The following is a 72,089-nucleotide window of genomic DNA, read 5'->3' as shown; positions in this document are numbered from 1 at the left end:
ATTTCCACAAGCCACCCCATACTTAAAAAATATGAGCAAGAGTTTTGTCTTAGGGTTTGGAATTTCTCTACCAATGAGTTGTTGCTTGTGGCAGATAGTTTTAGGTATATGAGTCTTAATGTACCAAAGTTCTTGGACATCATGTACAGTTGTATGCAGCTACGTTGTTTGGACTTAAACTTGCCCCAACTAATGCAATTGATATATGTTGTCGGTGAGGGAAGGCATGCACCACAGGAATTACTAGAGAAAATTGAGGCAATGGTTCTGAAATATCTAACATCCCTTAACCTTGAAGAAATTGGTACGGTCTGTCTTGGCTTTTTTAAAACTGGCAGTGGACTATCAGAACACCTCATGGAACAATGTGGCAATATTGTAGTAGAAAATATAGAGCAAATGAGCAATTACGCCTTAGTGAGTGTGCTTAAAATGTTCCGTTTTACACGAGTAGGCCACATGCAGTTTTTCAGACAAGTTGGAAAAGATGCTTCTAAACGCGTACCTGAAATGCCAACGCAGGGCATCATGCACTATGTCTTGACCTTTGCTTCAATGCACATTCTTGATGAGGACCTCATGGATGCTGTAGCCTTAGCTATCCCCGATAGGGTTTCCTACTGCAGAAGCAAAGACCTTGCTAAGTTTTTGTGGTCTTTTGGTGTCCTCAAATATGAACCACCAAATTCTGATATCTTCTACTCTGTTTTTATCAACCAAATCCGTAAAAATCTGGAGGAATTTGAGAGATTTCCTGAGCACTTCCTTACTTGCTTGATGGGGCTTGCTTTCTGTCAACAATTTCCACTTGATTTGATTAATATCGCACTGAGTAAGAAGTTTGTCATGAATTCAACTAAAATAAGTATGTTCGAACTTAAAAAGGACCTTTTTACTATTGCTGGTACTGTGGAAATAGAATGCCCTCAATACACTGGTAATACTATCTCTCCAGAGTTCCGCAAAGAAGTAACAGACATGCTTGTGGAACTTTCAACCCGGGACATTCACACGAGAGAAGAAGTGATTGAAGCTGGAATTTTGTTGCAGCAAGTTTTGGGTGGACCGCAGTATGTAAAGGAACATATGATCTTGCCTCATACCAGGTCAAAAGATTTTGAAGTCCACTTGGATGTAAATAGGAAGCCTGTTACTATTAATTCTGTTATTGAGGAGCTTGACCGACCTTTAATAAAATACCGTCATGTTAAAATCACTGATGACCTCATAAGTAAATTGACAAATACATCTAAGTTAACACCTACCAGCCAAAAGAATAGCGATGTTAAGAATCTTGAGAATCCCATCATTGTTGAGGACTTGTCGATGACGACCTGTCCAGAGGAGAAGGAGGAAAATCTGACTAGCCAATCTGATGTCATTAAGTTGGCTATCCAGGTTACCAACCGCAATCAGTACCTCTACGCTTCCAAACAACTTTTGGGGCTCCATGCTTTGAAAAGACGTCAGCTGCGTAAGCTGGGATACGTAGTGGTCGAAGTGCCCTTTTGGGAATGGTTTCCTCTTGTTAAATGTACACGATCAGAAAAACTGTCCTACTTGCACCATAAAGTGTTCAGCTCTGTTTAGGTTAAATGATGGAAAACGTGTTTAATAAAATGGTTTATATTGTGGTACTGTGATCATATGTATAGAATTGCTAAAAATATGAAGCTTTGATTGTTTTTTTTTCCCACACCATGTTTTGCTTTACATGCAGAAGCAGGAATTTTATGTCGGAGGATGTAACCATTAAAAAAAAAAATATATATATATATTGTACCTTTTTAAAAAAGGTTAAACCACATAGAGCTTGTGTGGTGTCTTTTCCCCTTGTATGCGGTAAAAAACCTGGTTGATCCTGCCTGTTACTGTGTCCCCCTGTGTGCGCTAAATGCAGTAATTATGGCTGCTGAGCCATGATACCATGGTCAGTTTACGTGCCTCCGTCATCCACAGTCTTTCCCTCTTACTCCCTGCCTTTTAGCTCCTGTGTGTGAGACGACCCTCCCCTTCTGCCGCTATTCTGTATGGCAGTAAAGTTAGTGTACTCAATTATTGGCAGCCTGTACTACAATGTTTTTTTTTTTTTTTTATTATTTTCCTAAATTCCTTAATCCACATCGCCAATGTGCAGTCACCTGACCCACCCGGCTAACGTCAGAGGGAGATCTCAGCCCCCCCACTGTAGTCCTTGGGTTGGGGAAGGAGAGGGGTGGGTGGTCACGTGACCGAACATCGGCAGTGTGGCCTAAAGTATTTCAAATTCAAATAAAAAAGAAAAAAAAAAAAAAACACTGCGTTGTATATCTTATTATAACAGAAGGGCTTTCAGTAATTGGAAACACTGACTTAACAACCACTTTAAGTATCTCTCCATTGACATTCCTCTCCCTTACCCAAGAAAATATGAGCCAGTTATATCACTGCAGAAGTAGAGCTCCAATTCTAGGAGTTGGGAAATAATTTGGCCTTGATGTTGTAGTTGGACAAGTAGATTTAGGCCTCTTTCACATTGGGCGCATGCATCTGTGCCCTGTGTAATGCCTGCACAGGGATTCACAAGTGTTCTGTGCCTCCCAGTGCAGGCAGTTCCATTGCTGTCTTATGCACACAGTCCCATAGCTAGCAATTGAGATGCAGCAGCTGCATGGACACAGCTGCTTCTCACATGGCCACAATCTCTTGTTGTCTGCGTTGTGTTAAAGCGGAGTTCCGGGCACAAAATCTGTATTTTTTTTTTTTTTGTGCCCCTCCGCTAGCTACACATAACCTGAAAAGGAATTGGACAGTTATTTTTTTTTTTTTTTTTTTTTGTACACTCACCTTGTAATCGAAGATCGTAAATACTCACCTCAGGGTACTTCCTCCTCCAGCGCCGAGGCTCACCCCGTCACTTCCTGCCTCGCGATGATTCCTGGGAGCTGAACGTCATCGCTCCCAGGAATCAATGCGACGGCACCGGCCGGGCGACGCCGCATTCCCCTGCTAAACAGCTTCTGGGCATGCCCAGAAGCTGTTTAGGAATGCGGCGCCGCACCGGAAGTGACGAGAGGGGCCGGTGCGGCGCATTCTGGGAGAAGAAGACACTGAAGAGGACCGCGCCGGCTTCAGCTGCCCACAAGAGAGATGGAAACGCTGTGGAAGAAATTTTCAAAGTAAGTATTTCTTCTCGCAGGTAAGTGCGAACCGGGACAGATCAGAGGCTAGCCATTGTGGAATGTGCTAGCCCTGACTGTCCCGGGGGTATGTTCATCAAAAAATGAGATCTGTGCTCGGAACTCCGCTTTAAGGGCCTTGCACCTGCATGGATGTCAATTCGAAGCAGCGGCTGTGTCCGTGCAGCTGCTGCATCTCAGTTCACAGCTATGGGAATGCACAGAACACCTTGACATCCCTGTGTGGGTATACACAGCCCTTGTGGGGCACAAATGCATACAACCCATGTGAACAAGGCCTTATGCCCTATTCATATCTGCGAGTTCAGGGAACATGCCTGGAAAACACATGTCACACTTGCAGTGCCATTAATTGTTAGTGATTCTAAAGGAAATAATTTTTGTAAAAAAACAAACCTGTTATACTTACCTGCTCTGAACAAGGGTTTTGCACAGAGTAGCTCCAATCTTAATTTTAGTCCCCTGCCAGTGGTCTTGCCCCCCCCCCCCCCCCCACACTGAATGCCCCCAATAGCAAACTTCTTGCTATGGGGGAACTTGAGCATGCTTGCTCCCAGGCCATGCTCTGTGTCCCCTTTCACACATTGCGTAGGTTGGCCCTGCCCCTGCGCTCTCCCTATTGGTTCACTGGCTGTGATTGACAGCAGGATCTGCCGTGTGAGCCATATGGAGAGAGCGACATCAATGGATCGAAATAGAACATGGGTAATTATAAGGTGGTGGGGAAGCTGCACCCACGGTTTTTACCTTAATGCATAGGAAAAAAAGACCTTGAGCCTTTGGAACCATTTTAATGGCACCCCAAACATAGCTAAGAAATGTGCATTTGTCGTGTGCTAATCTCACTGACTGAAGAGGTGCGGGAGCCTCTTTTAGTGCATTTGTTGTGCAAAGGCCACCTATCCAAGTGCATGGGCTGCCCAATGCTGACGCACTAAAAATGCACCAATTTTTTGTACGTAGTGGGGAAGAATCCAGCTTTGTCAGGTTTTTATGTAGTCTGTGCCCCATTTGCAAAATTTCCCCTCACGAACTTTCCCTGTGACACCCCTACAAGTGATGGGGGGTGGATGGTAATAACTGGGCCTGGAAAGCACAGATGTCTCTGAGACTGGAAGACACAGACGGCAATAAAAAAAACTCTACAAAGTTTTAACCCAACGTTGTCGTGTCATTGGAGGGATTTCTGTCCTGACAAGTAGAAGTGTTCCAGTATGGACAGAAACAGGCTTTGGGCTTGTGTTAATGGTATTGGTTTGATATAAGCTTTAGATGCTTCTGAGATCATTAAAAATGTGATAAATTCAGTTGACTTGTCAATAAAGGTATGTATGTGTGTGTATATATGTTTGTGTGTGTCTGTGTATATATATGTGTGTGTGTATGTATGTATGTATGTATGTATATATATATATATATATATATATATATATATATATATATATATATATATATATATATATATATATATATATATATATATATATATATATATGTATATATATATATATATATATATATATATATATATATATATATATGTATATATGTGTGTGTGTGTATGTATGTATATATATATATATATATATATATATATATAATTAGTATGTGTAGGGAGCGCTGATCGATTCAAAAAAGCTGCAACTAAAATCCAATAACCCAGTGGGGATAATTAAGTGTACAAATGATTAAAATGTGTAGTACGCTAATTCTGTGAAACTTATAAACATAAATATGTAAACAATAGTGACACCAATATCATAAATAAATAGGATGAGATCTAAAACATAAAAGTCCATGAAATTCATAAAAGGTCCATATATGCGACAGTTCACATAAGTCTTTGAATGAAGAGATCCCAATACCAAACAAGTGATTTCAATGAAAACAAATGAGGGAAAGGTGTTTCAAGGTGCTTGTTTAAAGTGCAGGCATTCCCCTTACCAGATGGGTGAAAAATAAGCTGCAATATATCTCAAAATGAAAAGATGCGTGCAGTGATATAGATAGCCCAGCTCTACCCACCTCGTGGCCGGTTTAAGAGTAGATAAGACTCTTACCAGATGACATAAAAGTTAAGGTGTATGGATAACTTCTGGATATCTTTCAGCCCAATTGTAATGACCGTCCCCCAGGCTTGCGGCTCCCTGTTGTCCCTTGGAAGTGAAACTTCATCCAGGTGTTCACAGGTGATTTCCCAAAAATAAACAAGGGGGGGACTAATAGTGAATTATCCTTATAACTTTTATTGCTGATACTCAAAGATGCACCTACAGTTACCCTGTAGATCCGTGGCCGCCTGCAGTGCGTCCCGCGGATATAGTTAGTGACGGCGCGTTTCCTCCGAGCTGACTTCTACTGAGACAGGATGGATGTCCGCGCCGTCACTTCCGCCTTTAAATACACATCTATCCAACACAGTCCTTCCGGTGTCCGCAATGAAAAACCGGAAGTGGATTGTCTTTTGTGTAAATCGCTATAAAACCTTCTCTTATTACAAAAATGTATTACCATCTGCATTACGAACATTAAAATACTAAAATATCCAATGTTTATGCTGTTTTTCCACAAGTTCAATGTTTGGGCACAAACAGGAAGTGATGTTAGTGCAAACCAAAGTCACTTCCTGTTGACACCGGAAGGAATGTTTCCCTTCTTCCTCTTCACTGTGTCATTCTGACAGAACGGTGAACATAGCTGCGAGTCTAAAAATCTCACATTTTTTATATATATATATATATATATATATATATATTATCTTAAAATTAAGCTTAAAAACATATTAAACTTGGTGATGGTAAAATGACATATATAGAATTAAAACAATATATGAAAATGACGCTAAAATCCCTTAACTTTTACCTAAACAGGTTATCAGAATTAGGTTAAAATCACATTGTAGAAATTTAATTTGGTGGAATGAAATAAAATAAAAGAGTTGATCAACTATTGTTGATGTGGGAATTATTAATATCGCACTCTATGTTGTGTCCCCACGGACGATAGCTTTTGAGCTCATAGATCCAGAAGGTTTCCCTTCTGGAAATCGTTCTTTTCAAATTGCTACCCCTCCAATGTGGTATGTATTTCTCTATCACAATCACTTGGAGATTTTTGTGTTTCTTTTGATGAAAAATGGCAAAATGTTGGGACAAATTATGTCCTGTGAATCCCTTGGCAATATTTGCCAAATGTTCTCCTATCCGTATACAGCCAGTGCGTATGGTCCTACCCACATATTGTTGACCACAACTGCACTGTAGGAGGTAAACCACACCTTTAGTGTGGCAGGAGATGAATAAGTTTTGCCAGTAACTGATGAGGAAAATTTGTTGGTTTTAATTGTGTTGGAATCTTTGCAGATCCTACAATTCCTGCAAGGAAAGAAACCCTTTATATCCGGAAACATCCTTGGGATGGAGGGCTTCTCTATAGGGTTTGGTGCTACAAGATGTTTCAGATTGGGAGCTCTTTTATATATCATTTTAGGTCTTTCGGGAAGCAATGGCCCTAGGACCTTATCTCCCTTTAGCGCTCCCCAATATTTTTTAAAAGTATGATTCAGCCACTTGTAGTTGCTAGAGAATTGGATGACAAACGCAAAATCAAATGGTTGTTTAGCCTTAAAAGGGTTCTTTTTTTCTTTATGTACCACCAATTCACCTTGTTTTAATGGTCTAACTTCTTCAATATCTTTATCCAGATTCTGGGGGCTGTATCCCTTTTCTAGAAACCTTTGCTTTAGAACAAGAGCTTGTTTTTCAAAATCGGAATGATCTGTGCAGTTTCTTCGAATCCTCCGAAACTGCCCTTTCGGAATGGATCTCAGCCATGTGGGATGGTGGCAACTGTCCAATACAATGAAGCCATTTCTGTCAGTGGGTTTAAAATAGGTCATCGTAGAAAACCCAAAGCCTTTCCTGGTAATGACCAGATCCAAAAAATTAACAGTATTGGGACTATATTCGTACGTGAATCTTATACCCCATCCATTGCAATTAAGATCTTCCATAAATCCTTGTAAGGAATTTACGTCCCTTTTCCAAATGAATAGGGTATCATCGATGTATCTTCTCCACCAAACTAGCTCTTTGGCCCTATTGGAAAAAATATTCTTGTCCTCCCATAGGACCATGAACAGATTGGCGAGGCTGGGAGCAAATTTGGCTCCCATAGCCACGCCTGTCCATTGCAGATAAAATTTATTCCCATAGAAAAAATAGTTGTGTTCCATACCAAAGGTAAGCAACTCCAGAATAAACTTTTTTTGCTTCAAAGGAATCTCAAAATCATGGTCGAGAAAGGTACTGGCTGCCTCATACCCTATATGATGGGGAATAATCGTATATAGGTATGACACATCTGGCGTAACTAGCAGAATGTCACTCCTAATTTCCAATTCCGTCAGTTCCCTAATGCATTGTGCCGTATCCTTTAGAAAAGCGGGTGTTTCTTGCACGGTCATCCCTCCTGTCTCAGTAGAAGTCCGCTCGGAGGAAACACGTCAGAGAGGAGGCGCGCCGTCACTAACTATATCCGCGGGCCGCACTGCAGGCGGCCACGGATCTACAGGGTTCCAGCAAGCTTATTATATCGTCTTAACTGTAAGTGCATCTTTGAGTATCGGCAATAAAAGTTATAAGGATAATGCACTATTAGTCCCCCCCCCCCCCTTGTTTATTTTTGGGAAATCGCCTGTGAACACCTGGATGAAGTTTCACTTCCAAGGGACAACAGGGAGCCGCAAGCCTGGGGGACGGTCATTACAATTGGGCTGAAAGATATCCAGAAGTTATCCATACACCTTAAGTTTTATGTCATCTGGTAAGAGTTTTATCTACTCTTAAACCGGCCACGAGGTGGGTAGAGCTGGGCTATCTATAGCACTGCACGCATCTTTTCATTTGGAGATATATTGCAGCTTATTTTTCACCCGTTTGGTAAGGGGAATACCTTCACTTTAAACAAGCACCTTGAAACACCTTTTCCTCATTTGTTTTCATTGAAATCACTTGTTTGGTATTGGGATCTCTTCATTCAAAGACTTATGTGAACTGTCGCATATATGGACCTTTATGAATTTCATGGACTTTTATGTTTTAGATCTCATCCTATTTATAATTGATATTGGTGTCACTATTGTTTACATATTTAGGTTTATAAGTTTCACAGAATTAGCGCACTACACATTTTAAATATATATATATATATATATATATATATATATATATATACATACATACATTTCCTGAATTTCCGGTCCGAGAGACAGTGTTAAAACGTGACAGGGCTTTAATCCCTTAACCACTCTATCAACAAAAAAAGTTTAGTTCTATAGTGGGGATACTTAGTACACTAGCTTTAAATGATGATTTGTATAGTGTTTATTTTATTTATATATATATATATATATATATATATATATATATATATATATATATATATATATATATATATATATAAAATAAACACTATACAAATCATCATTTAAAGCTAGTGTACTAAGTATCCCCACTATAGAACTAAACTTTTTTTGTTGATAGGGCTGGGCTGGGGGATGGGCTTGTGGAATCAACACAGAGACCTGTGATCTTAAATAGGAGGATTACAGGAGCTCTGTGCTGATTCCTGAGAGAACGGTCTGCTGTGTTTACAACAGCAGTCCGCTGTTCTCTCTTCACAGGGAGTGATTGCAGGTGCCCGACGGCAATCACGGCCGCCGGCCCACAGGAATTAGCTTCCCTGCTTGCCAGTGGGTGCACACGCCCCCAGGATCGCTCCCGCGGATTGCTGTACAGGTTTGGCAAATCGCGTAGCTGAGCCAGCCTGCCGCAGTATATCTGCGGCGGGCGGTCGACAAGTGGTTAAACAATGGCAATATGCCTTAAGTCTATCTTCCAAGCATTGAAATGTACCAATCATTGGGCATTGACCCAGAAGATTGCCCTTCGATCGTACCTGACTCCCTATAGCAGGGATTGCCAAACTACGGCCCTCCAGCTGTTGCAGAACTACACATCCCATGAGGCATTGTAAGACTCTGACATTCACAGACATGACTAGGCATGATGGGAATTGTAGTTCCTGAACTGGAGGGCCGTAGTTTGGGAATCCCTGCCCTATAGGATTTCTAAATACCTCTTATCCCAGTCTCCCCTGTGCTGGAGAGAATGTGGAACAGTGGGCCACCTCATGCATATCCTTTGGTCTTGTAAACCTCTAACGAGCTTTTGGAACAAAATATTCTGCATAATATCTGAAATAACCGAGATCCTCACACCATCCTTCCCAGTGCTGGTGATACTCAATTTGGGTATTGATGGATTACCCCCAAATTCAAAAAAATTGTAATTGCTAGCTGCTAGGGTGCTCATAACTAGGCAATGGAAATCTAAGTTATCGCCAAATGCCTCAGAGGTCATCGACATGGTAAAACTAAATTACGCTTATGAAAGCCTATTGGCATACAAACACGGTGGCAAACCTCTATTTGATCAACATTGGAATTTATGGACCCTGTGGATTAGGAACCACAAACGATACTAGTATGCATCATATATAAGCTGCTTCTTTCTTTTTCTCCTCCTTTTTTTTTTTTTCTGATATAACCAATACAATGTGCTTAGTCGAAAAACAACCTTTTACCGACCGTCCTTTCTTCCTTTTTGTGGTTTTGTTCTGATCTGTTATATTTGCTATGCTTTATTTCTTAACACATTGTTTAAGCTCAACTAGGAGAGAGCCGTGCAGTAGAATATTGTCAGTCACAGTTTCTGTAAACACTTCGTGTATGTATTTCTGGCTCTATTCTGCGTTTTGCTGTATTCGACCACTAATTTTAAATAAAAATCAATACAAAAAAAAGGGAGAGCGCTGAAAGCTAAAAATTGGATGGGGGTTTAAGTGCTAAGTGGGTAAGTGGTTAAAGAGAAAGTAAACCCTCCCTTTTCACATGTACCTATAAGGCTTACCTGTAGGTACTGTGAATGTCTCCTAAACTTGCCCAGTTTAGGAGATATTCAGAGTGTATGCAGCCGGTGAAGTCATCGGCGCATGCAGAAGTAACACCTGGGAAGATGTCAGCCATCTCAGCAGTGTGCGGGCACCGCTGAGACAGCTTCATTCTAAGGTATTTCATAATGAGCTAGTATGCGATGCATACCACAGGGTTCATACGGTCCTTGAAAACCTGGAAAAGTTTTGGAATTTTGAGATGACACTTTCCAGGCCTGGAAAGGTCATGGAAACTTAGGATTCCACTAAGGTTTTGGAAAAGTCATGGAAATATATACTGGGGAGGAGCGGGAAGCGGATGCTTAAAGTTTAATTTATTATTTTATTCCGTAATGTTTAATAAATTATTGCCAGTGCCACATACTATTTGCCTTCCGGGTCCGTGGTATGCCCGTGCACTGTCACTGGCCAGCAGCAGCCGAGGAGATGATCGTGAACCAATCACTGGAACGTGATGATGACACGGAAGGGGGCGGTAACCGTTTCTGTTACCGCACCCCCACGTCATCACGTTCATGCGGCCGGCCCGCCCTCCGGTGACGCTTCCGCTACCTGTGATTGGTTTGTTTTCTCCCGGCTGTTATTGCTGCTGCTGGCCAGTCAATGTCTCCAGGCAAACCGTGGCCGGCCCTCCCCGCTGCCAGTGATTGGTTCACGATCATCTCCTCGGCTGCTGCTGGCCAGTGACTGACAGTAGGGCAAACTGCAGACCCGGAAGGACACCTACCTGTGATGTCCGCAGCCTCTGACCACCTCCTATATCATGTCCGCAGCCTCTGACCACCTCCTGTATCATGTCTGCAGTCTCTGACCACCTCCTGTATCATGTCTGCAGTCTCTGACCATCTCCTGTATCATGTCTGTAGTCTCTGACCATCTCCTGTATCATGTCCTCAGTCTCTGACCATCTTCTGTATCATGTCCGCAGCCTCTGACCACCTCCTGTATCATGTCTGCAGTCTCTGACCACCTCCTGTATCATGTCTGCAGTCTCTGACCACCTCCTGTATCATGTCCTCAGCCTCTGACCTTCTCCTGTATCATGTCCGCTAAATGTACAGTGTGTGTCGTAAAACGTTTGACATTTCAAACATGGGAGAGGCAGCGCTGTCTAGCCACGCTAAAGGTGCAAAGCACCAGTCTGCAGCTGCATGCTTGACAGCTTCCAATTCGATCGCTGGCTTTTTCACCCGTGCGCCTGAAGTGACACCGGCTCCCAGCTGCGGCAGCGGTGCTTCCATCTCATCCACTGTAAAACAAGGGACCATTTTGAGTCACGCTGTATCCAGAAATGAAACCCTAACTGCAGAGGTACTGTACACTACAAAGATTGTCATTTATTTTAGTAAAAATAGGCTGGGTGTGACATAAATTTTCTTCTTATTTAACATCTATACATAGACATTTCATGAAACATTAGGTCATGAATATTTACGTGAAGTCATGGAAAAGTCATGGAATTTTGTTGGTGAAAATGTGTATGAACCCTGATACCAGCTCATTATGCCTTTGTCTTACAGGTGTTTTTTTTTTTTTTTTCCAACCCAGGTTTAGCAACCTCTCTAAGTGGTTAAACTGCCCAAAAAAGCATCAGGCAGGATTTTTCACGCAGCAACGGAAGCACAACACCCCTGTGTGAACACATACATAGAATTTAAAGATAAGCATTTTTCTTGAGCTTTTTTTTGGGGGGGTGTTTAATGCAAAAGAGCTTAAAAAAAAAAACTCTGCCAAAGTGGAATTAACCACTTAAGCCCCGGAGGATTTTCCTGCTAAAAGACCAGGGGGTATTTTGCGATTCGGCACTGCGTGACTTTAACGGACAATTGCGCGGTCGTGCGACGCTGTACCTAAACGAATTTGACGTCCTTTTTTTCCCACAAACAGAGCTTTCTTTTGGTGGTATTTGATCACCTGTGCGATTTTTTGATCACGCGCTATAAACAAAAAAAGAGCGACAATTTTGCAAAAATAGCAATATTTTTCACATTTTTTTATATGAAATTCCCCAAAAAAAAATGTAAAAATCAAAATTTTTTAACATTTTTGGCCAATTTGTTTTATCCTACCTATGTTTGGTAAAAAAAATCGCAAAAAGCGTATTTTGATTGGTTTGCGCAAAAGTTATCGCGTTTACTAACAAAGGGAAAGATTTTTGTCATTTTTGTTGTTTTTTTTTTTAACGCGTAATGGCGGCGATCTGCGATTTTTTTTTTTTTTGCGGTACTGCGACATTGCGGCGGACAGATCGGACCCTTGACTGACATTTTTGACACTTTTGGGGTTACCAGTGACATTTCTACAGTAATCAGTGCTATACATATGCACTGTTACTGTAAAAATACACTGGCAGTGAAGGGGTTAACTTTATTTGGGAGGGAGGGGCTGTGTGTGTCCCTAGGGGCGTGATTCTTACTGTGATTGGCTGTGGCTCTAGCTGTAAGGACACTGATCAACGGATCTACATAGTAGATCCGTGTAATCAGTGTCTTTACAGCGAGGAGAATGACAGGCAGCTTGTTTACACAAGCTGCCTGACATTCTCCCTCTTCCCCCAACGATCGCCGAGTGGCCGGCGGACATCGGGTCCGCTGGTCACACCCGCGGGGGGGTGCGTGACCGCGCGGGAGCGGGAGCGCGCTCGCTCCCCAGACCCTCCCAGGCTAGTGACGTTAATTAACGTCACTCTGCCTGGCAGGGGCTGACCGCCGCAGTAAATCTACTTGCGGCGGTCGGCAAGCAGTTAAACTCAAAATTGTGAAAAACACCACAGGCTGGGCTGTTATAACAGAAGAGACCCTAGTGGTCTCTTCTATTATGAATACTTCTCCCTGCCTATCAGCAGTAATGTACATTTAGGGCACTGCTCAATGCCATGAAGTGACTGTGCAGAAGTGATGTCTTCGTGGCCTGACCATTCAAACAGCTGAACAGAGCAAACCTGGAAGGAAGACCGGGTGAGAATGGAAGCTCCCAGGACCTGCTTGGAGGTCTTCATTTTACAGATAAGTCTGCCATAATGTGCAAATATATGATGCATACTAGCACATATTGGCTTTTTTTTTGTGGTGCATGCTAGCACACATATTGGCTTGGTTTATTTTTTTTATTTTTTGAGCAGACATTCTACCTTAACTTCATATGTACAGCAGGTGGCACTGCAGCTCTACAATACATCTGCTATAAGCAGTGGCTGAATCATTTAATGTTAACTAGATCAGTATTATATAAAGTTTCTTGCATAAACCATGAAGACTGATACACATGAAGAGTCTCCGCAATAATTCTGTTGTCTTATTTTTTTTTTATGGAATTTCTATTGACCACTGTGTATAGGAATGTCTGTCACTGAGAACAATGTGACCACCGCACACCCCAGCCTTCCTCCACACTATATTATTATTATTATTATTATGCAGGATTTATATAGCGACAACAGTTTGTGCAGAGCTTTAAAACATGAGGGCAGACAGTACAATTTAATACAGAAGTAATCAGAGGGACCTGCTCGTTAGAGCTTACAATCAAGAAGACAATGAAGCTGTGCTGTAGATCTTTTCATGAATCCCTCCCGTGCACGAGAAAATAATAAAAATAAAAACATGGCTGTTGACATAGGCTATGTATGTATGTATATATGTGTGTGTGTGTGTGTGTGTGTGTGTGTGTGTGTATATATATATATATATATATATATATATATATATATATATATATATATATATATATATATATATATATATATATATATATATATATATATATATAATGGAGTATAAAGGCAAGTGTGCCTTGCCTACAGTCACTACAGAACTCCATGCCCAAGAGGGCTAAGGCAGTGCTGGAAAATAATGGTGGCCACACAAAATATTGACACTTTGGGCCCAATTTGGACATTTTCACTTAGGGGTGTACTCACTTTTGTTGCCTGCAGTTTAGACATGAATGGCTGTGTGTTGAGTTATTTTTAGGGGACAGCAAATTTACACTGTTATACAAGCTGTACACTCACTACTTTACATTATAGCAAAGTGTCATTTCTTCAGTGTTGTCACATGAAAAGATAGAATAAAATAATTACAAAAATGTTTTGTGAGATACTGTAGGGGTGTGTGTGTGTGTGTGTGTGTGTGTATGTATGTATGTATGTACAGGGAGTGCAGAATTATTAGGCAAATGAGTATTTTGACCACATCATCCACTTTATGCATGTTGTCTTACTCCAAGCTGTATAGGCTCGAAAGCCTACTACCAATTAAGCATATTAGGTGATGTGCATCTCTGTAATGAGAAGGGGTGTGGTCTAATGAAATCAACACCCTATATCAGGTGTGCATAATAATTAGGCAACTTCCTTTCCTTGGGCAAAATGGGTCAAAAGAAGGACTTGACAGGCTCAGAAAAGTCAAAAATAGTGAGATATCTTGCAGAGGGATGCAGCACTCTTAAAATTGCAAAGCTTCTGAAGCGTGATCATCGAACAATCAAGCATTTCATTCAAAATAGTCAACAGGGTCGCAAGAAGCGTGTGGAAAAACCAAGGCGCAAAATAACAGCCCATGAACTGAGAAAAGTCAAGCGTGCAGCTGCCAAGATGCCACTTGCCACCAGTTTGGCCATATTTCAGAGCTGCAACATCACTGGAGTGCCCAAAAGCACAAGGTGTGCAATACTCAGAGACATGGCCAAGGTAAGAAAGGCTGAAAGACGACCACCACTGAACAAGACACACAAGCTGAAACGTCAAGACTGGGCCAAGAAATATCTCAAGACTGATTTTTCAAAGGTTTTATGGACTGATGAAATGAGAGTGAGTCTTGATGGGCCAGATGGATGGGCCCGTGGCTGGATTGGTAAAGGGCAGAAAGCTCCAGTCCGACTCAGACGCCAGCAAGGTGGAGGTGGAGTACTGGTTTGGGCTGGTATCATCAAAGATGAGCTTGTGGGGCCTTTTCGGGTTTAGGATGGAGTCAAGCTCAACTCCCAGTCCTACTGCCAGTTTCTGGAAGACACCTTCTTCAAGCAGTGGTACAGGAAGAAGTCTGCATCCTTCAAGAAAAACATAATTTTCATGCAGGACAATGCTCCATCACACGCGTCCAAGTACTCCACAGCGTGGCTGGCAAAAAAGGGTATAAAAGAAGAAAAGCTAATGACATGGCCTCCTTGTTCACCTGATCTGAACCCCATTGAGAACCTGTGGTCCATCATCAAATGTGAGATTTACAAGGAGGGAAAACAGTACACCTCTCTGAACAGTGTCTGGGAGGCTGTGGTTGCTGCTGCACGCAATGTTGATGGTGAACAGATCAAAACACTGACAAAATCCATGGATGGCAGGCTTTTGAGTGTCCTTGCATAGAAAGGTGGCTATATTGGTCACTGATTTGTTTTTTGTTTTGTTTTTGAATGTCAGAAATGTATATTTGTGAATGTTGAGATGTTATATTGGTTTCACTGGTAAAAATAAATAATTGAAATGGGTATACTGTATATTTGATTTTTGTTAAGTTGCCTAATAATTATGCACAGTAATAGTCACCTGCACACACAGATATCCCCCTAAAATAGCTAAAACTAAAAACAAACTAAAAACTACTTCCAAAAATAGTCAGCTTTGATACTAATGAGTTTTTTGGGTTCATTGAGAACATGGTTGTTGTTCAATAATAAAATTAATCCTCAAAAATACTAATTTGCCCTAATAATTCTGCACTCCCTGTATGTGTGTGTGTGTGTGTATAAAATAAATTATATATATATATATATTTCTCTATCGCTCATTGACAGACGTAGTCTTCTTGATTCTCAAGAGCTGGGTTATGTTGTCTCCGCAGGAGTAGGACTAGGCAGAATGACAAAACGTTCTGGCTCCACCCTAGGGGGCAGTCCCTGAGGGCATATCCTCCCCCTCTCCGCTACAGGGAATCAGTTTTTTTCTGTCTAGTCAGGAGTAAGGACCTAAGTTCCTTGCTGGGATCTTTTGGTCCTGGCAAGACTTTTTTTCTTTAAGAAAAAGACATTTTTTAGGTAGTTTTCTCCAGTGTTTTTTTCCTGTGAGATCTTCAAGCAAAAATGCCGGACTGGGCGACACTTGTGGTCACCCCAGCCGGCCTACGAGCGCGTGCAGACCATGGCATTGCGCTTGGTCGGCCGCGACATATTCAAGTAAGTATGCGGGGCCGGGCGACGGGCTGGATGTTGAGATCCAGTGGTCACCCCGGTTTCTGCCTAAAAGCGCGTGCAGACCAGTGCGCTGAGTCGGCCGCGACGGAGTCCCAGTAAAGGGACTGACTTTGCGAGTTAAAAGCTCGCTTGGACGCCAGGACCAGAGAGTCGAGGCGTCCACAAACCCCCACCCCGGTGGAGAGGGTATTGTGAAGAGAGGGTGCCTGTCGGTTCGGTATGGTGAGTAAACGTTCCCTTTTTTCCTCATTTATGAGGCAGTATATTATATGGTCAGTATATATCTGATACTTACAAGTCCCCCTTGTAATACAGCATGTGTTTGTGGGAAGTGGACTTGGTTCAAGAGCTAACACTCTACCCAGCAGACTGTAACATTACAGCAGACATAGGAGGTATAATCCTACCTTATGTGCAGTGTATCTCTGTAGATCCATATGTCACCTCTCAGCAGAGTGCAGGTGGATGTGCTGGGAAAACGATATCGGCGGTCCGCCGCCATTTTGCCGTAGACCGAATGCATATATGTCCTCAGGTCACGCCGGCCGCCATGTTTTTGGAGTCTTATGTCTCTTCTATGGGGTCGGCCATGTTTTGTGAGCCCAGCTTCCTCGTGGAGGGCTGGGAACGCCGGAAGGCGTACACAGGGGGCGGAGCCACGCCTTCTGCCCGGGAAAAAGCAAACAGCTCCTTCCAGTCTGTGTAAGACAGACGCTGGCTGCAGTTTGTTGGAAACTGCACTGCATCGGTTGGTGAGCCTTGGGGGTCCCTCTCTCTCTCTCTGGGATCGAGAAGCAGGTACTCTGCGGGGCGCTATTGCGCTAGGGGGAGACACACAAAAAAAAAAAAAAAAGAAAAAGTTTTTTTGTTTTTGCTGGCAAAAGTGTCCTGTATTAACATGGACCCTGCCACTCATGTATCTCCTCCGGATCCCCTCGAGGGGTCTGCGGGATCCTCCAGCACCCCATTGACAATTGAATCTTTGTCAGCTATTATGGAAACTTTTGTGTCCCGGGTGGAAGTGGCTTGTCAGGGACAGGGCGCAAGAAAGCGACCCCCGCCTAACCCCTTATTATCTGAAACCTCGGATTCAGACTCTGAGCCTATTTCTGCAGTTGCAGGTACTTCATCTGGTATTGGTGTCTCGGGTCCTGTCTCTTCAGACAGTGAGGAGGATGTTTCGGCATCCGCCATAGCCCGAGAGGAAGCGTTGGTAAACGCACTCATTGTATCTGTTCAAGAGACTTTAAGGTTACAGGGTATTCCATCAGAAATAGCTGAAACTGAGATCCCCTTTGGGACTAAAAAGCGCATCAAAGTAGCAAAGGTTTTTCCATTGCCCAAATGTTTTGGCAATCCAATCGATGAAGAATGGCGTCTGCCAAAACGCACTTTTAATATTTCTAAACGCATTGACAGGCGTTATCCGTTTGAGGAAACCCTTATTAAGAAATGGACAGAACCACCTGTGGTGGATTCACCTATTGCTAGATTGAATAAAGCCACGGTTATTCCTTTAGAAGACGCTCCGTCTTTTAAAGATCCAGTGGATCGCAAGATAGAAGCTATGTCTCGCACCATGTTTTCCTTGATTGGATCAGCTTTCAGGCCAATAATTGCTATTGGTCTGGTTTCGCAGGCTGTAACTGAATGGACCAAGTGGTTACGCCGGGACTTAGAAGAAGTCCCTCAGGCGGTATCAGATTTGTTGGAACAAATGATACAGGGGTTACAGTTTGTATGTGATGCGGCGTTAGACGCCACTCCATTAATGGCGCGAGCATCAGTCTCAGCAGTGGTTCTCAGGCGTACACTGTGGCTAAAAGGTTGGTTAGCCGACCAAGGTTCCAAAAAAGCATTGGCTAATATCCCCTTTTCAGGAGAGCGTCTATTTGGAGCCAACTTAGATGAGATCATTAAGGATCTCACCGGTGGAAAAAGCACCTTTTTACCGCAAAATTTTAAAGGTAGAGGAACTCGTCAAAGACGAGGGCCTTCTTTTTCTGCTCACAAGAGGTTTTTTCGTCCAGCGGGTGAAAAAACTAAGTCCTCCAAAGCTCCTGCAGGAGGCGTCAGGGGTCGTTGGTCGGGCAAGCAAAAGCCCGCCCCCTCCAGACCTGAAGATAAACCATCCAAAGCCTGAAGGTGCGCCCCCACCCATAACTGGGGTGGGGGGACGTCTTCGCCGGTTCCCGGATCCATGGCTTTCCAGAATCCCGGACAAATGGGTTTGCGAAGTCATAAAGTCAGGGTACATGATCGAGTTTCGATCTCTCCCACCGGCGCGATTCTTCCCTTCCAATATCCGACTATCTCCGGATCGTCTAGAAGATCTGCGGAGAGCAGTCACAGATCTACTACAAACAAGGAGTGGTAGTCCACGTTCCTTGGACAGAACGGTTTCAAGGGTTTTATTCAAACCTGTTTACAATACCCAGGAAAGAGGGCAAAGTGCGTCCAATTCTGGACTGAAGAGCGCTCAATTCTTTCGTCAACATAAGAAGATTCAGGATGGAGTCCATTCGCACGGTAGCAGCCTTCCTGCATCCAGGGGATGTCCTAGCGTCCATAGACATCAAGGACGCCTATCTTCACATTCCCATTTTCGCAGGACATCAGCGTTTTCTACGCTTTTCCGTAGAGGAGAACCACTATCAGTTTGTGGCGTTACCTTTCGGTCTCGCCACGGCTCCGCGGGTCTTCACAAAGGTGTTGGCCCCAATGTTGGCACTTCTGCGCCAAAGAGGTATATCGATTCTAGGTTACCTAGACGATCTTCTGCTTCATGCAGAGTCTCCTCAGACCTTGCTACAAAACATAGAAATTACTACGATTTCTTTACAGGAATTCGGGTGGCTGGTGAACCAGCAAAAGTCATTTCTGGTTCCCACCCAGAGGCTCGAATATCTGGGTCTAATTCTAGACACAGTCAGGACAAGAGTTTTCCTTCCGGTAGGGAAACTCCGAAAGATTCAATCAGCAGTCCAGTTGTTACTGTCCAACAGCTGGTCTTCCCTTCGGACTTGCATGAGGGTTCTGGGGTTGATGGTGGCTTCATTCGAAGCAGTCCCATTTGCCCAGTCCCATACCCGAATTCTTCAGCAAGAGCTTCTTCTCAGATGGAATCGGAATCCGGAATCCCTGGACAATCAGATCCGATTGAGCAAACAGACCAGAGAGTCTCTGGTTTGGTGGCTTCGGTCTCCAATGCTCAGCCAGGGAAAGTCATTTCTGCCAATATATTGGACGATAGTGACCACGGATGCCAGTCTATCCGGATGGGGAGGAATTCTCGGTCAGTTATCTGTCCAGGGACTTTGGTCCCCGGAAGAATCCAGATTACCGATAAATGTATTGGAACTGAGAGCGATCAGACTTTGTCTGATTCACTGGACTGAGCAGCTCCAGGGCAGCCCGGTTCGGATCCAGTCGGACAATGCCACGGCCGTGGCTTATGTCAATCATCAGGGGGGCACCAAGAGTGTCCGAGCGGCCAAAGAAGTGGCTTGCATTCTTCGCTGGGCGGAACGATTTGTTCCAGCAATCTCTGCGGTGTTCATTCCGGGGGTGGAGAATTGGCAGGCAGATGATCTCAGCCGTCAGACCCTGGATCAGGGGGAATGGTCCCTCCATCCAGACGTTTTCCACCAGTTGTGCCTACGGTGGGGCACCCCGGATGTGGATCTGTTGGCATCACGATTCAACAGGAAAGTTCAGAGATTCGTGGCTCGCTCCCGCGATCCTCTAGCAGAAACCGCAGAAGCACTGATCGCCCCGTGGGGGCAATACCAGCTAATATATGCCTTCCCTCCTCTCGCGTTACTGCCAAGACTTCTTCGCAGGGTAGAGGAGGAAGGAATCCCAGTAATCCTGGTAGCTCCGGACTGGCCTCGTCGAGCTTGGTACGCCGACATGGTCAGACTGGTGGCGGACGTCCCATGGAGACTTCCTCTCAGAGAGGATCTACTGTCTCAGGGACCGATCTTCCATCCTGCTTTACGATCGCTGGCTTTAACGGCCTGGCTATTGAGACCCAGGTGCTGAAGGACAAAGGTTTGTCAGCTTCAGTTATTCCTACTCTAGTTGAAGCAAGGAAAGCGACTTCCAGAAAGATTTATCATCGCACATGGAAGTCCTACATTGCATGGTGTGAACCTTTGGGGTTCCGTCCTCGGTCTTATTCGATTAGTCGAATATTGGCTTTTCTGCAACAAGGGGTTGAGCAGAAACTGGCCTTGAGTACTATCAAGGGTCAGGTCTCAGCATTAGCCATCTTCTTTCAGAAGCCTTTGGCTACTCATTCCTTGGTGCGGAATTTCATCCAGGGGGTGCGACATCTGGCTCCGCCAGTGCACGCGCCGTTACCCCCCTGGGATCTTAATTTAGTGTTGTCGGTTCTTCAGAAACCTCCCTTTGAAGATATTAGGGAGATTCCTCTACCCACGTTGTCCCAGAAGGTGGCCTTCTTGGTGGCTATTACTTCTGCACGCAGGGTGTCAGAACTGGCCGCATTATCTTGTCGTTCACCATATCTGGTGGTTCATAGAGATAAGGTGGTTCTTCGTCCGAATCCATCCTTCCTACCAAAAGTGGTTTCAGAATTTCATCTGAATGAAGAAATTGTATTACCTTCCCTGTGTCCTAAGCCCAGTCATCCTCGGGAATTTGCTTTGCACTCCTTGGATGTGGTCCGGGCGATCAGGGTATATTTGAAAACGACAGACTCGTTTCGCAAGACGGATTCACTTTTTGTGATCCCAGATGGACCCCAAAAAGGGGTTGCCTGCATCTGCCGCGACCATTTCCAGATGGATCAGACAGACGGTAGTGCAGGCTTATTCTATTAAGGGTCGGGAGCCCCCGTTCCCTGTTAAGGCGCACTCCACTCGGGCACTTAGTGCGTCATGGGCCTTTCGCCATCAGGCGTCAGTGGTCCAGGTGTGCAAGGCGGCTACCTGGTCGTCGGTGCATACCTTCTCTAAACATTATAAAGTTGATGTAATGGCATCGTCTGATGCCTCATTTGGCCGCAAGGTTTTGCAGGCCGCAATTTGAGGAGACCAGTGGTCTACCTCGAGGGTTTTTTTCCGTTGGAAAATTTTTCTTTAGCCTCATTCTTTGTTTATAATGAGCCTTTAAAACTTCTAGTTTGGCACCGGTTGGGCCTTCTAGATTGGATTTGATTTTGTCAATCCCACCCCTCATTTGTGGCACTGCTTCTGGATGTCCCAGCTCTTGAGAATCAAGAAGACTACGTCTGTCAATGAGCGATAGAGAAAAATGGATTTTTGTAAGAACTTACCGTAAAATCCTTTTCTCTTAAGCTCATTGACAGACGTAGTACCCGCCCCTCTATCATTGAGTTGGGTTGGGTTAAATTCTCTGTACTGCTTTAAACAGAACTGATTCCCTGTAGCGGAGAGGGGGAGGATATGCCCTCAGGGACTGCCCCCTAGGGTGGAGCCAGAACGTTTTGTCATTCTGCCTAGTCCTACTCCTGCGGAGACAACATAACCCAGCTCTTGAGAATCAAGAAGACTACGTCTGTCAATGAGCTTAAGAGAAAAGGATTTTACGGTAAGTTCTTACAAAAATCCATTTATATATATATATAAACTGATGAGATTCTTTTACACAGAGTGGATCTCTTGTGTATTTGAAACATTCAAACACTATATACTCTTCCTTTAACCCTTTCACAGCTAATATAGCCATGAGTTTGTTTTTGTTCCACAGGCTTTCATATAGAAGCAAATCGCTATAAATCGGGGCCTGATCAATTATGTTAAAGCCCAACTCTGGGCAAAAAAAGAATCCCTTCCAGTGGGGCTGTGCCCCGGCATAGGTGATGGACCTATGGCCCTCCAACTGTTGCGGATCTACAAGTCCCATCATGCCTCTGCCATTGGGAGTCATTCTTGTAACTGTCAGCCTTGCAATGCATCATGGGACTTGTAGTTCCGCAACAGGTGGAGGCCTGCCAGTTTCACACCTGTGGTCTAGGGAAGTGGTCCTCAGGGCCCACTAACAGGCCAGATTTTAAGTATTACCTTGGGGAGATGCAGACTAGAGTAATGCAATCACTGAGCAGCAAATGATATCACCTGGGATGTATTTCAGTTATCTTGCAAACCTGGCCTGTTAGTGGGCCCTGAGGACCAGGGTTGGGGACCAGGGGTCTAGGGGAACAAAAAGTAAATCTACTTACTTGACTTCGCCAAGACCAGAACAGAGTCCATAGCTCTGCACTGGACATGGGGTCGCCAGTTGATAATCCACTGCGGGTCATGGGGGAGCTGGCAGGATTAACAGGTGAAAGAATCTAATTGAAGGAAAAAATAAAACCACTGGAGCAAGGGGAGGACACCGCCCTATGAGTGTTTAATTTTACATAATTACATAGTTGGTTAGGTTGAATAAATACACCAGTCCATCCAGTTTTCTTGTGTGTGGTTGTCACTACCATTTTCTTTATCCCTGTAAATTGTGTTGGCAGAGATTTTTTTTAAACCACTTTTAGATGTGGGGGTTGAGGGTAAATGCCAGCGCTATGGAGTTTTCAGTATGTTGATAGTGGTAGTTTTTAGTAATGGTGATGGGCTGCCACTGAGGCAGTATGTAATGGGAAAATGCAAAGTTGTTGGTGCTAGGCGCTATCACCAAAAAATGTGTGCTGTGCGTTTTTAAAAACTTTGTGTTTTAAACTTGTGCTATGCATTTTAAAACATATGCTGTGCGTTTAAAACATGTGCCCTGCGTTTTAAAACCAACCCGTTTTAAAAGTAATCTTTCTTAAAACCAATGCAATGTTAGCACTAAAATCATACCATCATAAAGGTGCATATAGTGCATACAATGAAACCATATAGTGTCACCACTTGGTTAATACAAAGTGCTTTGGTGCTTGTTGTGAGCCAGTGTTTCAAGTGTACAGTAAGGTATTTATACAGTAGGTTATAGCAACCCGTGGATCCCCACTGGGTGTAATTGCTTACCGCACTCTTGTCTTGTTTGGCTCGGTTACCCTCATTCGCTGAAACAAAAAATAGCCTCCATTGCGTAGTATAGCATGTGTGAGATGAAAGCAGGTGTAATATCCACTCACATAGTAGGAGTTCACTCTCAGCGTGCAGGGTCCGCCGGGCTGTGCCACTTCCGCATTCCACCGGTCTGAACCACCGCTACCGGAAGTGACGTACTGACGCAATAAGCCATGCCCTACGCGTTTCGTCACTACACTTCTCTCTGACACCACCAACTGTGGAAGGGAGTTCCACATCCTTACCTCTCTTAACAGTAAAGAACCCCTAACACAGTTTAGGATTGAACCACTTCTAGTCCAACATCATGTGTTTTCTTTAGGGACCTTAAGTTAAATATATCCTCCAAATGCTAGAGTCACCATTTAAAGATTTGTATATTGCAAACATATCCCCTCTCAAGCGTCTCCTCTCCAGGGAGAATATGTTTTGTTTTTGTAGTCATTCCTCATAATTTGAGGTCCTCCAGCCCTCTTATTAGCATTATCCTTCTCTGGACTGTCGCCAGTTCAAGGATATCCTTCCTGAGGACTGATGACCATAAGTGGACGGTATACTCAAGAAGTGGCCAAATCAGAGTCTTGTAAAGTGATAGAAGTTTAGTTTTATCTCTGGACTAAATACTATTTTTAATGCATGATAGTCTGTTAGCCTTGCTTGCTGCAACTTGGCATTGCATGCTATTATTGAGTCTGTGATCTACTGTACCAGGACCCTCGAATCCCTTTCCGTCCTCTGTTCCCCAAGGAGTTCTCCCCCCTAGGATGTAACTTGCATTCATGTATTTAGCTACCAAGTGCATTACTTCATATTTTTCAATATTCAGCCTCATCATATAGCTGCTCACCCAATATCTTAAAGAAGAACCCCCCCCCCCCCCTTTATTTTTGAAATCCTCCTAAATCTTTTTTTCACTGGGTTGTTTTTTCATAAGCTTGCTTACAAGAGATTACACTGCCATCTTCCTTCCTGATGTCCTGTGCGAGTCTGCGGTCTCTTCCTGCTTTTCAATCAGGCCTCCTGATGACAGGCCAGTGTTCAAGAACCAAGAAGAGAGAGCCAGACTTCTGATAATGCAGTGCACACCCAGTAAAGTGCCCCTGAAGCCTTCTTGGAAGCTTGATGTGCAGGAAACCGCGGCTGGCAGGTTGGGGACGTCATTCTAAACTGGGTGACAAACATAGAAGTGTGGGGTTAACCAAAAAAAGGTATTTAAAATAGGAAAAAATGTTGATTGTGGAAAAGGAAGGGGAAAAACTATGCAAAGTAGGTCAAGGTGAGGAAAATGTACATAGACTCACTTGGATTGTACCTGCAGGGTACTTGTTATGTAATAATCTGAGTCCACTTTCTGACATTTAATTAGTTTTCCTTCTCTTCCAGGTGTTTTTTCTGGAGATCTCACACTGATCAGGCAGGATGGTGGTCAACCTTTGTCTTCCTCAATTTAGGCCATGCGTAGCCTGCAACAAGGTACATTCTAAATTGTTTGATTAGAAACTCTCCTCTGGGCATCCAGATTTAGCGTTGAGCTTAACTAAAATGTATCTGTAGTTTTAACCACTTGTGGACAGGCCCATTGTAGGGGGGTAAATCTTCTGGAAGTCAAGTGATTAAAGCAGTCTGTTGTTCACATTAAAACGGGAATCACTAGGGCACAGCACAAACAATGTACATTTAATAATATTCTGAGTTTAAAAAAAATACATTTTTCTTTCGTTCATTGGCGGACACAGCTCCTTAAAATTCTTGACCATTGGGTTATACTACAGGAGTAGGACACTAGGCAGAAAAAGAACTTTACTACACCTATGGGCAGTCCCAGGAGGTATACCCCCCCCCCCCTCTCTGCTATAGGTACTTTTTTTTTTCTGCCAATCAGGAGTAAGGACCTAGTTCCTTGCTGGGATCTCGAAGTGATACGGTCCAGCTACAAGATCGAAGTTTCGTTCTTACCCTTTGGAAAGGTTCTTTCCTTCTAATGTGCGCTTGTCCCCGGACCGATTGCAAGACCTGCTGCTTCAGGGTGTGATTGTCCCGATTCCGGCCTCAAAATGGTTTCAGGGTTTTTATTCAAACCTGTTTACAGTCCCAAAGAAAGAGGGCAAGGTGCGTCCAATTCTTAATCTCAAGGCCCTGAACTGCTTTGTGCGGGTACAGAAGTTCAGGATGGAGTCCATTTGCATGGTAGTGGCATCCCTACATCACAGGGATTTTCTTGTCTCTATTGACATCAAGGCTGTTTACTTGCACATTCCAATCTGCGCTTCCTCCGCTTTCCTGTAGGAGAGGAGCGTTATCAGTTTATGGCACTACCCTTTGGTCTCGCCTCCGCTCCTCGAGTCTTCACAAAACTATTGGCCCCAGTTCTGATGTTGCTACGTCAGCGGGGGATTGCAGTATTGGGCTATCTGGAGGACCTTCTCTTGCGAGCTGAGTCCTCTGGTGGAAGAATGTGGAGATCACTATACAGACCCTGTGAGAGTTTGTCTGGCTTCTGAAGTCAGAAGTCTGCTCTGATTCCATCCAGAAAATTGCAATATCTGGGTCTTTCTCTGGGGTCAGCTCTAGCCAGAGTGTTCCTTCCTTTGGACAAACTCCAGATGTTACATGCTGCGATTCATCTCCTGCTGTCCAGAAGGTGATGATCCCTCCGGACTTGCATGCGGGTGCTGGGCCTGATGATATCTACGTTCGAGGCGGTTCCAATTGCATAGTTCATACGAGGTTCATGCAAAGGAAGATCTTGGCCAATTGGGACAAGTGCCTGAAGTCTCTGGACAATCCGATCCGGCTGAAAAGGGAAACCAAAGGGTCTCTGGTCTGGGGGCTTGATTCTCTGGCTCTTCCACAGGGCAAATCCTATCTCCCCTTGTATTGAACAGTGGTCACCACAGGTGCCAATCTGTCTGGGTGGGGAGGTGTCCTGGGTCGGAGCTCAGCTCAGGGTGTTTGGACATTGACAGTCCAGACTACCGATCAGTGTCCTGGAATTCTAAGTGATTAGGCTGTGCCTGGACCACTGGATGGATCGTCTTCAGGGGTTTCCAGTACGGATTCAGTCGGACAACACCAGGACTGTGGCTTGTGTCAATCGCCCGGATGGAACAAGAAAGGTGTTGGCAGCTCTGGAGGTAGCCAGCATTCTACGGTGGGCAGAATGCTTCATTCCGGCCCTCTCTGACGTACACTTTCCAGGGGTGGAAAACTGGCAGGCAGATTATATCAGTTGGCAGGCGTTGGACCAAGGGAAGTGGTACCTTCACCCGAATGTGTTTTATCAGATATGTCTCCAGTGGGGCACCCTCGGGGTGGATCTGTTGGCGTCTCGGCTCAACAGAAAAGTTCCGAGATTTGTGGCACGGTCAAAGGATCCTCTGGCGGACGTCAGACGCACTTGTGGCCCCATGGGGCCAGTATTGTCTGATCTTCGTTTTTCCTCCTCTCAAGCTTCTGCTGAGGCTCTTGCGCATGATCGCGGTTATCTGGGATTCTGGTTATTCTAGTGGCCCTGGACTGGCCTCGCTAGTCTTGGAACGCTGACCTAGTGCGGCTGGTCACTGACGTCCCTTGAAGATCTGTTGTCCCAAGGGCCAATCTTCCATCCTGCTTTAGTCGCTAGCTTTGACAGCTTGGCTGTTGAAAGCCAGGTGCTGAAGGATAGAGGTTTGCCTGGGCTGGTGATTCAGACACTGCTTAAGGCTAGGAAGTCTACCTCTAGGAAGATCTACCATCAAACGTGGAAAGCGTACATTTCGTCGTGTGAGTCGCTTGGTGTCCACCCTTGCTCTTTCTCGGGGGCTCGGGTCGTGACCTTCCTTCAACGGGGGCGTTAAAACAGAAGTTGACCTTGAGTATCATCAAGGGTCAGGTGTCTGCCTTGGCAGACTTCTTTCAACGATCCCTGGCCACGCACTTTCTGGTGCGTACCTGTTTTATTCAGGGGGTTCGTCATTTGACTCCACTGTTGCGGTCTCCTCTACCACCTTGGGATTTAAACTTGATGCTTTCAGTCCTCCAGAAGCCTTCCTTTGAAAATTTTTGGGAAATCCCTGTGCTTACGCTATCCCAGAAGGTGGCGATCACCTCTGCTCATAGGGTGTCGGAATTGGTGGCATTATCTTATCGCACCCCTTACTTGGTGGTCCACAAAGATAAGGTGGTTCTTTGCCCCTGTCTATAGTTCCTTCCTAAAGTGGTCTCTGATTTCGATTTGAATGAAGACATTGTGTTGCCATCCCTGTGTCCCTGGCCTAAACATCCTAAGAAAATTGTGTTGCATGCCCTGGATGTTGTTTGTGCGATTCAGGTGTACCTGGCAGCTACGGAGTCTTTTCGGAAGTCAGACTCCCTTTTTTTGCTCAAGGACTGTCCGCTTCTTCTGTGACCATTTCAAGATGGATCAGACAGACGGTGACTCAGGCGGTGACTCAGACCTGGTTGATCAATGGTCAGGTTCCTCTTTTTCCCTGTAAAGGCGCTCTCTACTCTGGCGCTTAGTGCTTCTTGGGCCATCCGTCATCAGGCTTTGGTGACGCTGGTTTGCAAAGCGACCAGCTGGTCGTCGGTGCACACTTTCACTAAATTCTATAAAGTGGATGTGTTGGCATCTGCGGATACTTCCTTTTAGCCGCAAGGTTTTGCAGGCTACTGTTTAAAGGGTCTGTTCCCTCTTTGGGGGAGTATTGTTCAGGTGGGCTCCAGTTGTCTTTTTGTTGAGCTCCTGTTACTTGGTTGGCTAATGTTTACCCTATGTAAATTTTTGCTGTTCCCACCCCTCATGTTTGACACTGCTTTGGGACATCCCAATGGTCAAAAATCCTAAGAAGCTGTGTAAGTCAATGAACGCAGAGAAAATCAATTTCCCTGACATTCATTGACAAACCCAGCACCCTGCCCTCTGGAGTTGTAATACTTCTGAAGCTGCTTAGAACAAAACTGAGTACCTATGGCAGAGAGGGGGCATATACGTCCTGGGGCTGCCCATAGGTGTAGTCAAGTTCTTTTTCTGCCTAGTGTCCTACTCCTGTAGGGCGCAGTATAACCCAATGGTCAAGAATCCTAAGGAGCTGTGTCCGTCAATGAACACAGAGAAACAGATTTTACGGTAAGTCAAAACTTTTTTTCCATAGCTACCGGCCTAGGCATTCTAAATGCTGCTAGATCAAAATGTGCACCCCCCCCCCCCCCCCCAATTTTTTTGCAGGCTCCTGTTTTCCACAAGATCAACAGGTATTTTTTTAAATTATTAAACAGAAATAAAATGCTTTCAATATAGCCAACAGGGCAAAAGAAAACCATTAAAAACGAGTTTGTCATAAGGGCTTACATATACTTTACCCACTTAGGAGGGGTTCAGCTCGGAGGCAGATGAGTGAAAATTGTATGTGTTGCCTCCTAACACAATGCGGCAACACTTGGGCTTCATTGCAATCAACAGAGATTATTCTTTGATTAGCCTTTAATGCAGGGGCGGGGAACCTTTTTTCTGCCAAGGGCCATTTGGGTATTTATAAAATCACTCGGGGGCCTTACAAAATTTTCAACTTAAAATGTGCCTGTTATATTTGGTCAAACATTTAATTAACTCACCCCTAATGTGATAGCTGCAACTGCTTCTCTTTGGTGAGGTGTGTGATGTTAGCTGGTATTGATGATGTTGCTACTCGGAACTGGTTTTCCAGGTTTGCGTCGGTCAGTCTGGAGCGCAGTCGCCTTTGTGGTGGTAAGTTTTGAAAAGAACTGCTGGCAGGTTAAATGCTGGTGGGCATAGCTGGCTGGTACTGCTGGTGGGTACAGCTGGCTGGTACTGCTGTGGGTACTGCTGGCTCAGGCTGTTACTGCTGGCTTGTACTGTGCTGTGTGAACTGCTGGCTAGTACTGCTGTGGGTACTGCTGGCTCAGGCTGGTACTGCTGTGGGGATTGCTGATTCAGGCTGGTACTGTGCTGTAGGTACTGCTGGCTGGTACTGCCTTGGGTACTGCTGGCTCAGGCTGGTACTGCTGGCTGGTACTGTGCTGTGGGTACTGCTGGCTGGTACTGCTGGCTCAGGCTGGTACTACTGGCTAGTACTGCTGGCTCAGGCTGGTATTGCTGTGGGTACTGCTGGCTGGTATTGCTGTGGGTACTGCTGGCTGGTACTGTGCTGTAGGTACTGCTGGCTGGTACTGTTGTGGGTACTGCTGACTCTGGCTGGTACTGCTGTGAGTACTACTGGCTCTTGCTGGTAATGCTTTGGGTACTGCTGGTTCTGCTGTGGGTACTGCTGACTCTGGCTAGTGCTGCTGGTTCTGGCTGGTACTGCTGGCTCTGGCTTATACTGCTGTGAGTACTGCTGGCTCTGGCTGGTACTGCTGTGAGTACTGCTGGTTCTGGCTGGTGCTGCTGGCTCTGGCTGGTACTGCTGGTTCTGGCTGGTACTGCTGGTTCTGGCTGGTACTGCTGGTTCTGGCTGGTACTGCTGGTACTGGCTGGTACTGCTGTGTGTGCTGCTGGCGGGAAATGCTAGTTAGCAGTGGTGCCGCGCTGGAGGAAGAGGCAATGTTTCCTGTATTGGTCACAGGCGGAGTGCATTTAAAATCACTCCGCCTGTGACTCACTCAGACTGTCACAACAGAGCCGGAACTATACAGGAAGCATTGGCTCCATTCTGACAGATCAGCTGAGAGACACAGACTCAGCTGCACGGGGGGCCGGACCAAATGACTTTGAGGGCCGCATACGGCCCCCGGGACATAGGTTCCCCACCCCTGCTTTAATGGGTAAGACAAATCAGACTGATCTGTAAAGTTAACCTGTGCTTCAAGTTCACTTAAATCATGGGTGCTCAACTTGCAGCCCTCCAACTGTTGCGGAACTATAAGTCCATCATGCCTCTGCCTTTGGGAGTCATGCTTGTAACTGTCAGCAGCTTGCAATGCCTTGTGCGACCTGTAGTTTCACAATAGCTGGAGGACCACAGGCCATGACCCTAAATGGTGATTCCTTCAAGAATATTTATTTTCTTCACTTCCCTGTCTGTTTAGCTGCTGTTAGTGCATAGAGGAGGCTGTTTTTGAGTTCCAAGTCTCTACTTGGAGGTTACACGTGGCTTTTGCCCCACCATCATGTGATGGCACTGAGCCAATCACCAGTGTTGACACCTGGGAGGGAGGAGGATGTTGCATGCTCTCCCATACCCGCAAAGGCTGAGTATTTTCCTTTGCTCCTTCTGGTGAAGGAGTGAGGGGAAGAGTTGTATGTTCTGCTACCAGGGCCCCTTTGCAAGGGCATAGCACAGAAGAAGACTTTGCAAGTGGTATCCTATATAAATTCGCTGTTAGTGGTAACCACAATCCAATACCCAATTATCTGTCCCTAATACCCCCTATTTAATTTTGAATCTTACATGAGGGCATTTTATAGTGAATGTTTTTTTTTTTGTTTTTTTTAAACCCTTTTTTATTTTTTGCAAAGGATGCAAATACAGTTTTACACAACAAAGTGATTAAGGATCAGCTGTATAGAATGTTTTATTTATTATGTGGATAGCTCATTGACTGCATATCCTCTGGCTATATATCTATTTTGATTCTTTAACTCTTTCAGATAAGTGCTGATGGCTATGAAGTGGAAAATATAATCTCCGAAGACCTTGCTAGAAGGAACCGAGGGTTTCGCTGTGAATACTTTATCAAGCCGCCTGTGCACATCACCATCACTTTCCCATTTAACATAGACATATGTAGGGTAAACATAGACACATCCTCCGGGGGTCACCCTCCCTTCACAGGAATGGACATCTTTACAGCTTCCTCCACCAATAAAATGTGTTGGAACAGCCAGGAGTGTGGTCAGCCTGTTATGGGTTGCCAAGGAGCAGACAAAGAACTGTTTGCTTTGGTAGGTAAAGTGCTACTGAGAAATCAAAGCAAGGCTACATTCAATAACCGAGGCTTCAAGCCTAGACACCCATTCCATCATACCGATAACGTGATGTCTTACCATGGGTCTTCATGCCAGGATCTCTGGAATAAAGGCCAGCACTCTCTTAGCAATGTCACCCACCTGAAGATTTGTATAACGCACATAGCTGGTGGTGCTCCTTGCTCTATAAAGAGGGTGGAGGTTTGGGGTCAGCCCGCTAAGACGTGTCCCAAAGAAGTGGTGGAGAGTGTGTACCAGGTTGCCTTTATGAGCCTCCCCAATAGTTTTGGGCAGCCCCAACCCGCCTCACCAATGGAAAGTAACCACTTGTCTTACAATAACTCAGACAACGCACAACATAGCCTAAGCGAACTTGCCAATGTTCTCCAAGATGTGCCAGAGGAATTTCTTGATCCCATCACGCTGGAAATCATGACTTTCCCCATGATTCTGCCATCCGGGAAGGTTGTTGACCAAAGCACACTTGATAAATGCAACCAAAGTGAAGCATCATGGGGTAGAATGCCAAGTGACCCATTTACTGGAGTTCCGTACACTTCCCAATCTCAGCCCCTTCTCCATCCCTCTCTGAAAGCCAGGATAGACTATTACCTCCTCCAGCACAGTGTCCCTGGGTCCAATCTCCTGGGGAGGGCAAGACCAGGGGGACCTGTGACCCCTTCTGCCATAGCCTTGTCTTCCATGAAGAGGAAGGTGGAGTGGATGGAGGATTCAGCCAATGATGGTGATAACGTAGACACGTATTTCTCAGCGGTTAGCGGCCTCTGCTCTTCTACCTCAGATTTTAGTACAAAAAAGATGAAGATTGAAGGGGATTGTCAAATGTCACAAATGGACTGCTCAAATTCAGGTATCTACTAAGCTATTCACAAAGCCAACTATTTTAACTGCTTTTTTCATGCTTTGAAATCTTGCTCGCTTTTTTAGTGCCTAGATTGTTTAAAAGCTGATGATCCCTAACTGCTACACCCGCAGAACAGGTTATTCTGTTGAAAAACAGACTTATGCTGGCCATACGCCAGCCAAAAAATCCTTCAAACTCGTTTTCGAATAATGAACATTGGGCCGTGAAAGCAAAAGATTTTGCCATGTAATGATCAAATTTTGATCGATAAATTGTTCAATGGACATAAATGTTGATTTTTTTTTTTTTTTTTTGATTTGTCATGTATACCTAGTGCAAACAGTTCGGGTGAGAAACACATTACCCTTTCAATTTATTGTTAGTTTGGCGGAATTTTCCAAACTGTTTCTTCGATTTTTCAGCTCCGAAAAGTTAAAACCGATTTTCTATTTGTGCCCATTAACTGAACGAAAAATGAAGGGACTAAATGACAGATTATTGAATGATTTTTCTGGCTAGCGTATGGCCAGTAATCAGATCACCAGGTAAAATCAAAGGAAAGAGAGCCTAAAAAAAAAAAAAAAAAAATGCAGGCGCCACATTTGGTAAGCTGAAATATAATAATAGTTTGCTTTTGGGATTAATACTTAAGTAAGTCACTCGGGACTAAAAATGCAGTTACTGCTAATGTCTAGACCCCTTCCCCCCCAACACTTACCAGACTCCTCCACTGATCCAGCACCTCTGCTCCTTCCTAGTCTCACAGTAGACTGAGTGGGGCAGGAGCCATAGGCATGGTCAGGCCAAGCCTGTGAGGAAGGAGCAGGGATGTGGCCGAGCTGCGTTTGTGTGTGTGTGTGTGTGTCGTGTGTGTCGTGTGTGTGTGTCTATGGATGCATGACTCGGGAGCGCTCCTGCACAGGGGGCATCTGTAAGGAGGAGGCGGGGACAGCACCAGTGGGGGCCAAAAGTAAGGAAGGTCATTACTCTCTGCAATATCATTACACAGAGCAAGTATAACCCTTAACAAAAAAAATTGCTTTTAATATCACTGTAAAAGGCTAGTAAGAAGGGAAGGATCTGCCCTTAACACTGCGGGTGTTAGATATCTTCTCTCCTCACTCTAAAATGAAGGGTCTGCCCTAAGAAGACTTGTTTTCTAGGAGCTGTGCCCAGAAAAGGTAAGCAGAAGGTAAAGGACTAGCCTCCAGTGTCTGTGTGAAGGTAGCCATCTTGGTAGAGGTAGATTTTGCTTCCTACTGTTGTAGCTGCCCCCCTGCTGATTTTAATGATTTGTGGGCAAGAAACTTGGAGAAAACACAGATTCACCGAATGAATACAGAAGAAACTGGGAGACCCTTGTGCTTCAACTTTGAGCATCTGAATAGTGACATCACCAAATCTGTTGAGACTAGCGATCAGAGGCAGCAGTGCCTTACATGACCTCAAACTGTATGCAGTGGATGTAAAAAGTCAACACACCCCTGTTAAAATGTCGTCCGGTTTCCGTGATATAAAAAAATGAAACCAAGATAGATCGTTTTCAGACTTTTTCCACCTTTAATATGACATATAAACGGTACAACTCAGTTGAACAACAAACTGAAATCCTTTAGGTTGAGGGAAGTAAAAATAAAAAACGAAAATCTGGTTGCAGAAGTGTGCACACCCTTAAACTAATACTTTGTTGAAGCACCTTTTTAATTTTATTACAGCACTCAGCAATTTTGGGTATGAGTCTGTCAGCATGGCACATCTTAAATTGGCAATATTTGCCCACTCTTTTTTGCAAAATTGCTCCAAATCTGTCAGATTGCGAGGGCATCTCTTGTGCACAGCCCTCTTCAGATCACCCCACAGATTTTCAATCAGATTCAGGACTGGGCTCTGGCTGGGCCATTCCAAAACTCTGGTGAAGCCATTCCTTTGTTGATTTGGATGTATGCTTTGGGTCGTTGTAATGCCTGAAAGATGAAGTTCCTTTTCATGGTCGGCTTTCTAGCAGAAGCCTGAAGGTTTTGTGCCAATATTGACTGGTTTTTGGAACTGCTCATAATTCCCTCTACCTTCACTAAAGCCCCTGTTCCAGCTGAAACAGGCCCAACGCATGATGCTGCCACCAACAGGCTTCACTGTGGGTACGGTGTTCTTTTGGTGATGTGCAGTGTTATTTTTGCGCCAAACATATCTTTTGGAATTATGGCCAAAAAGTTCAACTTTTTTTTTTTTTTTCAGTCCATAACACATTTTCCCACATGCTTTTGGGAGACTTCAGATGTGTTTTTGTAAAATGTAGCCGGGCTTGGATGTTTTTCATCGTAATAAAATGCTTCGGTCTTTCCACTCTACCCCCACAGCCCAGACATATGAAGAATACGGGAGATTGTTGTCACATGTACCACACAGCCAGTACTTGCCAGATATTCCTGCAGCTCCCTTACGTTGCTGTAGGCCTCTTGGCAGCCTCCCTGAACAGTTTTCTTCTAGTCTTTTCATCAATTTTGGAGGGACGTCCAGTTCTTGGTAATGTCACTTGTTCCATATTTTCTCCACTTGAAGATGACTGTCTTCACTGTGTTCCATGGTATATCTAATGCTTTTGGAAGTGTTTTTGTACCCTTCCCCTGACTGATACCTTTTAACAATGAGATCCCTCTGATGCTTTGGAAGCTCTCTGCAGACCATGACTTTTGCTGTAGGATGCGACTAAGAAAATGTTATGAAAGACCTACTAGAATAGATGGGTTTAATCGGAGGCAAATTAAATGATGACAGGTGTGTACGGACTCCTGTTTAACATAGGTTTCAATTAGGGGTGCACCGATCTGACTTTTTTTTTTGTCCCGATACTGATATCTGGCATTGTGTATCTGCCGATACCGGTACCGATCCGGAACTACACACATAAAGCATGCAGCTGCAGTACAGAGCAAAGCCGCTGCTTCATGTGTACGGCTCCTCCCATTCACAGGTGGCGTGTATCTGATATCACTCCGCCTGTGAGCCAGACCTATACAGGAAGTAGCAGCTCCCATCCCATACTACTACTACACCAAGTAAGGGATGGTTGAGCCGGGACTCGGCAAAACCGGATCGGCCCATGGATCAGTTTATTTTACCGATTCCCCCGATCCAGCTATTGTGGCAGTATCGGCGCCAATATCCGATCCTAATATCGGATTGGTGCATCCCTAGTTTCAATGCGATTGCTTAATTCTAAACACACCTACATCCCCAGTTATGAGGGTGTGCACACTTTATACAACCACATTATTTTAGGTTTTTTTTTTGTTTTTTTTTTTTTTGTTTACTCCCCTTCCCTCCCAAAAGATTTAAGTTTGTTTTTCAATTGTGTTGGTACACTTTATAGGGTCACATTAAAGGTGGAAAAAGTTGTGAAATTACTTATCTTTGTCTTTTTTTTTTTTTTTTTTTTTTTACATCACCGAAACCTGACCTTTTAACTGTGGTGTGTAGACTTTTTATATCCACTGTAGATATAGTATATGTGTGTGTGTATATGTATGTGTGTGTGTATATATATATATATATATATATATATATATATATATATATATATATATACACAGTGGGTACGGAAAGTATTCAGACCCCTTTAAATTTTTCACTCTTTGTTATATTGCAGCCATTTGCTAAAATCATTTAAGTTCATTCTTCTTCCTCATGAATGTACACATAGCACCCCATACTGACAGAAAAACACAGAATTGTTGACATTGTTGCAGATTTATTAAAAAAAACTGAAATATCACATGGTCCTAAGTATTCAGACCCTTTGCTCAGTATTTAGTAGAAGCCCCCTTTTGATCTAATACAGCCAGGAGTCTTTTTGGGAAAGATGCAACAAGTCTTTCACACCTGGATTTGAGGATCCTCTGCCATTCCTCCTTGCAGATCCTCTCCAGTTCTGTCAGGTTGGATGGTAAACGTTGGTGGACAGCCATTTTTAGGTCTCTCCAGAGATGCTCAATTGGGTTTAAGTCAGGGCTCTGGCTGGGCCATTCAAGAACAGTCACGGAGTTGTTGTGAAGCCACTCCTTCGTTATTTTAGCTGTGTGCTTAGGGTCATTGTCTTGTTGGAAGGTAAACCTTCGGCCCAGTCTGAGGTCCAGAGCACTCTGGACAAGGTTTTTGTCCAGGATATCCCTGTACTTGGCCGCATTCATCTTTCCCTCGAATTGCAACCAGTCGTCCTGTCCCTGCAGCTGAAAAACACCCCCACAGCATGATGCTGCCACCACCATGCTTCACTGTTGGGACTGTATTGGACAGGTGATGAGCAGTGCCTGGTTTTCTCCACACATACCGCTTAGAATTAAGGCCAAAAAGTTCTATTTTGGTCTCATCAGACCAGAGAATCTTATTTCTCACCATCTTGGAGTCCTTCAGGTGTTTTTTAGCAAACTCCATGCAGGCTTTCATGTGTCTTACACTGAGGAGAGGCTTCCGTCGGGCCACTCTGCCATAAAGCCCTGACTGGTGGAGGGCTGCAGTGATGGTTGACTTTCTACAACTTTCTCCCATCTCCTGACTGCATCTCTGGAGCTCAGCCACAGTGATCTTTGGGTTCTTCTTTACCTCTCTCACCAAGGCTCTTCTCCCCCGATAGCTCAGTTTGGCCGGACGGCCAGCTCTAGGAAGGGTTCTGGTCGTCCCAAACGTCTTCCATTTGAGGATTATGGAGGCCACTGTGCTCTTAGGAACCTTAAGTGCAGCAGAAATCTTTTTGTAACCTTGGTCAGATCTGTGCCTTGCCACAATTCTGTCTCTGAGCTCTTCAGGCAGTTCCTTTGACCTCATGATTCTCATTTGCTCTGACATGCATTGTGATCTGGAAGGTCTTATATAGACAGGTGTGTGGCTTTCCTAATCAAGTCCAATCAGTATAATCAAACACAGCTGGACTCAAATGAAGGTGTAGAACCATCTCAAGGATGATCAGAAGAAATGGAAAGCACCTGAGTTAAATATATGAGTGTCACAGCAAAGGGTCTGAATACTTAGGACCATGTGATATTTCAGTTTTTCTTTTTTAATAAATCTGCAACAATGTCAACAATTCTGTGTTTTTCTGTCAGTATGGGGTGCTATGTATACATTCATGAGGAAGAATGAACTTAAATGATTTTAGCAAATGGCTGCAATATAAAAAAGAGTGAAAAATTTAAGGGGGTCTGAATACTTTCCGTACCCACTGTGTGTGTGTGTGTGTGTGTGTGTGTGTGTATATATATATGTATGAATATATATATATATATATATATATATATATATATATATATATATATATATATATATATATTTTATTCGCTCATGGGAAAATCATCCACAAACACATCCCAAGTATTCATTGCAGAAAAGAAAAATTGGAGGGGGGAAACCCCCTACTCAAGAGTATATCATTTTAATGGTTGTGGAGTTGTCAGCCAGGTAACGCAACAATTAACCATTTTTGTAGAAATACAACTTTGTTGCACTAAGGCCCCATGCACACGGGGCGTTAGAAAAAACGTACGTCAAAGTTAGTTCTGACGCCGGAAAAAGCAGCTGTAAAAACGTGCTTTCAGTAGCTTTTTCCATTGGCGTTATTGCACGTTTTGCCACGTTGCTTTTAGCAGCGTTTTTTTTTCTTCCATTCAAAATCAATGGTTCCCTATGGGAGCCTATTGATTTGAATGGAGGTCGCACCGCAACACCGCAAGTCGGATCCGACTTGCGGGGTGACTTGCGCTGTGGGAATCTTGAGGGGGAACTCCACGCCAAAATGTGAAAAAAACGGCGTGGGGTCCCCCCCCAAGGTTCCAAACCAGGCCCTTCGGGTCTGTTATGGAATTTGAGGGTAGCCCCATGCCGAAAAAACGGCGTGGGGTCCCCCCCAAAATCCATACCAGACCCTTATCCGAGCATGCAGCCCGGCAGCCCGGCAGGCCAGGAAAGGGGAGGGGACGAGCGAGCGGCCCCAACCCCCCTGGACCACACCAGGCCACATGCCCTCAACATGGGGGGGTGTTGGTGCTTTGGGGCAGGGGGAGCTCTGCACCCCCCACCTCAAAGCACCTTGCCCCCATGTTGATGAGGACAAGGGCCTCATCCCCACAACCCTGGCCGGTGGTTGTGGGGGTCTGCGGGCAGGGGGCTCATCGGAATCTGGAAGCACCCTTTAACAAGGGGGCCCCCCAGATCCCGGACCCCCTCCCTATGTGAATGGGTATGGGGTACACTGTACCCCTACCCATTCACCCCATAAAAGGCAGTGTATGGAAATAACGACAAGAGACGTTTTGGAAAGTTTATTAAAAATCTTCATCCGACTCTTCTTGTCTTCTCCTCTCCGGGGTCTTCTCCGGGGTCTTCTGCTCTTTTGCTGTCCGCCCTTCTTGTCTTCTCCTCTCCGGGGTCTTCTGCTCTTTTGCTGTCCCCCTCTTCTTGTGTTCTTCTCTCCGGGGTCTTCTGCTGTCCCCTCTTCTGCTGTCCTCTCTTCTTTTCTTCTCCTCTCCGGTCTTCTGCTCTTTTGCTGTCGGCTGTCTTCTTCCTCCGGTCCTCCTCCTCCGACGTCTCCGCTGATTATGCCTATCTCCGGTCTCTTCAGCTTATTATATAGCCATTAGGGGCGTGGCCCCGATGATGTCATCGGGAGGCCCCGCCCCCTCATGTCACAGATGACGTCATATGTGACATGAGGGGACGGGGCCTCCCGATGACGTCATCGGGGCCACGCCCCTAATGGCTATATAATAAGCTGAAGAGACCGGAGATAGGCATAATCAGCGGAGACGTCGGAGGAGGAGGACCGGAGGAAGAAGACAGCCGACGGCAAAAGAGCAGAAGACCGGAGAGGAGAAGAAAAGAAGGGAGGACAGCAGAAGAGGGGACAGCAGAAGACCCCGGAGAGAAGAACACAAGAAGAGGGGGACAGCAAAAGAGCAGAAGACCCCGGAGAGGAGAAGACAAGAAGGGCGGACAGCAAAAGAGCAGAAGACCCCGAAGAAGAGTCGGATGAAGATTTTTAATAAACTTTCCAAAACGTCTCTTGTCGTTATTTCCATACACTGCCTTTTATGGGGTGAATGGGTAGGGGTACAGTGTACCCCATACCCATTCACATAGGGAGGGGGTCCGGGATCTGGGGGGCCCCCTTGTTAAAGGGTGCTTCCAGATTCCGATGAGCCCCCTGCCCGCAGACCCCCACAACCACCGGCCAGGGTTGTGGGGATGAGGCCCTTGTCCTCATCAACATGGGGGCAAGGTGCTTTGAGGTGGGGGGTGCAGAGCTCCCCCTGCCCCAAAGCACCAACACCCCCCCATGTTGAGGGCATGTGGCCTGGTGTGGTCCAGGGGGGTTGGGGCCGCTCGCTCGTCCCCTCCCCTTTCCTGGCCTGCCGGGCTGCATGCTCGGATAAGGGTCTGGTATGGATTTTGGGGGGGACCCCACGCCGTTTTTTCGGCATGGGGCTACCCTCAAATTCCATAACAGACCCGAAGGGCCTGGTTTGGAACCTTGGGGGGGGACCCCACGCCGTTTTTTTCACATTTTGGCGTGGAGTTCCCCCTCAAGATTCCCACAGCGCAAGTCACCCCGCAAGTCGGATCCGACTTGCGGTGTTGCGGTGCGACCTCCATTCAAATCAATAGGCTCCCATAGGGAACCATTGATTTTGAATGGAAGAAAAAAAAACGTATAACGTGGCTTAACGCACGTTAAGCAACGTTATAGCAAAGTTATTCAGTTTTTAGCAGCGTCAGACGTTTTTAACGCTGTAACGCTGGTCCTCAGAACGCGCAGGTGGTGGGTTCTTGTTGCAGCCTAAAAACGCCTAAGCCACTTACAGCTCAAAAACGTCTGAGTGTGCATGAGGCCATAGAATAACATGGAGGGGCGTTTTTAGGCTGCAAAAAGAAAACGCCTGACGCTGCTTACAGCAGCGTTAAAAACGTCCCGTGTGCATGGGGCCTTAGATGAAAACAGTTTTTAGGTCAAAGTGACCATACAAACAACTATTTAAAAACATTCAAATAGTGGTAAGACTTTACCCACCTCATTCCCAGGCCTATTCTGACACTTCGCTCCTACATGTAAAAATTTTACTTTTTTTTTTTGCTAGAAAATTACTCCCAAACATTTTTTTTTTTAGCAGAGACCCTATAGAATAAAATAGTGGGTGTTGCAATTTTCTATGTCACACGGTATTTGTGTAGCTGTTTTTCAAACGCAATTTTTTTTTTTGGAAAAAACATTCATGAATTAAAGACAAAACCGTAAAGTTAGCCCAATCTTTTTGTATAATCTGAAAGATGTTACATGAGTAACTAGATACCTAACATGTCACGCTTTAAATTACGTCTGCCCGTGGAATGGTGGCAAACTACGGTGCTTAATATTCTCCATAGGATGACGCTTTAAACGCCTTTACAGGTTACCAGCATAGTGTTGCACAGGAGGTCTGGTACTAGAATTATTGCTCTGACGTTTAGGACAATACCTCACTTGTGCGGTGCGATCACGGTTTACATACAGTGCATTGCGAAACTATTCGGCCACCTTGAACTTTTCGAACTTTTGCCACATTTCAGGCTTCAAACCTAGATATAAAACTGTAATTTTTTGTGAAGATCAACCAGTGGGACACAATCATGAAGTGGAACGAAATTTATTGAATATTTCAAACTTTAACAAATAAAAAACTGAAAAATTGAGCGTTCAAAATTATTCAGCCCCTTTACTTTCAGTGCAGCAAACTCTCTCCAGAAGTTCAGTGAGGATCTCTGAATGATCCAATGTTGACCTAAATGACTAATGATGATAAATAGAATCCACCTGTGTGAAATCAAGTCTCCGTATAAATGCACTTGCACTGTGATAGTCTCAGAGGTCCGTTTTTAAAGCGCTGAGAGCATCATGAAGAACAAGGAACACACCAGGCAGGTCCGAGATACTGTTGTGGAGAAGTTTAAAGCCGGATTTTGATACAAAAAGATTTCCCAAGCTTTAAACATCCCAAGGAGCACTGTGCAAGCGATAATATTGAAATGGAAGGAGTATCAGACCACTGCAAATCTACGAAGACCTGGCCATCCCTCTAAACTTTCAGCTCATACAAGAAGAAGACTGATCAGAGATGCAGTCAAGAGGCCCATGATCACTCTGGATGAACTGCAGAGATCTACAGCTGAGGTGGAAGACTCTGTCCATAGGACAACAATCAGTCGTATACTGCACAAATCTGGCCTTTATGGAAGAGTGGCAAGAAGAAAGCCATTTCTTAAAGATATCCATAAAAAGTGTCGTTTAAAGTTTGCCACAAGCCGCCTGGGAGACACACCAAACATGTGGAAGAAGGTGCTCTTGTCAGATGAAGCCAAAATCGAACTTTTTGGCAACAATGCAAAACGTTATGTTTGGCGTAAAAGCAACACAGCTCATCACCCTGAACACACAATCCCCACTGTCAAACATGGTGGTGGCAGCATCATGGTTTGGGCCTGCTTTTCTTCAGCAGGGACAGGGAAGATGGTTAAAATTGATGGGAAGATGGATGGAGCCAAATACAGGACCATTCTGGATGAAAACCTGATGGAGTCTGCAAAAGACCTGAGACTGGGACGGAGATTTGTCTTCCAACAAGACAATGATCCAAAACATAAAGCAAAATCTACAATGGAATGATTCACAAATAAACATATCCAGGTGTTAGAATGGCCAAGTCAAAGTCCAGACCTGAATCCAATCGAGAATCTGTGGAAAGAAAACTGCTGTTCAGACGCTCTCCATCCAACCTCACTGAGCTTGAGCTGTTTTGCAAGGAGGGATGGGCAAAAATTTCAGTCTCTCAATGTGCAAAACTGATAGAGACATACCCCAAGCGACTTACAGCTGTAATCGCAGCAAAAGGTGGCGCTACAAAGTATTAACTTAATGGGGGCTGAATAATTTTGCACGCCCAATTTTTCAGTTTTTTGTTTGTTAAAAAAGTTTGAAATATCCAATAAATTTCGTTCCACTTCATGATTGTGTCCCACTTGCTGTTGATTCTTCACAAAAAATTAGTTTTATATCTTTGTTTAAAGCCTGAAATGTGGCAAAAGGTTGAAAAGTTCAAGGGGGCCGAATACTTTCGCAATGAACTGTGTATGTATGTGGGAGTAACCTATGCGTTCACATTTGCACGTAAGCACGGTGGGAGGTAGCGTTTTTATTTTATTTTTTCACAAACTTTATTGCTAATAAAAGGGATAATCCACATCCCTTGTGACAGCATGGGCCGTGACAGGTCCTCTTTATGGAGCGATTTGGCTCCACACCTCCAAGATGACCACTGCCTTGCTAAAGAAGCTGAGGGTAAAGGTGATGGACTGGCCAAGGATGTCTCCAGGCCTAAACCCTATTGAGCATCTGTGGGGCATTCTCAAATGGAAGGTGGAGGAGCACAAGGCCTCTAACATCCACCAGCTCCGCAATGTCGTCATGGAGGAGTGGAAGAGGACTGCAGTGATAACCTGTGAAGCTCTGGTGAACTCCATGCCCAAGTGGGTTAAGGCAGTGCTGGAAAATAATGGTGGCCACACAAATTATTGACACTTTGGGCATAATTTGGACATTTCCACTTAGGGGTGTACTCACTTTTGTTGCCAGCGGTTTAGACATTAATGGCTGTGTGTTGAGTTATTTTGAGGGGACAGCAAATTTACACTGTTATACAAGCTGTACACTCACTACTTTACATTGTAGCAAAGTGTCATTTCTTCAGTGTTGTCACATGAAAAGATATAATAAAATATTTACAAAAATGTGAGGGGTGTACTCACTTTTGTGAGATACTGTATCAACTGTATGAGTGGTTAGATAATTGTGTTCGCTGCAGTTCAAGCAAGAAAGGGAGACCACATTCACAGACCCTGGCTAGTCCATAGGGGGTGGTCAGACGAGTACTGGACCATCCAGAGGTATTTGCGTAATGGTCTTTTAAACGCAATTAAAAAAGGTTACCCCCATTTTTTGTATATTGTGAAAGATGATGTTACGCCGAGAATCGTGATCTTTATTCCAGGGATCCTCAAACTATGACCCTCCAGCTGTTGCGGAGCTACACTTCCCATGAGGCATTGTAAAACTCTGACATGCACAGACATGACTAGGCATGATGGGAATTGTAGTTCTTGAACAACTGGAGGGCCATAGTTTGAAGACCCCAGTTCCAAGCAAAAAAATGATGATTCTCATTTTATCTAGAATTGTGCAGCTCTAGGTGGAATCTACTTTAAGGCATCAACCTATGAATGATGTAAAGCAGTTTGTTTCCCTTTGATTTATCAGAAACCAATGGGAAAATGCTGATCACCTGTTCACAACACTGGCCTAAAAACAAAAATCTGTTTATAAGTGATGCAAAACTCTAGTAAAGCTGCCTTGTGAATGCAACTTAATAATTTATGTGTTCTGTATTTGTAAACAGAGTCAATATCACACGAACAGCGGCTTACACAAAGTCTGGACCAGGCTCTCACCTCCGCCCTGGGCTCCATGCCCACATACACTGCGAAATTTATGAAGAATCAACAGGGATTTCATGAGGAGAGTGCCAGCAGCTCGTCCTGGGCTGCAGGCTTCACTGTGACTGGTACTTACCGCATATCACTGACTGTTCTTTTACCATTTCACTAGAAGTCTGTTTATCTTCCTAAAGTATAACTGAGGGCCCTTTCACACAAGCGTTCCGCATGTTCGTATCCTATTTTTTTTGCAGATGATATACGGACATAATGTATGTCAATGGCATTGCAGATGTCAGCGTATGACCATCTGCTGACATCCGATTTGCGTCCTTTCAGTTCTGTTCCGTTTTTTGGAACAGAACCCTATTTTTGTTCCATTAAAAAAACGGAACGGATGCAAAATCGGATGTCAGCGGTGTCATCCTCTGACATCCGCAATGCCCATAGACTTACATTATGTCCGTATATCATGCGCAAACGGATGGGATGATATGCGGACTTACGGAGCGGATGACACAAGTCGCTCCGTGAAAAAAAAAAAAAGTGCCGGAGCGGATCGCAATGTGAAAGAGCCCTAAAGGAAAAATTTTTTTTTTTTTTTTTTTTTTTTTTTTTTTTAAGATTTGAGAGGAATTTGTTTCTGGGGAAATTCACCCTCTCTATGTCGTGTTTACTGTTATCACTAAAAGTTAAAAGAAAATTACAAATTTAGAATTTTCCCTAGAACAGTAATAGATGGGAAATCTTAGTTGTGGTGACAACCAGGGATTCCCTCATTTTGGTGAGATTTCCTCCACTTCCTGTTATGGGACTGGAAGTAAAAGGAGACTGATGTAAAAAAAATAAAAATAGCAACCCTCTTAAGCCTCGTACACACGCAACGATTATCGGCCGACCGATCGTCCGACTTTTGTCCAAGTTGTGTTTTGTTGGTTGGAATGTGTCTAGACTGCACACGAATTTTCTCGGCCAACAAAATTCTACTTCAGAAGTGATGTCATGTGTTGGTTTGTTTTCTTTGTGTTTTTTATTCTCTGAGCATGCCCAGACTTGCTCATCAGATTTTTCCCTGTCGAAATCTGTACTGACTGCACGAAAATCGGCCGTTATGTTGACGGCCAACAAAAATTTTATAGCCTGCACACCAGATTTTTTTTCGGCTGAAAAGTCTGAGTTTGTTGTCGGAAGCATCATACTAACAAGCCGAAAATCGGCAGATCGGACGTTGGCCGAAAATTCCCTGACAATTTTCGATGCGTGTGTACGGGGCATTACTCTATCCAAAATGAACAAAAAAAGGAAAAAAGTGCCTTTAGTTTTACTTTAACAGGCCAGTTTGTTTTGAATTATTGTTTTTTGACCAGCTGCTCATTTCGTTCATTGTATACAGGTGTATTTGATAATGTTACCCTTTTCAAAGCCGAAATTATTTTTTTCCTGCCAAAAGTTGGTTTGTTTTGCGCTAAGGAACCTCTGCCAAATAGCACAGTCAGATCAGTGATCTGAATTTTTTGCACAGCAAGCTCTGCTCCAGAGGATTCAAAATGTCATTTTTTAGTAAAGAAATAGCTTATAAACAATGGAAACACAGTTTTTGCATCCATTTTTGCGTTGGTAGTGGATGTAAAAAAACTGATGTGAAACTGATGTAAACTTCATCCGTTTTTTTTTCTTTGAAAAAAACGTGACTGAACTGATGAAATGAATGGTCCGCATGTGTGAAAGGGGCCTAACAAAACGTGGTGCAGTTATGCCCCGTACACACGTGCAGATTATCTGAAGACTTTTGTCTGTAGACTTACCAAAACCATATAATATGAGGTCAAACCTAAACACTTTCTATTTGTATGCAATCCGGCAGGCCCTTGCACTACATAGAAAAGGTAAATCTGAAGACAAAAGTCTTCATATAATCTGCACGTGTGTACAGGGAATTAGTTGCTGACCACTCTCCAGGTCCAGGACAGTGACAATCCAAATCCTGACAGTGGTAGTCCCTCTCCATGGAGCAGAAGGAATGCCCTTCCTAAGCAGGTAAAGTGAGGAGTTACTTGGAAAAAAAGGCAGTCGCTCCCAGCACTCAGAGATCCTCCACAGTGGGATTGGACTTAGAAACAACAAATCCATAAACATCTGGAATGCTTGGTGGATGTAGCCCTCCTTAGGGAATCTAGTATGAAACTACAAAAAAACGATAAGAAGGTGCAAGCACCTAGTGCATTACTATCCATTTTTAAAATATAAAACTGGTAAAAACGGATAGTCACAAAGGTACAACGTGTAAGAGTGTGTAAACTAGAAGATGCCATACAGTGCAGGCTATACATACTCCAACACCTGTCTATGCTGGCAGGCTAACGCGTTTCATGGGGGCGCATCTTCTTCCTCAGAGGGGGGTGTTAAGATTATGCATATCCTGCACTGTATTGAGTCTTCCGGTGTACACGCTCTTGTACTTTTGTGTCTATCTGTTTTTACCAGTTTTATATTTTTTCAATACATTTTTGGTAATGCACTAGGTGCTTTTGCCTTCCTAAATGTTGTTTTTTTTTTTTAAGTGAAGAGTTACAACTTGGTGGATTCTTACTTGATAGGGTGACTCAGGAGCTTTGCCCCTTCTTTTGTGGAGTCCCTCGACCCCACCGAAGCCCCGCTCATTCCCCAGCCTGTGGCACAGAGGGGGTGGACGTAGGAGTACCTTAGGTTGGTAGAAGTGTGTTTCAAGGGAACTGAAACACTTTTAAGTAGTTTGTCACAGGGCTAGCATAGTGTGCACCAATTTTGTAAGGTTTGTTGCAGCCATTAACATAGTATGAAACATTTTCTACGTGCTAAAGGAATTTTGGAGGAGTCCCTGTGACCAGTTGTGAGCAGTGGCCCATGCTGTGGGCATAGTTCTGCCCTCTGTGCAGTAGGATGTTCTCAGACCTGGGCGCCATCTTAAAGCATATTGCTGTGATACAGACAAGCACATTACAGCTCCAGCAGTTACTCCACTCTGAGTTGTGGTCCAGGTGTCCCAGCAGCCTTCTGCTTCAAAGCCAAAAGTCTCTACACTTTTTAAAATATAACTACAGGTACACGTGTGTGTGTGTGTGTGTGTGTGTGTGTGTATTAACCACTTAAGCCCCGGAAGATTTTACCCCCTTCCTGACCAGGGCCTATCTTGCGATTCGGCACTGCGTGACTTTAACAGACAATTGCGCGGTCGTGCGACGATGTACCCAAACTAATTTGACGTCCTTTTTTTTCCCACAAACAGAGCTTTCTTTTGGTGGTATTTGATCACCTGTGCGATTTTTTTTTTTGATCATGCGCTATAAACAAAAAAAGCGTAAATTTTGCAAAAATAACAATATTTTTCACATTTTTTTATATGAAATTCCCCCCCCAAAAAATGTAAAAATTAATATTTTTTAACATTTTCAGCCAATTTGTTTTATGCTACATATGTTTGGTAAAAAAAAAAATTGCAAAAAGTGTATTTTGATTGGTTTGCGCAAAAGTTATCGCGTTTACTAACAAAGGGAAAGTTTTTTTTGTCATTTTTTTTTTTTTTTTTTTTTTTTTTTACGCGTAATGGTGGCGATCTGCGTTTTTTTTTTTTTTTTTTTTTTTTTTTTGCGGTACTGCGACATTGTGGCGATCAGATCGGACCCTTGACTGACATTTTTGACACTTTTGGGGTTACCAGTGACATTTCTACAGTAATCAGTGCTATACATGTGCACTGTTACTGTAAAATTACACTGGCAGTGAAGGGGTTAACTTTTTTTGAGAGGGAGGGGTTGTGTGTCCCTAGGGGCGTGATTCTAACTGTGATTGGCTGTGGCTTTAGGTGTAGGAACAGTATAATCACTATTCCTACACAGGGGAGAATGACAGGCGGCTTGTTTACATCAGCCGCCTACCTTTCTCCCTCTGCACCGACGATCGCTGAGTGACCGGGAGGGGTCCGTGACCGCACGGGAGCGCGCCTCCGGGGGCGCGCGCTTGCTCCCTAGACCCTCACAGGCAAGCGACGTAGAACTACGTCGCTCTGCCTGCGAGGGGCTGACCGCCGCAGTAAATAGTCGTGCGGCGGTCGGCAAGCAGTTAATAAATATATATAACAAATACACTTCTCAAGAAAATTTAAAGGTACAGTTTTTAATCCGAGCATAGCATCAAGTCAATTAAACTCCTGGGATATTGATCTGGCCAGTTGAGTAGCAGAGGGGGTTGTTGAACAGTTTCAGCTGATTTGATGTTATTGAAGTTAAAGAGGAAGTAAACCCTCCTCTGACAGTTTTGCCTATATTAAGGCTTACCTATAGGTAGTGTAAATATCTACTAAACATGTACCGTTTAGGAGATATTTACCTTACATGCAGCCAGTGACGTCACTGGTGCATGCGCTCTGAAGGAACGGCTGCTGCTGCCATTTCTTCAGAGCCCTGTGCGGTGACCGTCGGCTCCCGCGCGTGTGCGCGGGAGTGACATCACCGCGGCTCCGGCCAATCAGATGGCCGGATGCCGCGATCCCGAAAGACGGGCGACTGGACATGTCGCCCTTCATACAGGTGAGTGAGCGGCACGGCGGGGGCTCGTTCTCGGGTAAGTATTTCATAATGAGCTAGTATGCGATGCATACTAGCTCATTATGTGTTTCTCTTTCAGGTTACAGAAAAAAAAAAAAACGTTCATGGGTTTATAACCTCTTTAACAGGTGCACTAGATTGAAAGTTGCCTCATTGTTGCCAAAGTAGGAATGATTTTACAGGTAGAGGCAACTGAAAATTGTTTCCCTACTCATCTTTTCTGACTGTTTTTCACTAGTTTTGCATTTGACTGGGGTCAGTGTCACTATTGGTAGCATGAGGCAATAACTGGACCCCTATAGAGGTTGCACAGTCAGTTCAACTCTTCCAGGATGGCACATCAATACGTGCCATTGGCAGAAGGTTTGCTGTGTCTCCCAGTACAGTCTCAAGAGCATGGAGGAGATTCTAGGAGAGCTGGACAGGGTCATAGAAGGTCCTTAACCCATCAGCAGGACTGGTATCTGCTCCTTTGTGCAAGGATGAACAGGATGAGCACTGCCAGAGCCCTACAAAATGACCTCCAGCAGGCCACTGGTGTGAATGTCTCTGATAAAAGAATCAGAAACAGACTTCATGAGGGTGGCCTGAGGGCCAGATGTCCTCTAGTGGGCCCTGTGCTCACTGCCCGGCACCATGGAGCTGGATTGGCCTTTGCCATTGAACACCAAAATTGTCCTGTCCAAAGGACCTTCTTACGCAATGCAGAGGATTAACCCCTTAGGTTCCACAGGGAGTATAACAAACCTGCTTTACTGCATATACAGACTGATTTTTACTGTTGTAGGTTTAGTAACACTTTAGTTTGCAGGGCTTATAACCCTCCCTTACTCTATCCAAAATGAAAAAAAAAAAAAAAAAAAGTGTTGCCTATAGTTCTAATTAAAGGTTGTGAGTACAGTACTTTGCACGGTTTACTTTTTTTTTAAACTTTATTGAAGTGCCACAAAATGGCACACAACACACCCTTTTAAGTCCCTTCACTGCAGCAAATACATAAACAGAAATGCACTTATGTAGCACACCTCAATGCTGCATTATGGATATGAAACCCCTGCTTTTCTCCCCAGCGCTTTGGGGAATGGATCCGATCGATGCTCTGTGCAGGCGCTAACCAATCCCTGCGAGGGAGTACGACTTATCATGTGACTTTGCAGTCCCAATTTGCAGAACAAGTGTGAAAGAAGCCTAAAAGCTATGAGTTTCTGAAACTCTCCTGCTGTGAGCTGCAATGTCTGGGTAGGGTGTATGTGAGACACAAATAAAGGAGGGATTGGCTCAGTAAGTAAAGGTAAAGGGTTTTTTTTTTTCTTCTCTTGCTTTTTAGGCTTATGAATCACTTAGTAACTGGATTTGGGACTTGTTCAAACTGTTATAGTTGTTCTTAAATGTGTAATAACCACCATTTTTTTTTTTTGATTTATGGTATATGCAATAGCTTTCAGTTTTTGAAGCGCAATTGCAACAACTAAATACTTTCCTTTCCTGTGACATTCTATGTCGAATTTTCAGAGTTTCCGTTTATTTGTATCTGAGTGCTAAACCCTGTTGGTTAGATGCCATGAACTCTTAGTAACGCTTTTCTATATATGTTTTTTTTTTTTTTTGTATCTCCAGCACACAATAGAAGCAACACGAGTCAAGGCTGTGCTTCCTGTATGAAGACATTTTCATCTTACTGTAGAACAGAGCCTGTTTACCAGCTCTCTTGCGGCCACCTCATGTGTCGTCCTTGCTTAGGTGAAACACAGAAAAGTTTCTCCATTGTTTGCAAGAATTGTAACAGCTCTGTGGCCACCCGTGATGTACTGCGAGTCCATCTGTAAGTCGCACAGACTGGAGGTTTTCTCCAGGATTTCACTGGAAAGATTTCTGCGCACAGGTCCCCTCCGAGGACGTCATGCTTAACATAACCAATATTTGCTGCTAATCAATACAGACTTGTATGTATTTACGTAGGTGGCCAAATTTGGAGGGATAAACCTATTGCTGAGGCAGCTTTTGCCTATCCATGCTAAAAAAAAAAAAAAAAAAAAAGACCTCCCTTACGCCCCCCCCAAAAAAACGGATACTTTTTTTTTGTTTTTGTTTGTGTTTACAGAGATTAATCGCTGTGCTAGCTTAAAACCACGTGGACACTGTCAAGGATTCTATATTGGAATTAAGTGCACTTGTGTATTGTGTGCCATATGCGTCCCTCAAAGGAAAGCTCTATTTTATTTCAAATTTGATATGGTAAGACAGGGCAGTAAAATTGGCAACTTTGTAAATTGTAATCCTTAATCACTCTGCTCACCAATGGCTTGGCTGGTGTGACTAAAATTTGCACATGATCACTATACCACAATGGCAGCCTAAAGCTGCCCATCAAAGGTAATTTATTTTTATTTTTTTTTGCACAAACGAGGTGGAGGGAGGAATCTTGTCACTGGAATACTGTTTTCTGGCTGCGGGACCTGCCGCTGTCCGAACTCATTGATCAGCACTTTGATGATTGACAACTGTTTTTTAGCATGCCCATTTGATCGACTTTTGTAAAGCGGGAAGAGCCACAGATTGATCAAAATTTAGCCGTTTCCTGTTTAACTGAATGAACTTTGATCAGTATAAGGCCAGCTTAACTTACGGTTCACACTAGGTCGCTCCGACTTAGGGGGCAACCTGTGAAGTCGCGTGCAGCGCGACTTGCACGGACTTCATAAAATGAATGTCAATGCAAGTCGCCTCCAGGTCGCCCCCAAGTAGTACAGGACCCTTTTTCTAAGTCGGAGCGACTTGTGTCGCTCCTATTAGAACCGGTACTACTCAATGACCGCGACGGTGCACAACTTTCCAGGCTGACCAAGTCATCTGACAAGTCGTATTAGTGTGAACCGGCACTTCAGCGGCTGTAAACCCTCACATTGTAAAACCACTCATTCAGTTTAAAATAGAAATGAAAGGCAAAATATTTGTGTATAGATATAAAAAAAAAAAAAAGAAAAAAAACGTAAATAACTTTTTTTTTTTTTTTTCCTTTTTTTATAAGTGATTACATTCCTTCTCAGTGGAAAAACAGCATTACACTGATAAATCCAGTGAATTGCTGACTGTGTGTGGTGGGGGGAATAGGGCAATATCAGGACACATCTGATCATTGGAGGAGGACGGCTGAGTTATCACTTTTGGATAGGAAAGCAGGGGGACTGGCAAGAACACCAGGGATTTCACACGAAGAAAGCAATACAAAGAGAACAGGCTACTTTTTCATATAAGTACATGGTACAGCAGCCACATAGCAGGAATATGGAGGAGGCTATCTGTCACTTTAGCTCCACAGAGTAATGCTTGCCTTACCCGCACTCCCCCACCACCCTGTTCACCTGTCTGAACCCTGCATCTAATCCCCCAGTTTTGTGTCAGGGCTTATGCAGGTTAACAATCTCCCTCCCCTCCTCCACATGATGCTGTTCAGGCCTGTCGATTCGGGACTCGACACAACATCCTGGAAGGATGGGGAAAAGGATCACGCCCCCCCATTTATCAAAAGTACCAGTTATTTTTGGGGACACCGTCAAGACAGACCGTGAAAAGCACTTTGCAGCTTCAAGGGAGTGTTTTTTGTTAGGGAAACCTGTGACTTTAGCTGGAATGAGTAAAGCAACTGGTTCCCTTTTAACTTGAGATCATTAGGCAATGCCAGTATGCCAGTCATGTTGGCTTTGATAGACAGGGCTTAAACTGACTGCAGTGTGTGTCTATGCTTAGCAGGATGTACCTGATGTGCTTCTGCCCAAATGTATGTCCATTCAGGTGCGTCAGTGCAAACACAATAAGCTTGTGTCAAGGTCGTCTTTTACTGAACTGATTGGATGTAGGTTAGTATAGGCAGGCACCATGTCAGTTTATATGCAGCCACTAAAAGAGCTTACATGGGCCCTTTTTTTCCATCAGAATAAATTAGAAATTGGTCTGGACATGTCACAAATGTGACAACCATTTCCTAGAATCAGTCTAGGATCCACTGCTGGGATAGAACAGGCGATGCCAATGTTAAAAGGACCTAAAGTGTAGTGCAAGTCAGGCATGTGATGCTTATAATTCTTATTAAAAGCAAAGTAGAAGATAAAAAAACACTTTGTGCAGCCTGAGGCTTCATAGAAGGGCCTTCCTGTGCCTCATTCCTCTTATGGATTAGACACATCCTCATTGGAGCCCTATAGCCTAAAGCATGGATCCTAAAACTATGGCCCTCCAGTTGTTGCGGAACTATACATCCCATGAGGCATTGTAAAACTCTGACATCCACAGACAGTACTAGGCATGATGGGAATTGTAGTTCCTGAACAACTGGAGGGCCATAGTTTGAAGACCCCTGGTATAAAGGAAAGGATTCCTCTCTTTTATGTTAGGACCCACTACCAGCTCTGTTAGTGCTGAAGGTAGCTGTGTATAGTTAGACTAAATATTCAGTGTCCTGCAACCATACTATATAAAAAGTACAAGTCCAAAATCTATTCTGAACAAGCATTAGTCACTTTAAAACAAGATCTCATTAACCTCTGTAGTCAGAGGTGTTGTGGAGAAATTTTTGTTAAGATACATTTTTTATTTATCATGTGAAGCTGAACTCCCCTGACTTCCCTTCACTGCACAGTTGTTCAGGCTCTGTTCCTGTAATAAAATAGCTCAATCTTGGTTTACTGTACATTGTCAGCTTCTCACAGCGTGCATTAAAAGCTGCAACAAGTCAGAGCTTATCTCTTTTTCTGGCTGAAAGTCACACGACATCGTCTACGCCAGTGGTTCCTAATCTATTTGGGACACTTCTAGCCTGTTCCTTCCCATCCTACCTTTTTCACTGAATTTCAGTCATGAAGGTTCATCATCACATGTGAACTATGCATTCTGCCTAGAAATGCCCACTGCTCCAAATGGACACTCTCCCCTAAAGGTATTTTAATATTTGCAGAACTCCTCATAGGAGCCAGACCACTGCTTTCCTCAGGGCTGAAGGCTCCTAGGGGTACTAAGTCATGATGCTGGGTTTTCTGTAAGTTATGTACAGCACCCCGTTGGCCCATCCATGCCATTATCTGCCTGTGTTGCCTAACCACTAATATACAGCAGTACATCCATCAGTGGTGGTTAAGTGGGCCCTTAACCACCAAAAGAAAGCTTTATCTGTCTCAAAAGAATTATGTAAAACTTATTTGGGTACAGTGCACTTGACAATTGACGGTCAGATTATCACATCGCTGAAAAATGGCCTGGTGATTTAAGGGCATTACAGGCTGATACTTAAGTGGTAAAGAAGCACAGAGACCCAGTGATGTACCAAAAATGGAAAGTTATTTACAGCTTTCATTCAAGGTGGACTCTTTATTTTCAACCTATGTTACACCTTTTTTTAGGGTGTAACATGCTACAAGGCAAACCCCACCACAACTACCCCCCCCCAAATCCAAGAGCCCTCAGATCCTGACAGACAGGGTGGTTCTCCCCTGCAGCTACTGTCACTTTTGAAATTGGCATGGCTGTTCAGGGCTTCGCCTGCACATATATTTACATAGATCTGTGAATGCATGAAGTACAAGTCCCCTCTGCCACCTCAGACACAGTTGTAGTCCATTGACACTTCTTCATCTCCATCAACTGAAAGCCCATACCTAGGTACAGGCAGGGTACTGGAGGACGTCTGCAGAAGCCTGGCATTGCACTCATAATTCACTGATTACGGTTGTGGGCACAAAGCATTGCAGGCTCCTGGTTAGAAAAGTGCATTTTTTTTTCCCTGCCAAAAATGTTAAAGCGGAGCTCCAGTCCCCCAACTACTTTTTTTTTCCCCCAGACTCCTCTGTATTTGTCTAAACAATTACACTATTAACATTTGCAACAAGTCATATGTATGGTAGTTTTAGTTTATGTAAAAATATTTTATTACTAACCAGATCTCGGAAGCAGGCAGGTTCCATGTTAGCTGTGGGCAACTGCAGTCCTCCTTTCTTCATATTCAGCTGGCTACCCAGCATGCACCTCCCAATCTCGCACCTGCGCAGTAATGCCACAGCGTGGCTCTCCCTCTTCCTGACAGGTTGCTATAGCAGTGTTGGCGCCGGCGGAAGTTCCCGCCCTGTTGCTATAGCAACCTGTCAGAGGACAGGACTCCTCCCGTTCGTGTAATTTCCAGCCTGCAAATAACGCAAGATTTCATCAGTAGGCAATTCCTGGAATACATGACGCCACTATTCCAGGAGCTCTTGCAAATTGCCTAGTGACGTAATCGCCTACGCGGCCACTGTCTCCAACTGTAATAAGAGGAAAAATTGTATTTGCTTACTAAAAACAAAAACTTACATTGGGAAAAGCATGCTGAAAGGGGAGAAGATAGATAGTGAGTACATAAAATGGGTGGAACTCCGCTTTAAGTGGGAAAGGAGAAACTAGGAAAGACAAATTATAAGCGGATACAACTTTCAACAACCAACAAGGTGCATAAACATGAAAAAAAAACGAAATCAGAGCCTATACAATACAATAATTTACCAGTTTCATATGCCAAAGTATAATTGGCTCCCTCTGTGTGACCATTGTAATACTGCATAGGCTGTCATTTGTTTTACAAATAGTGATCATTTGTGGAAATTCTCCATTAGCCAATCCCTTCTGTTTGCGCAGGCTTTTGATCCCAGGGGATTGCCATGGGGGAAGAATAGAATCCACTGTGTGATTGGAGGGCGGCTTGATGTAGAAGTATAATGAAAGGTTAGGACATCATTCCCCCAAACTATTCATATTCCAAGTGTGGATATTTCCCGTAGTGCCTGCATGTGTGTTATGGAACACCGTGGTTTGAAAAATGTTTACAAACTTGACAGATTTTCCTCTCCTGCCTTCCAGTGGTAACGTTGTCATAACGGTGGTGTTATGCTTTTAACGCCTTGTATGTTCTATGTGATTCAGTAACATATATCTTTATAATTAACATACAAGTCTAAGAAAATGGCATACGAACCTGTACTGGTCAATTGAGCATAGTATTATAACTGCAGGATTTGGGCATTTTTGCACACAAAACCGCCCATGTCTTCCTCTTACTTGATCTTAAGCCTCCTTCTAGACTTGCAAGTGGGTTGTCAGGAGGATACAATAAAAGACGCTTTGACAAGAACTAACAGTGAGGTCATTGGTGCTTCCTTGTTCTCAGTGTGGTCTCTGAATGCTTATGATCCTATTTAAGCCAGAACATGGCAAGTGTTCCATGCAAATGGTCAACTGCTAGGGGGTTATGCTGCCTAAGGGCTATTGGGCTGTGATGACAGAAAATGACATTAAACGTCTGTGTGTGTTGAAAACCTGGCAAAAACAATCATTTACTTCAGACATCCAAAGAGCTGTCAGAGCAGACCTTGCATCCAAACACTCAGCATTTAAAAAAAAAAAAAAAAAAAAGTTATTAAATGTGAAGTACTGAGTTTTTGTTAAGGGGGAACTCTATTTAAAACCAAGGTATCCAACCCGCGGCCCCAGAGAGTTTGGCATGCGGTCTCGGCCTGTCTGGAAGAACACCGGGGATCTGTGCAAGCACAGTAACTGACGCAGACAAGCCCAGCCCATGCACATTCGTAGGGATACTGTGCAAACATAGCAGCTGCGACAGCCTACATTATAAAGCCAGGCAAATTCACGCCTGGAGGGGTGCCAGGGTGGCCATGTTTGCAACAGTACTGCCAACAGGCAATGCAGGGGTGCCAGGTAAGTAAATACTGCATGGCCAGATCCAGGGGGTGCTGGGGTGGTCTTCGGTAGCATTGTTAATCTTAGGAGAGGGGAGTGTTATATGGACTACCAAATTTAGATACACTAACAAATTGAAGCGGAGCTCCAGCTACCACTTTGTAAGCAGTTACAGCAAACCTTTTTTTTTCTTTTGGAAGAAAGATTTTTACATAAATGTAAGCTGATCATTGTAAGCCCCCCATCGGTAGTAAATAGTTTGTCTCAACCCTGTAACTGCTACATCTGCAGAACAGTGTGTTCCTTTGAAAAACAATAGGCTTGCTGGCTGGATCACAAGGTGAAAATAGAAGGAAAGCATAAAAAAAGAAAACAAACGCAGCCACCACATCTAAGAATTGGTACGCTGCAATATAGTAAATGTTTGTTTGCTTTTAGGATTATTGCTGCTTTAACAAAACAAAAGGGTGAGGAAGTAAGAGAAATTCATTGTTCACATTTACATACATTTTAATGGGTAGACCTTGAATTTGGGTGCAAATTATTACTAACGTTAGTATCCATAATCCTTTGCACTAGTGATCGACCAATATCGTTTTTTTTACCACTGATACTGATATTTTGATCATCAGATATCGGTATCGGCCGATATCTGCCAATATTTTCGGACATTTTTTTTTTTTTAATGTCTACAGGTACTGTGGTGGAGGGATCTGGGGGTCTAAAATACCCCAACCCCCTCCTCTGCACTTAAGCATTCCAAACGCCAAGTTTGGCTGTTTTGAATGCTGTAAGTTTTTTTAATTCGGCGCTGCCAGTACCCGGAAGTGATGATCACTTCCGGGTACGCGGCGGCGCCGAAGCTGAATTCAAAGAAATGGGCGAGCCGTGGAAGGCGTCGGGAAGGGGGGGATGTCCCCTCCCGCTCCTTGGAATGACAGCCGAGTGGCTTCTCAGCCGCATCGGTTATCATTACGTCATTACAAGACAGCCGACCGTCGGCTATGGACACCGGTAACGGGGTGATGCCTCTAGCTGCAGACATCTCTCCGGTACATGCACTTTCCCTGAAATATCGGTAAATAAAAAGCCGATTCCGATATATTGGGGAAAGTCCATATCCGCCCTCGATATATCGGCTTTGGTCGATCTCTACTTTGCACGCTACTTTTAAAGCTTATCATGTGTCAGCTTGTCTCCTAAAAAGAGGAACTTTTTTAAAGTATTTAGTTGATACTGCTTTTGTAAACTTGAAGTTTGCAAATTTGCTTCTATTCTTATGCATTAGGTTCACAGGTCATACCTAAAATGCCTACCCTTATAAAATATTAGCACATTAACAAGATTTTCTTGACGAAGCTGAAACTTGCGCTCATAATTTGTATTCTTCTTATAGGACCGTCTTCCTACTGTTTCTAATAACTTGGTTAGGATGCTAAATGGTTCATAGAGCTACTATAGTGCTTTGCAATACATATTCATCTGCCTTGGACACCATATGCTTTAGTATCACATGCTGAAAAAATAATTCCGTTTTTTGAACAGCCTAGGGAAGGGGTAATACCCCTGTACGGTTTGTTTTGCTGTCTGCCCCTGTTGAGAAGATTTGACCTCACTTTCTGTCTCTGTGACAATTGAGTTTTGAATATTTTGGGTTGTCGTGGAAACAAGTGTTAGTGATAAAGCTTCAGTGGAGACGCCTTTTTTCCATGATAACTCAGTAGTGAATTTTCCTTCTTAGGGGGAGATTTCCTCTCCCTTCTTGTTGTCTCCCTCTGTAAGTATGAGTCGTATGTAACTGGGGGACTGCCTGTAATATCACAATGGGAAAGAAGTCTACATTAGTTTTCCTAACTATTTACAAAAATCTGAAAAATCCAGGATTGCATATGTATAGTCATGGGGAAAAAAAAGTAAGTAAATTGTTGACTTTTTATTTGATCATGCAAACATGAGATCTTTATTCAAACAATGTCTGCAGATAAAGGTGAAATGCCTAAATAAGAGTACCATACATTAAAAAAAAAAAAAAAAAAGATCTTTTCTCTTGTACTAGCATAATGTAGAAAGTACACATTTGGCATCAAATTCTGGTATCGCTGCTACACAACTTATTGTAACTTTGTAAAACTCAGTCTCTAACATTGACTTTTTGAGCACTGCTTCATCCAAAATGCATGTATTTGCATTGTTCATGTGGGTATTCATGTATGCATAGAAATCAAAATCCCTTACAAATTTCAATTATTAAATCAGGGCTTTGACCATGGCAGTCCCTGACTTTTTTTTTTTTTGTACCATTCCTTGGTGGATTTGCTAATGTGCTTAACAGGGGCAGACTGGACAGGGGGGTAATTGCCCCCTGGGCTGCTCTGATGTCCTGTACTACTTCTTCCACAAACATGCCTAAAGGCTTCCTGGTGAAGAGGAGTAAAAAGTCCCCCGTCAGTGCCCTACTGCACACAGGATGAGGATAAAGTACAGGATGTGATACACCATGGCCGAGCAGAGGCAGGCTCCTTGCCCCCACTGGAGGCTCTCCTCTGCAGACCAGCTCTGACTGAGCCATCCCTGCTAAGTCCTGTCGGCTAGTTCGGGATCCTGTGGTCAGTACAGCTGGCGCTGTCCAGCCTAAACCACCTGGTGAGCAGAGAGTACCAGGAGTGGAACTCCCACCTGGGGTAGGGGTCAGGAGGGGCCAGGGAGGAGGGCAAACAGGAGTGGGGCCAAGTCGCTGCTCCATGGGCCCCTGGGTTTTACTTGCCCCTTGGACCACAAGTTGCCAGTCAGCCCCTGGTGCTTTCGATCTTTATTATGTGGAAGTACTTCTTTTTGGTTCAGCTTCAATTTTTGGACACATGGGGCATGATTTACAAAAGGCAAATAGGCTGTTAACTATGTAAAGTAATTTTCCCTTCACTTTGCAAATGTGGTGAAGCTCTACTGCCTTCCATTATCCTAAAATGTGATGCAAAAATACTTTTCTTTTTAAAAAAAAAGTTTCTTGCATGTGATTAGGTAGTAGTTACAAAGTGGGTTTTTCCTTATTCGGTGAGCCAAGTTAAAATTGCCCTGAAAAGTAAACAGCCTGTTTCGCTTTTTCAACCCCTATGCCCCATTCTCATTGAGCACACTTTGCACTTTACAATGCAGGATATTATAACCCCATTCTCATTGAGCACACTTTGATACGATACAGAATAGTTGACTCGATGACTGCAAGCTGCCCAGGCCTGAAACCAGCAAAGCAATTCTAAACCATAACATATTCACTACCATTGAAAGTTATAATGAGGTTCTCCTGAGATATTTAGCCTTCGCTTTGCTGCAAACATGTCTACTGTTACTGTGACCAAATCAACTCTGTCTTTCATTGATCAGCCCTCAGCACATTAGTTCTGAAGGCCTGGTCTTTCCCTGTACGTTTAATGACAAACTAGTTTTGCTCTACTGTTATTTTCAGAGAGCAAATGTTTTTCCTTTACACACTTCCCCCGTGGGTTAAATTGGTGTAAGGTCTTTTTGACTGTAGATATATGCGCTTTGACCCCAACTGTTTTGAAGAATTACCTGAACACCATCCAATGAAATTTTGGGGTTCTTGAAGACTTCTTTTTGGGTATCTGTCAGTGATCTCTTTAATTTTCGTGGACAATCCGTTCTGAACAAATGACAGTGGTTCTAAAGGTAAAAATGTTTTACTGTAATGCATTTCCTGCTTAAAGGTAAAAAATGTGTTGCCACTTGCTGTGCCCTTCACCCCCCAAACACTTACCTAAATGTATTCAGTGCTGTGCCCTTACGCTGGTCTCCTCTCTTCTCTCACAAGCTTGGCTGAGAGCAGCGGGAGCCATTGGCTCCAGCTGCTGTTAGTCAAATCCTGCAAGCAAACAGCAGAGGTCAGGGCTGACCAGCACTGTGTCGCTTAATGTAATCTAAGACCAAAGCTAAGTGCAGCACTGGTGTAGAAAATCATCAGAGATAGGAGTAACTAAAGGTTACATATAACATAAACAAACGTAGGTCTGCAGCCGAATGGTCCCCTAACCATGTACAGATACATTGTTGGGGGGGGAAGGAGGGAGGCTGGCTGACTGACAAAAAGGGGAAAGAAAGGGAAAAGAAAGAGTAAGAGGAGGGGAAGGTATGACCAAAGCCAGGGGTGGACAGCCAGAAGAAATGCTACAAGACGTCGGACTTGAGACAGGGCTTACCCTTCCCCTGAAAGAAGGTCTCAACCTAGAGGACTCCCTAAACATCTTCCAAGAGTGTAAGCACTATTTAAATTAAGACTTAGTCTGATTGTTCAAGTAGGTTAAATTAACTCATTGATTTCCATGGTGCGGTTACTTTTTCATATGATTTATTTATTCCCTAAGTTTAGAGCATGCGGCTTCCTTCACCAGTTGCATAATTTGCTAAATAGACCTCTGGGCAAATAAAGTGTTATATCAAAACAAGTACACCTGGTTTTGGAAGGCCTCAAAGTTCATAAAAGAAAATCTAAACAAATGGCATCCTGAAGACCAAAGATTAAACAAGTGCGTTAGAATATAGTCCTGGAGTCAGTGAAGTCCTTACTTCCGTTCTCTAAAGCCCCGTACACACGCACCGATTGTTGGCCGTAAATTTTCGGCCAACATCCGATCGGCCGATTGTCGGTTTGTTAGTATGATGCTTCCGACAACCGACTGCGACTTTTCGGCTGAACAAAATCTGGTGCGCATGCTATAAAATTTTTGTTGGCCGTCACCAGAACGGCCGATTGTTCGTCAGTCAGTACAGATTGCGGCTGATCAAAGTCAGATGAGCAAGACTGGGAATGCTCAGAGAAGAAAAAACACACGAAAAGTAGACCAGAACACGACATCACTTCTGCAGTTAGTTGTTGTTGGCCGAGAAAATTTGTGTGCAGTCTAGAGCACATTTCAACCAACACAACAACACTGGACAAAAGACTGCCGATCGGTCGGCCAACAATCGGTGCGTGTGTACGAGGCTTTAGATGTGCCTTGCAACAGACACCAGCCAAGGAAGGGGTTCTGGGCACCTCCTTGATGCAGAGAAGTTGGACTCTGGAAGGATCCTGTCTCCTGATCAACATTCTGGAACTTCAGACTGAAGGGTCATCTGATCAGAATTGAGTTAAACAACTGATATCCCATCAGTGAGACTGAGATCTATTCGTCATGATGGCCATAGCATGTTGATATACCCAGTAAACTTGATTCAGAAACCTTGATCCATCTGCTTTACATCTATCCAGTTTTGACATATCTGTTTTAAGTGGGCTAACCCTTTGCTAAGCTGATCTGTGAAGCCAAACAGAAAGAAGTATAAAGTATTACTCCTAAAACCTTTTTCCTTTCATTTACCTGGACTGGTGGTATGACAGGCAGATGATTATCATCATCCTTAAGGCCCGTACACACGTACCGATCGTCGGCATACAAACGTCGGTGGACGAAGGATCTGCCGATTGTACGCGTGTTAGTATGGTGCCTCCGACAGATGTCTGCGCACAATCCGCGGACAAAAGTCTTTCGTGCAAACATGAAAATATTTGTATGCCGACACCAGAACGGACGATTGTTCGCCTGTCAGTACACAATTCGGCCGACAGACCGCAGATTTGCAAGACTGGGCATGCTCAGAAAATAGAAAACACAGGGAAAGTTAACCATTACATGACATCACTTCTGCAGTCGGCGGACAAAATTCTTGTGCTGTCCTTGTGCTGTCTTTGCACTTTTCAGCAGACACCGACATCCCGGGGAGAAAAGAGGAACATTTGTAAGCCGACCATCGGTACGTGTGTACGGGGCTTTAGGTGTGACTTCACACTATTTATTGCTAAAAGCCAACATAAAACAGGCCATATGTGTTCACTTTTGGTTCATATATGGTTAAGACTGGACTATTGAGTTCTTCATTTGGTAATGGGTGGACTGACTGTTAAATGTGTATCATAGGCACTTAGCTCAAAGCCTGAGTTTCAGGTATATCTGATGACTCATTAAAGATCTAAATCATATGTGAGTCTCATGTTTTATTTCTTGGAGCTTTACTGATGATAAGGCTAAATAGTGGCAACATAGCAGTCATAAGAGTTTGTATTGAATATATGAAATATTGCCACATTTATCGCTTTACTAAATCTACACAGACTAAAATGGTGATACGTTATATGGGGAAAGTCTATGGAAACCTGACCATGACACCTACAGTTCTGTGGAAAAGTATTTGCCCCCTTCCTTTTTTTTATTTTATTTTTTTGGATATTTGTCAAACTTAAATCATTTTCAAACAAATCCAAAAATAACCTGAGTAAATACGCAGCTTTTAAATAATGATTTAATTTATTAAAAAAATTAATAAAAAAAGCTGCCTGGTCCTATGTGAAAAAATAATTGCTGTCGCAACCCCCTCCCCCTTGGTAAATCATGAATTAAATATGATTAACCACATTTTTTGGAAAGCTGAGGTAATTTTCCCTTGCCACACCCAGACCTGATTACTACCAGACCTGTTGAATCAAGAATCATTTAAAGTGTAAGTTCACCTTTACAGAAAATCTGTTGGTGATCTTACACTCAACCCCATCCCACCAGGTCCCGCTATACCAGATTGCCCCGTTGTTAGACACCGAAAAGCCACTTCACCAGTTCGGGGATTTGAAATCCCAGCAGCCTTCTCTCTTCACTTCGCAGTGCTAACAGTACGGGATAGATGAGTTCTGATTGGTCAGCTCTGTCCAGGTGATAGTGCTGACCATTTAGAATCCCTGTAATCTGTACTGGCTAAGCAATACAGACACAAGATTAAGTCACTGGGGTTTCAAATCCCTGGACTGGTAAAGTGTTTTTTTTAGTGTCTGACAGTGGGAGATTGCGGCAATCTGGTACAGAGCGGGATGGGGAGGGAGTCAAGTATAAGGTCACCTTACAGATTTTCGGTAGTGGTGAACCTTACCAGGAGTGGTGGCCTACCAAAATTACTTCAAGAGCTCAACTACGACTCATCCAGGAGGTCATAAAAGAACCTCTAAAGAACCGCAGGCCTCACTTGCCTCAGTTAAGGTCAGTGTTCATGATTCAACAATAAGAAAGAGACTGGGCAAAAATTACATCCATGTGAGAGTTCCAAGGCCAAAGCCACTGCTGACTAAAAAGAACACAGGCTCATCTCACCTTTGCCAAAAACACATTGATTATCCCCAAGACTTTTGAGCAAATATTCTGTGGACTGATAAGACAAAAGTTTATCTTTTTGGAAGGTGTGCATCCCGTTTCATCTGGAGTAAAACTAACACAGCCTTTCATAAAAATAACCTCATATCAACAGTCAAATATGGTGGTTGTAGTGTGATGGTCTGGGGCTGCTTTGCATAATTGATGGAACCCCGATTTCCGCGCTCTACCAGAAAATCCTGAAGGAGAATGTCCGGCCATTAGTTCACGACCTCAAGCTGAAGCGCACTTGGGTTATGCAGCAGGAAAATTATCTGAAACACACCAGCAAGTCCACCTCTGAATGGCTCAAAAACAAGTTTAAGGTTTTGGAGTGGCCTAGTCAAAGTCTAGACATAAATCCTATTAAGATCCTGTGGCATAATCTTAAACAGGCCATTAACGCTGGAAAACCCTTCATTGTGGCTGAATTAAAACAATTCTGCAAAGAAGAGTGGGAAAGATTCCTCCACAGTGATGTGAAAGACTCATTGCCAGTTATCGCAAGCACTTGATTGCAGTTGTTGCCACTTGCCACCAACCATGGCACAATCAGTTATTAGGTTTAGGGGACAATTACTTTTTCACAGGCAGGTTTGGAGAGCTTTCTACCTTAATAAATGAAATAATTATTTAAAAACTGCATTTTGTATTTACTTGGATTACCTTTGTGTAATATTAAAATTTGTTTGATTATCTTAATCATTTAAGTGTGAGAAATATGCTAAAAATCAAGAAGGGGGTAAATACTTTTTACAGCACTGTACCTATATATCCGAACTTATGTTGACACTTTTGAGATGAATGTGAACGCTGACTGCGAGCCAGATCTTCTCATCCAACATCAGTACCTGACCTCACAAATGCTCCTTTAGCTGAATGGGCCAGGATTCTTACCTACACCCTCCAAAATATTGTGGAAAGCCTCCGAAAACAGACAGCATGGATTCATGAAAGACAGAAGTTGTCACACAATCCTGATTTCTTTTTATGAGGAGGTAAGTAAAACCTTGGACAGAGGGGTGGCTGTGGACGTAGTATACTTGGATTTTCCAAAAGCGTTTGACACAGTTCCCCACACACGGCTAATGTGTAAGGTAAAATCTACAGGCTTGGAAAGATCAGTTTGTAAATGGATAGAAAACTGGCTAAAAGATAGAATTCAGAGAGTAGTGGTTAAAGAGGTTGTAAACTCCCTATTTACACTTCAGCTCATTCTAATCTGCGTAAAGAAAGCAATAGATTGGTGCCTGTAAAAGATTACTTACTTGTATAATCTTCCTGTAATTCTTGATGACGTCATCGGCGCATGCCCAGTTTGTCATTCAATTCACGGCACGATATGTGGGCTGTTTCATTAACATAACAAAGAGTGCTCTCATAAAAAATGGCACGGCTATTAATGATTCTTACTCTGAATGGTCTAAGGTTATCAGTGGTGTACCCCAAGGTTTAATGTTGGGACCCTTACTTTTTAATACCTTTATAAATGATATAGGGTCTGGGATTAAAAGTACCATTTCAGTCTTTGCAGATGACACCAAGCTTTGCAGTGGAATAACTTCCTTACAGGTTGTCTCCAACTTACAAGCCAACCTCAATGTACTGTTTTATTGGGCAACTATGTGGCAAATGAGGTTTAATGTTGATAAATGTAAAGTTATGCACTTGGGGGGGCTAAGAATATGCATGCATTATACATACTAGGTGGACTAGAACTGGGGAAATCCATAGCGGAGAAGGATCTGGGTGTTCTGGTAGATCATAAGCTTGATAATAGCATGCAATGCCAAGCTGCGGTTTCCAAAGCAAGCAAAGTCCTTTCTTTTAATAAAAGAGGCATGGACTCCAGAGAGAGAGATATCATTTTGCCTCTGTACAAATCATTTAGTAAGACCTCATCTGGAATATGCAGTTCAGTTTTGGGCACCAGTTCTCAATAAGAATATGAGGGAACTGGAGAAAGTGCAGAGAAGGGCAACCAAACTGATAAGAGGCATTGAGGAGCTCAGCTATGAGGAAAGATTAGAGGAACTGAATTTATTCTCTCTTGAGAAGAGGATTAACCAGTTCTGGACCGGATTTGCCCCCTTAACCACTTAAGCCCCGGAGCATTTGGCTGCTCAAAGACCAGGCCCTATTTTGCGATTCGGCACTGCGTGACTTTAACGGACAATTGCACGGTCGTGCAACGCTGTACCCAAATTAAATTGAAGTCTTTTTTTCCCAAAAATAGAGCTTTCTTTTGGTGGTATTTGATCACCTGTGCGATTTTTATTTTTTGCGCTACAAAAAAAAAAAAGCGCGACAATTTTGAAAAAATAACAATATTTTTCACATTTTTTATATGATTTTTTTTTTTAATTTAAAAATCAAAATTTTTTAACATTTTAGGTCAATTTGTTTTCTGCTACATATTTTTGGTAAAAAAAAGTCGCAATAAGCGTATTTTGATTGGTTTGCGCAAAAGTTATTGCGTTTACTAACTACGGGAAAGATTTATGTCATTTTTACTGTTTTTTTTTTTAACAAGTAATGGCGGCGATCAGCGATTTTTTTTTTTTTGCGGGACTGCGACTTTGTGGCGGACAGATTGGACCCCTGACTGACATTTTTGACACTATAAGGGGTACCAGTGACATTACTACAGTAATCAGTGCACTGTGCTGTAAAAATGACACTGGCAGGGAAGGGGTTAATTTTACCGGTGATCAAGGGGTTAAGTTTGTCCCTAGGGGCGTGATTCTAACTGTGGGGGGGACGTGGCTTGTGACGTAATCACAGAGACATACGAACCTACATAGGATCGCATAGACTCTGTGATTACTTTAGTGAGAATGACAGACGGCTGTGATTACATCATCCATCTGTCTTTCCTGGACCTCTGGGTTCAGCTCAGTTGCTCTGGTCCCCAGGCCGACCGCCTGTGACCACATGCCACTGCTACAGAGGAGGAGGCAGCTGCCACCCTCCCTCCGGGGCTCTCCAGCCAAAGACCCTGCAGCACAACCATTTCTGGCTTTTATACAGTATCCCAGAATGCACCGAGACAGCCTGTCTCTACCAATCACCAGGACTGTATCAAAGCCTATGTATCCATTGGTCAGGTTTCCTCCCACTGTCCAACATGCCTCCCTACTGGACCAGTGTGAAACACTCCTCTAGACTCAATGAATCACACACTGAGCAGACCTAATGCCCCATACACACGTGCAGATTATCTGAAGACTTTTGTCTGCAGACTTACCTTTTCTATGTAGTGCAAGGGCCAGCCGGATTGCATAAAAATTGAAAATGTTTAGGTTTGACCTCATATTATATGGTTTTGGTAAGTCTGCAGACAAAAGTCTGCAGATAATCTGCATGTGTGTATGGGGCATAACTCACAGATCCTGCTCTCTGTTAGACAGAAAGCAATATAGATTTGCCTGCTGCTCCTCTGATAGGCAGACAGAGCCAAAAACTGTACTCTCTCACTAGCACCCACCTAGGAGGGTGCTACATACTCCTGGAGTAAAAATCGAATAATAAGTTATTATTTATGGTATTAAGGTTTGAACACGCACTACAGACACAAATTTATGTGATATATAACGTCTTTATAAATAAAACCAAGTTCATAAACAAACAAAAATATTGCTTTTTGACAAACAAAAGTGCAACTTTAAATTACCAAAAAAAAAACACAAAATGTAAATTCCATTGGCTGTATGTTTAAACTTTATTGTGCTATTATTACAGGCTCTGAATGGAATTGTGTTGCCAATTTAGAAATGGCCAGCAGAGTAGTGTTAATTTTTATGTCAATGTTTGATTTAGTTTTAGTCATATTCTTAGTTTTAGCCGTACTTTAGTCATGTGAATTGTTTTAATTTTAGTCATATTTTAGTCTAATAAAACTGTATTAATTTAGTCTACGAAAATATTTTCGTTGACGAAATTAACACTGGTATCAACACACTGAGTATTGCAAAACACCCAGTATGAACAGCGCCACACCCACTAACATTCGCTATCAAATAGACACTGTAGCACAACCCAGCACCTCTTGCCATTACATACATTCAGTGCTGGAGGTGTCAGAACTGCATTCCTGCTAAAAAATAAACCCTGGGTATTTGAAGCATTTACGTAAGTACCCATACTCGCACAAATGCTTGGTATCGGCACCTATCTTAGGGTATCCTCTGTAGGGGATAATATAGCAATTGAACAGACAAGGACTCACTGCTCAAGGTGGTGTAATTGCCTGATGACTCACACAGGTGCATGCCCCGGCTCGCCTCCGTGAAAACTTAGTAATGATTAAGCACACAGTCAGTGTGTGAAACGCGTCTACCTTGTCACGATTGTCATTATTTGGATGTCCAGTCAATAAATCTGGATTTTGACTCAACCCGGAGTGCTGCCAATTCCTTTTCCTTTATAAGGGGATAATATAGGTTGCACTTGGAGTTTAGCTACAAAAATTGGCTATCATTTTCAGCAGAAGTTCTGTAATAGCAAGCTACATTTTTTTTCCAGTACAGGTTTCCTTTAAAGAGGAAGTAAAGCTTCCTCTTTAACTTGTACCTATAGATAAGCCTATAATAAGTCTTACCTATAGGTACTGTAAATATCTCCTAAACATGCACCATTCAGGAGCTATTTACTTTGCATGCAGCCAGTGACATCATCTCGCGCATGCGCTCTGAAGGAACAGCCGCCCGTGGCATTCCTTCAGAGCTCTGTGCCGCGAACGGCAGCTCCCGTGCGCATGTGCGGGAGTGACGTCATTGCGGCTCTGACCAATCAGATGGCTGGAGGACGCAAACCCAGAAGGAAGACGGGTGAACATGTCAGCGGTGTGCGGGCGCTGCTGCGGGGGCTTCGTTCTAAGGTAAGCATTGCCAGTGGCGGCTGGTGCTCAAGATTTTTGGGGGAGCGCAAACAGAAAAATGTAATAGGCTTTGCTTTGCGGCAAAAAACACTGTAAAAAAATGGTGTGACTTTGAAGTCACAAAAGTGTGAAAGGGGCCTTCAGTAATCAATATATAGTGTGCCCCCTTCAATGCAGAGTGAGCATCGCCCCCCCCCTTTAATGCAGAGTGACCGTCGTGCCCCCTTCAATGCAGGATGACCAGTGTGCCCCCTTTCAATGCAGAGTGACCATCATGACCCCTTCAATGCAGAGTGACCAGCGTGCCCCCTTCAATGCAGAGTGACCAGCGTGCCCCCTTCAATGCAGAGTGACCATCGTGCCCCCTTCAATGCAGAGTGACCATTGTGCCCCCTTCAATGCAGAGTGACCAGCATGCCCCCTTCAATGCAGAGTGACCAGCATGCCATGCCCCCTTTCAATACAGAGTGATCAGCGTGCCCCCTTTCAATGCAGAGAGACCATCGTGCCCCCTTCAATGCAGAGTGACCAGTGGGCCGTGCCCCCTTTCAATGCAGAGTGACCAGCGTGCCGTGCCCCCTTCAATGCAGAGTGACCAGCATGCCCCTTTCAATGCAGAGTGACCAGCGTGCCGTGCCCCCCTTCAATGCAGAGTGACCAGCCTGCCCCTTTCATTGCAGAGTGACCAGCATGCCCCCTTTCAATGCAGAGTGACCAGTGTGCCCCCCTTCAATGCAGAGAGACCATCGTGCCCCCTTCAATGCAGAGTGACCAGCATGCCCCCTTTCAATGCAGAGTGACCAGCGTGCCCCCTTTCAATGCAGAGTGACCAGCGTGCCCCCTTTCAATGCAGAGTGACCAGCGTGCCATGCCCCCTTTCAATGCAGAGTGACCAGTGTGCCATGCCCCCTTTTAATGCAGAGAGACCAGTACACTTACCTGCAGCGGCTGCTTCTCCTCAGTGCCCCCGCGTCTCCTCGAGTCCTCCCGCCTCCTCCTCGGCCAATGGCATGGGTTCGCCTTTCGGGCAATTGGGAAGCGGGTCTTGGACCCGTTTCCTGATTGGCCAGGAGGAGGATTCGTGTGACAATAGCGAATTTTCATTCGCTATTTTCACACAAATGGGTGGGCTAGGGCGCAGTGCTCTGCACCTTGGGTCCACCCTTTTCTGAAGCCTATTAGGGCCTCTTGCTCTAATCAGGTTATTCAGAAAAAAAAACAATGAACTCCATGCGTCCGGCACCCCGCATCTAGATTAGGATGCATGGATGGGGGGGGGGGGGGCGGCGCCCCTTATGCACCAGCCGCCACTGTAGTATGCCATGCATACCAGCTCATTATGCCTTTGTCTTGCAGGTTTTAATTTTTTTATTTTTTTTAGGTTTACAACCTAACGATCGTCAGCGGGGAAGCCGATGCAGCGAGCAGGTGGCTCCGATTGCCGCCTGACACCTGCGATCGTTCCCCGCTGAGAGAGAAGGATGGTCAGCTGTTGTAAACACAGCCGTCTGTCCTTCCCTCTGGGATGATTATAGAGCCCATGTGATCCTGCTATATTGGATCACAGATCTTTATGGTCATTTCAGAAGCCACGCCCCCCCCCAGTTAGAATCACTCCCCTAGGCTCACATTTAACCCCTTGATCGCCCACAGTGTTAACCCCTTCCCTGCCAGTGTCATTATTACAGTAACAGTGCATATTTTTAGCACTGATTGCTGTAGTAATGTCACTGGTCCCCACAAAAGTGTCAAAAATGTCAGTTAAGGGTCCGATCTGTCTGCCACAATGTCGCAGTCCTGCTAAAAATCACAGATCGCTGCCATTAGTAGTAAAAAAAATAAAAAATAAAAATGACATAAATCTTTCCAATCAAAACCAATCAAAATACACTCATTGCGATTCATTTTTTTTGTACCAAAAATTTGTTGCAGAAAACAAATTGGCCAAAAATGTTAAAACATTTTGATTTTTTAATTTTTTTTTTGGGAATGTCATATAGCAGAATGTGAAAAATATAGTTTTTTTTTCTTTTCAAAATTGTTGCTCTTTTTTTGTTTATAGCGCAAAAAATAAAAATCGCACAGGTGATCAAATACCACCAAAAGAAAGCTCTATTTGTGGGAAAAGAAGGACGTAAATTTAGTTTGCGTACAGCGTCGCACGACCGCGCAATTGTCCGTTAAAATAACGCAGTGCCGAATCGCAAAATAGGGCCTGGTCAGGAAGGGGGCAAATCCTTCCGGTCTTAAAGTGGTTAAAAGCCATCTGAGCTGGGCCAGACAAGCTAAACCTCACACTGTTTTGCTTTTTTTTTTTTTTTTACATGCAAAATAATTGTTAATCGTGACTTTTTTTTCTAACTGAGACATACACCAAATTGCCTTGATATTTCCCCCGCTTTTCCTGGCAAGCTGTGAACTTGTAATTGGCTGTATTAAGTATCTCCAAGGAAGACTGAGCTGTATATCTCCGTCATTTTGCTGCTCTTAAGTGTGCCCTGACCTGCCTCTAAACAGAGACTGTCATCGCTCAGCGAGGAAAATTAGACAGACTTGTAATTGTGTTCAGCATATTATGGGCATTGTGCAGCACTGAATAAGGAGTGAGCGCCGACTTTCACAATCTTTTGTGTCTTTGTCTCCACCGCTCCGTCCCATTGGCGGCTTTCAGTTTCCAGCCTTTGAAGTGGCAGCACTTCGTAATAATTCCATTAAAATAATCACCTCTGCTTGTATGATTTGTATGTTTAAAAGCATCTGATGAAAACACAGACATATGTCCTTTATTTCCATCTCTGTCTCTATTGTGTTTGTATACATGTAGCGGGAAACTATGAATAGGGCCACATGAGTCAGAAGGTTACAAATAAATGGTTAAAGGAGACCCTTGGGCTTGGTTACTAAGTAAAAATGTAATATATAAACTTAGAAATCAGTCATTGTTTTCACTCCAGTGCAGTTGGATTTTGTCACAGGACTGTTTATAAGGCCTGTTTCATATGGGCTTCAGCTTGTATAAGAGCAGTGTGAACAGCAAGCTTTTTCATAGCTTTCGGCAATCTTGAAGCAGCTTTTTCTAAGCCTTTAACCACTTAAGCCCCGGAGGATTTGGCTGCTAAAAGACCAGGGGGTATTTTGCGATTCGGCACTGCGTGACTTTAACGGACAATTGCGCGGTTGTGCGACGCTGTACCTAAACGAATTTGACGTCCTTTTTTTCCCACAAACAGAGCTTTCTTTTGGTGGTATTTGATCACCCGTGCGATTTTTTTTGATCATGCGCTATAAACAAAAAAAAAACGTAAATTTTGCAAAAATATCAATATTTTTCACATTTTTTTATATGAAATTCCCCCAAAAAAATGTAAAAATCAAAATTTTTTAACATTTTCAGCCAATTTGTTTTATGCTACATATGTTTGGTAAAAAAAAATTGCAAAAAGCGTATTTTTATTGGTTTGCGCAAAAGTTATCGCGTTTACTAACAAAGGGAAAGATATTTGTCATTTTTGTTGTTTTTTTTTTTTTTAACGCGTAATGGCGGCGATCTGCGATTTTTTTTTTTGCGGTACTGTGACATTGCGGCGGACAGATCGGACCCTTGACTGACATTTTTGACACTTTTGGGGTTACCAGTGACATTACTACAGTAATCAGTGCTATAAATATGCACTGTTACTGTAACAAATACACTGGTAGTGAAGGGGTTAACTTTATTTGATTGGCTGTGGCTTGAGCTGTAGGAACACTGATCAACGGTCCTAAATTGTAGAACCGTGTGATCAGTGTTTCTACACCGGGGAGAATGACAGGCGGCTTGTGTAAACTTTCTCCCTCTCCCCCGATGATCGCCGGTCACACGCGCGGGGGGGTCCGTGACCGCACGGGAGCGCGCCTCCGCGGGCGCGCGCTCGCTCCACAGAGCCTCACAGGCTAGTGACGTAGACCTACAGTGGGTACGGAAAGTATTCAGACCCCCCTTAA

The 72,089-nt window shown here is 43.8% G+C and overlaps 2 protein-coding genes across 2 annotated transcripts in view; both read left to right on the top strand.

Moving 5' to 3' along the window:
- Positions 1-1,605, top strand: part of FASTKD5 (FAST kinase domains 5) — a 15,582-nt gene extending 13,977 nt beyond the window's left edge. Inside the window, exon 2 of the mRNA XM_082269512.1 lies at positions 1-1,605. This exon is cut by the window's left edge and continues 761 nt beyond it. Coding sequence (XP_082125638.1) covers positions 1-1,590 — 1,590 coding nt within the window. The 3' untranslated portion in view covers positions 1,591-1,605.
- A 23,199-nt stretch (positions 1,606-24,804) lies between these two features.
- On the top strand, positions 24,805-50,312 carry UBOX5 (U-box domain containing 5). The gene is made up of 4 exons (XM_082273012.1): positions 24,805-24,892; positions 31,008-32,196; positions 43,662-43,826; positions 49,899-50,312. Exons 1-4 carry the CDS (start codon positions 24,839-24,841, stop codon positions 50,105-50,107), a joined length of 1,617 nt encoding a protein of 538 aa, XP_082129138.1. The 5' UTR covers positions 24,805-24,838; the 3' UTR covers positions 50,108-50,312.
- Positions 50,313-72,089: the final 21,777 nt, after the last annotated feature.

This window comes from Pelophylax lessonae (assembly GCF_965119305.1).
Source record: "Pelophylax lessonae genome assembly, chromosome: 1".
Taxonomy (NCBI): Eukaryota; Metazoa; Chordata; class Amphibia; order Anura; family Ranidae; genus Pelophylax; species Pelophylax lessonae.
Note: the sequence above shows the minus strand (reverse complement) of the source record. Positions and strands in the feature narration are given on the sequence as shown.

What these genes read in the sequence shown, in the direction of transcription:
- UBOX5 (XM_082273012.1), top strand. Translation starts at nt 24,839, where the DNA reads ATGGTGGTCAACCTTTGTCTTCCTCAATTTAGGCCATGCGTAGCCTGC. An exon ending in CATGCGTAGCCTGCAACAAG is followed by an intron (nt 24,893 to 31,007) that starts GTACATTCTAAA and finishes TAACTCTTTCAG; the next exon opens with ATAAGTGCTGATGGCTATGA. An exon ending in AATGGACTGCTCAAATTCAG is followed by an intron (nt 32,197 to 43,661) that starts GTATCTACTAAG and finishes ATTTGTAAACAG; the next exon opens with AGTCAATATCACACGAACAG.